At 45.1% G+C, this 72089-nt stretch overlaps 1 protein-coding gene across 1 annotated transcript; it reads left to right on the forward strand.

Annotated features, from left to right (window-relative positions):
- Positions 1 to 3080: 3080 nt before the first annotated feature.
- LOC117510792 (corticotropin-releasing factor-binding protein-like) lies at positions 3081 to 43253 on the forward strand. Its single transcript, XM_034170658.1, has 7 exons — positions 3081 to 3226; positions 3343 to 3430; positions 6615 to 6772; positions 7965 to 8175; positions 19426 to 19580; positions 23810 to 23930; positions 42767 to 43253. Exons 1-7 carry the CDS (start codon positions 3146 to 3148, stop codon positions 42919 to 42921), a joined length of 969 nt encoding a protein of 322 aa, XP_034026549.1. The 5' UTR covers positions 3081 to 3145; the 3' UTR covers positions 42922 to 43253.
- The last annotated feature ends 28836 nt before the right edge of the window (positions 43254 to 72089 follow it).

A 72089-nucleotide genomic window follows, 5' to 3' on the forward strand; every position in this document is an offset into this window, starting at 1 on the left:
ACCGGGTGGAACCGAGGATCCTAAACACTCCCGGTGGCAGGTTTCGCTCCACTGAACCACAACCCCAGACGGCCAATCAATCCGGGGATTGTGTTTTAACACCCATGGAAAACCCAAAATCACTCGGGAGGTAGAAGGTGTTACATAAAACACAATCTCCTCCCTGTGATTCCCAGATACAACCAATGTCACTGGCTGAGTCTGGTGTGTGATTAGTGGAAGAAGGGTGCCATCTAGTGCCCGCACCGACAATGGTGACGGTAAGGCCACTAGAGGGAGCCCAACCTCCTTTGCCCATCTGCTATCCAGCAGATTTCCCTCCGACCCCGTGTCCACCAGTGCTGCCTGACCACGCCCTTCGTCTTGCTCCCGTCGGTGTTCTGTTAATCGGTTGTCTAACCATATAACCAGGTCGATAAGCCCATCTAAATCCCGCGGCTCGTCCTTCGCCACCAGGTGCTCCTTGAGGACCAGAGACAGTCCATTTACAAAGGCGGCGCAGAGCGCAACAGCATTCCATCCGGCTCGCGCTGTCGCGATGCGGAAGTCGACTGCATACTTTGCTGCGCTCCGACACCCCTGTCTTATCGACAGCAGCACACTTGAAGCGGTCTCGCCTCTATGAGGGTGGTCGAACACCTGTCGGAACTCCCTCACAAACTCAGTATAAACCGTTAGGAGCCGTGAATTCTGCTCCCAAAGCGCCGTAGCCCAGGCGCGTGCCTCTCCTCGAAGCAAGTTTATAACGTAAGCCACTCGGCTGGCGTCTGACGCGTACATGACGGGACGCTGTGAAAAGACGAGCGAGCACTGCATCAAGAAGTCCGCGCATGTCTCCACACAGCCTCCGTACGGCTCCGGAGGGCTTATGTATGCTTCAGGGGAAGGTGGGGGGGGGTCATTGAACGACCAGCGGAATGTCTGTTTCTGGCACACGGTCAGCAGGAGGAGGTGCTGCAGCAGCGCCCTGAGCACGCGCTTCCACCTGGGCAGTGAGAGCCTCTATCCTGCGATTGAGAACACTGCTCTGCTCGGTAACTAAGTCCAGCCGAGCGGCAAAGGCGGTTAAGATGTGCTGCAGCTCACCCAACACGCCTCTTGCCTGTGCACCTCGCTCTCCCATTGGCTGTTCAAGCGATGGTTGACGCCCCTCAGGATCCATGACGCTGGCCGAGAAATCCTGTTGTGAAAGTGACGTGACACGGACCCACAACAGGGGGCGTTAATGAACGGACAATGGATAAGCCAAAAAGTAACAATTTAATGTTGTGAATCGCACAACAACGTACAGACAATAACAATATGGTGGACTGTCAATCATACACCAGGTGACGTGTGGGCAGGCTCGACAATAGAAGACGCCTGGAGAGAGAAGAGCTGGATCCCCACACAGCTTCCACCACCAACGAAGCTGAAGAACACCGGAGCCGCCAAGCCCTGCGCCCCAGGTGGCCGCTGTCTTCAGCAGTCAGACCCAGTACTGCTGGCAGAGAACAGAGACAGTCCAGATGAGTGTGAGTTCGCACACTCAGTAATCCCACAGTCTGTATTAAGTAAAGGAGGGAAAACCTCCACCTCCAATCACACACACTCGTGCAGCTCCTGGTCAACCACTTATCTGAGTTGGGGTGTGAGGCGAAGCCGTCGCTGTCACACCAAACGCCAATCCTCCAGATAAGGAAACACTCCAGGAAAACGGCTGCAAATAGAAGTTCCAGTTATTACACACACAGTGTTAGTCAGCAGAGAAATTACCTGAATGGTAGTTGATTTCTCGGCGAGGAGGTGGAGTTGCAGTCCGGTCTTTGTAGTGGTGGTGATGGGTGACAGCTTGTGTTGATTGATGACAGCTGTCACCTCCAGCAAAGCCGACGCCCTCTCGTGCTTGAAGCCCGCACTTCAAGCAGGGCGCCATCTTGTGGTGGTGGGCCAGCAGTACCTCCTCTTCAGCGGCCCACACAACAGGACATGTTGTAACATGCTCAGCTCTTGCACCATTCGGAAGATTCAGACGGCTTTCGGTGGCTTTTCAGTCGTGTGACTATCCGAGAAATTGTGGACGAGCTGGACATGCCACAACATGTCCTGTGAGGCTTCATCACGGCGTTGCTTTTTGTCCCGCGCCATGAGCAGCTCCGTCCCGACACGCGAATTCCTCCGCACGTCTTTTCATGACAAAAACTCCCGTAACAGTGGAATGTGCCGAAAAAGTGGTATGTCCACCTCTTCTGCCATTTCTAGTAGTCAGACGACATCCTGGATCAACACAGCGTTCAGTTTGGAAATGATCTGGTCGTTTCAACCTGTCAATTGCCGCTCAGAGCGCGGCACGCCCTCCGGCATTGTGCGCCGTCTTTAAACCGATTGTAGCACTCCTTAATCTGTGTGATCCCCATAGAATCGTCCCTGAAAGCCGTCTGAATCTTCCGAATGGTTTCCACCTGGCTGTCTCTCACAGTTTCTGGAAAAATTTGATGCAGCAAAGCTCCAAATCGTTCAGACATTTTCCTCACAATAAAAATCCGACGAGGGGAATGGACCACTGCTCACTCAAAGCGTGCTCAAAGGCGAATGACGCAACCGACAGGCGTGAAAAAACTCACGAATGCGCATGAAGGTTCAAGCTTGGCTGATGCAAGCACACATGATTCAAATCCATATAGTTTTTGCAAAAAATAAAAAGGTTGGATAGTTTTCTAACAGACCTCGTATGCAGTGAATTATAAATGTTCATGTATCCATCACGTGCTTTACTGAAATAAAACTGGATGTAAAACTGGTGATTTGTTTTAACAATAATACTTATCTTTCATTTGCCCAGTTTCTTACATCCTCTGAAAATGGACTCTGTAGTAAAATGGCTATATTTCGTAAAGTGCTAAAGTCACATGTTTACAAAGTCTTTGAATTAAAAATGAAAATCTACACAACAAGCTCATCTTGATTGCTTCAGTTCAACTCCATTGTGGTGATGTACAGATGCAAAATTGCATCATTTGTGTCACTGTCCAAATACTTATGGACCTGACTGTATAAGGCCTTTCCGCTCCGTGTTTTTCAACGTGTGCTGCTATAAATGCTGCACCTCCCAGGCAGCGCTGTTATTTTCTCCTCAGCTTCACTTCATTCAGAGACAGACTTCAGTATGTCGGTGTGTCAGCGGACACAGATTTTCCTCTTCCTAATCACGCTGACATTACGGATGGGACTCAGTCGCTACCTTGAGGTAAGACGAGTAAATAAGTAATTCTCGCTGGTTTCACTCTATGTCAAGCAAATTAAAGTGATGTATGCATACTTGCTGGGATTTGACATCTGTTTCTCTCACATGTGATGCCTCAGGACAATAACTCTTCAGAGAGATTATTTTCTCTGGGTAGCCCAGACCAGAAACGGGAATCAGAGGATTTTATTTTCCAACGTCATCTCAGTAAGTAAAGTAGCAAAGATGCCTGTATTGCATATCTTAGCATAACCAAGAATTTGTACTGTCTTGGCAGACTGAGTAAACATTCAAGAGGCAATTAAAATGGTAAAACATAAAAAAAACAAAAAAACAGGCAACTCCACCCCCAATAAAATTTTTTAAATTGTCATATACGCTGAAAAAAACGCTTGGACTATTTTTTTTAATTATTGTAATTTGTCACAGCATAATCTATCAGTATATTTAGAATATGCTTGAAATATTCAATTATACATATACCTTAAGAGAAACTAAGAAATTTAAGTGTAACAATTTCCAACAGTTTTTTTTATTTCATTTGTACTAACTTTCACTGTTTTCCGTGTCGTCTTGATTTTTGTATCAAGTACTATTACAAACCATTTTCTTTCTGCCTTATATTACCAAAAGATGAACTCCAGCATTATTCTTTGTGGTCTTAATGTTTTCTCTTCTATAGAGTATGTAATTATTATTATTAGTAGTAGTAGTATTATTACCAAAAATCTGACCAGTTAATGAGATATAGTCAAAAGTTTTTTCTTGGTCAAAATTCAAAACAGGTGTTTCTGTTTACTTTAGGATGTCCTGCTCAGCTGGATCAAACAGAAACATGGGGTCTCTCATTTAAGCCCCAAATCTGCTCTCTAGCCTCAATGGCTGTGGAACTCTAAGAAATGTGTGAATTATTTATTTATTTATTTTTTCTCTGTTCCATTATTAACATCTCAGTTCTGACGAAGTGTTCTGTACAGGCCTAAATAAACTTGCATACTAAATAATGTGACAGTGACAGCACAGTGGCTTAGTGGTTAGCACTAATGCCTCACAGCAAGAAGGTTGTGGGGTCGCTTCCCGACCTTTCTGTGTGGAGTTTGCATGTTCTCCCCGTGTGGGTTTCTTCTGGACATGCCGGTTTCCTCCCACAATCAAAAACATGCTTATTTAGGGTCTGCTCCTTTCTCTGCTCCTGACCAAGGCAACATTTACATCTGGAGTTGGTCTCCGGATGCCAGACTGTGGCTGCTCACTACTCCTAGTGGTTGGATTGTGTCTAACTGTTATGAGGATGGGTTAAATGTAGAGGACAAAATTTCGCTATATGTATGTATCTATATGTACAAGTACAATGACAATAAAGGCTCTATTATTATTATTATTATTACAAATTTAATACCATAAAACCAGCACCCTCATCTTAAATGAGTTGGTTTTACTAGAAAAGCACCTGGTGACCTGTCGCCTGAAACTGTTTCATTTTTTTTTGTTTTTTGTTTTTTTTGTTTTTTCCAAAAGGTGAAACATAACATGTTACAAGGTGTTACAAGTAAATAAGTCCCTTTGGCTGCTCCCTTGTTTGCACTCGGGGTCACAAAGCAAATCTGAGGTGGATTTGCATGTTGAATTGGCACAGGTTTTATGCTGGATGTCCTTTCTGACGCAACTCCACATTACATAGAGAAATGCGGCAGGGGTGGGGTTTGAACTGGAAACCTTCCGCACTGAAAGTGCACTAACCACTTGGCCACCACCCCTGTTGTTTTTAACTTGAAATAAGGATTTTAAAAAATGCCATTGGAAAAAGTGAAAATTCTCTTAAGTTTCCTTGAATTAAGGTCATGAAATTAGCTGAGAAAAACCATTATGAACTGCATTTAATTAGTATTAGGAAGTGTTACTGTATATATTTTACAAATATACAGCATCTTAGAAATCTTAGCATCTGAAAAAATTTTGTTTCATCTCAGAAATTACTCACAAGATGTTTCCAAGACTCTTTTCTTTAACCATATTTTAAAGATGTATTTTCATAAAAACGTGTAATTATACCTGAAATTTGACTTTTTAAGGGATTTTGTCTTATTAAGTGTATTTAGATAATTTAATGAGACAAATATACTTCATAAGACTTTACAATTTTGCACTATACTGGCATATTTTTGGGGTTTTAGAATGTAACCAATGCTAAAAATAATGGTAATGCTAAAAATAATGCTAAAAATAATACTTTCTGATTTAGCACATTGGACTGTGCAGATATTGTGTCTCTGTCAGTGACAACCATACCTAATCAGCCATTCATTATCATTCCAGTGTCTAGTAGCTATGTATTATGTGACAGACATGTATACAGAATAATTCTTAGGCAAAACAAAATTGATTTTTTTTTTTTATTTTATCTGCTTCATCAGAGCTCAGTACTTTTTAATGAATTTATTCATCACATCATCATCATGATACACCCTAATTTGGTGAGGTACACAATGATAGCCTTTATTGTTTTTGAGTTATGTGTTGTGTTAAAAAAAACTGGAGGAGAAAATCTCATTTATCAATGTACATACTTCATTTTACAGGGTTCAATAAAATAAAAATAAGTATTTTTGTGAGACTAACACATACAATGAATCAGTGATGAAACAGTCAGTTGGTAACCACACCCATACACACACTTACGAGTTCAGATACAAAAACTTTGAAGTCCAAAACCAAAACATACCTTTTTCATTTTTTTTATGGAAATCTGTATATTTTTATATATGTGTTTTCTTTTAAATTCCTATTTAAAATCACATTTTTCTCAGCTTAAAAATGGACTTGGAGGGTGTTGCATCTGAACTCTAAACACAAAACTATTTGGCTGCTTGAATGCATTCCCTACCACATGCACGCACGCACGCACGCACATCTAAAACAGTGTGGAATCTATCCAAAATGCACACAAAGGAAAATGTCATAAAACAATTTAATTTCTGTGTCAGTCTTTGAGCGATAGTGATAAACCATCACAGGCAGCAGCTGCCAAGTCCAAACACTTGAGGCTATAACTGTGGCCTCACATTAACGTGGGAAGACTGTGTGCTCAACTTTCTGTTTAACCTAACTCAAGCTGATGACAGTCATACAGTCAGAATTTGTATTCATCACCAACTTGCTCAAACTGAGCCAGTGAACATGTGATGAAAGCAGGAAGGTTCTGGACCCTTCCTTTGTGTTGTTATGAATAAATAGTGTGTGTGTGTGTGTGTGTGTGTGTGTGTGTGTGTGTGTGTGTGTGTGTGTGTGTGTGTGTGTGTGGTGTGCGTGTGTGTGTGTGCGTGTGTGTGTGTGTGTGTGTGTACGTGCGTGTGTGTGTGTGTGTGTGTGGGGGGGGGTGTGTGCTCTGCAGGATGTTTGGACATGCTGGCCACTGAGGGTCGCTTTACCTTTGTGGCGACTCAGCCACAGCTGGCCTGTGCTGCCTTCGTCATCGCTGAGCCCGATCAGGTCATCACCCTGGAGTTGTCTGATGTCAGTATTGACTGCAGTGTTGGAGACTTTATCAAGGTTTGCCTCTAAGCAAAAACCAAAACACACACACATAAACACAAACAAACAGCATACACACTGCACTACACTGCACTGGTCACATTTGGGTAAGAGTATTTGAACAAGGCTTCAGTCCTGCAAGCCCGCTTGCTGCACTGGAGTTAAAATATAGAGGCAGATTATCATATTTGATCTTATTGCATGATGTTAACATTTTTTTTTAAACAAATGCGATGTAATAGTACCCAAGGCCATGAAGACAGTAAGGACTACAGCAATCAGACATTTCAGCATAATGACCTTGGCCTTCACTCACATGATTGACCCATGGCTGAAATCCACCTGAGTGTGTGCCACATTTTGTCCAAATTAGGTTGAAAATCAAATTCCTTCACCTTTGCCAAATCAGTTTTTTTCGGGCAATTTTAGAGTCAACCTTCTTTGACATAGCATTCATCTTCTTCTTTCAGCTGCTCACATTAGCAGTCGCCACTTCTTTGAGGTACCAGGTTTGGTACAAATCCACAAAAGGACCTGGGAGAAGCAGACTAACAAACACTTAGGTAGACATGACCTGGGCCCCAATGATTGACTTTGACAAATTTGACCTTGCTGGGCAATTCTGGAAACCCACCTTCATATCTGTGCCAGACTGGGGCAAATTGGAGTGAAAAACTTCAATTTTGCCCCATTAATTGACTTTTGCAAAATTTGATTAAATTAAATTGTTGAAACACATCCATATGTGTCCTACATTTGGTTGACAACTGAATTAAATACTTTTAACCATTGACCGTAATTACCTTGATCCCAGTGACTGACCTCTGGTAAATTTGATCTTGCCTGGGCACTTCCAGAACCCAACTACATGTCTGTGCCAAGTTTGGTGGACATTAGAGTGACAATAAATGATCTTTGATTCCAATGGCCTTGATCTTTGACAAAACAAACTCTTTAACCTTTGTTAAAGGTTTATCCTACAGTGGGCCTACTGTAAAATATAAGTTTATTCTGTAAAATGATTACAGTACTGTGTCACTGTTAAATTACAGTGGACATGCTGCCACACAAGGCACTCAACTGCAGACCAGGAACAAGTTGGGTATTAAGAACTTTGCCCAAAGTGATTGCCCTTGCCCTTAATGATTTTGTATTTTAAAGGGGGGTTTGAGGCCCAAGTTGCAATCCAAACTGTGTTCTCTTCTTGCAGATGTTTGATGGGTGGATTTTGAAGGGAGAGAAGTTCCCCAGCAGCCAAGACCACCCACTCCCTCTGCACCGGCGCTACACAGACTACTGCTCACCCACAGCACCCCGAGGCATCAGCCAGTCCTCCCAAAATGTGGCTGCAGTCTTTTTCCGCATTCACAGCCCTAACAGTGGCTTCACCCTCGTTGTCAAAAAGCTGTACAATCCTTTCCGTGAGTCCTGATACACACCTGCAAAACATGCAAAAAAGCAAGTCAACTGCACAAATCTATGAACATAAGAAGCCAAAAGTGTTCAAGAAAATAGCAGAGGGACTTGTCTGTTGGTCAGATGTGTTTGGTTGAGGCATGTGCGTGTGCGCACGTGTCTTGAACATGAACGCAGACACAAACACGTGATATTGGCAGTTTGTGCTCAATCAAGCATTAATCATGGCTGAGAGGGAGAGAAAGACTTGGAGAGTGATACGGATGATCAGCTGTCAGTGTGTTCTGATCTGATGGTCCATTTCAACCTGGGGGCTGTCAGTGTCTGCTATGAGAAACATGTTGTATTTACACAGAGATGCAAAAGTTTCAGATCAGATTCACCCATCTTGAATTAGCAGTCAGAGAGACCAGCCAGTGACGTCATGGTGCCTCTCCACTCTGATTGGCCGCCACCCCCACCCCCCCAAAAAAGCATAATTGCATGATTCATAACATAAACATAGGAAAAAATGTGACCTTTTGACCTCTTAAAATAGGCCAAGGTTAGCCATCTTTGAACTTGTCCAAGGTATGTGTCCCAAGAATGTTCCCTGTAAATTGGCTTCCTGTTAATTCTAGAATAGAATTTAAAATTCTTTTCTTACTTATAAGGTTTTGAATAATCAGGTCCCATCTTATCTTAGGGACCTCATAGTACCATATCACCCCAATAGAGCGCTTCGCTCTCAGACTGCAGGCTTACTTGTAGTTCCTAGGGTTTGTAAGAGTACGAGGTCTGTCCGTAAACTATAGGTCCTTTTTATTTTTTGCAAAAACCATATGGATTTGAATCACGTGTGATTGCATCAGCCAAGGTTGAACCCTTGTGCGCATGCGTGAGTTTCCCCACGCCTGTTGGTGACGTCATTCGCCTGTGGGCACAGCTTGTGGGAGGAGCGCTCCACCCCCCTCGTCGGATTTTTTTGTTGTGAGAAAATGGCCGAACGCGTGGAGCAGCGTTACTGCATTAAATTCTGCCAGAAACTTGGCGACAGCCAGGCAGAAACTATTCGAAAAATCCAAACAGCTTTCGGAGATGAAGCCATGAGCAGCACACGGATTAAGGAGTGGTACAACCGGTTTAAAGACGGGCGCGTAACGGTGGAGAGCGAGCCGCGCTCCGGCCGGCCATCAACGAGCCGAAATGACGAGATTGTTTCCAAAGTGCACGCTGTGGTTATGCGGGATCGTCGCTTGACTGTCCGAGAAATTGCTGAGGAAGTGGACATTGGCAAGACTTCGGCACATTCCATCATAACGGACGATTTGGGCATGAAACGAGTGGCGGCGAAGTTCGTGCCGAGGTTGCTGACGGCGGAGCAAAAGCACCTCCGTGTGGAAGTCTCACAGGACATGCTGGACTCCATTGACACTGATCCCAGCTTTATGGACACTATAATCACCGGAGATGAGTCCTGGGTGTACGGGTACGACCCGGAAACCAAATTTTTTTTCCCAGCCAATGGTCCGATACTTTTCGGACAGACCTCGTAGAATGGGAGGCAGAGCCTTCAGCTTTCAGGCTCCTCTCCTGTGGAACCAGCTCCCAATTCAGAACAGGCAGACAGACACCCTCTCTACTTTTAAGATTAGGCTTAAAGTTATGCTGCTATAGATTTAGACTGCTGGGGGGTTCCCATGATGCACTGAGTGTTTCTTTCTCTTTTTGCTCTGTATGCACCACTCTGCATTTAATCATTAGTGATTGATCTCTGCTCCCCTCCACAGCATGTCTTTTTCCTGGTTCTCTCCCTCAGCCCCAACCAGTCCCAGCAGAAGACTGCCCCTCCCTGAGCCTGGTTCTGCTGGAGGTTTCTTCCTGTTAAGAGGGAGTTTTTCCTTCCCACTGTTGCCAAGTGCTTGCTCACAGGGGGTCGTTTCGACCGTTGGGGTTTTTCCGTAATTATTGTATGGCCTTGCCTTACAATATAAAGCGCCTTGGGGCAACCGTTTGTTGTGATTTGGCGCTATATAAATAAAATTGATTTGATTTGATTTGATTTGAATTTGAAGAACCTGGCAGTAATAGGACTGGACAGTACAAACAGCTGGATAGACAGACGCAAAGCCTTCGCAATACTCAATGGCCATATTTTGATTTCCTTGGGGTAAAAATGAGATTTTATATATATATATATAAAAATTGGGGAGGTGATGGTCTAGTGGCTAAGGTGTTGGGCTTGAGTCCAGAAGATCATGGGTTCAAATCCCCACCTGACTGGAACATCACTAAGGGCAAGGCCTTTAATCCCCAATTGCTCCTGGTGTGTAGTGAGTGCCTTGTGTGGCAGCACCCTGACATCGGGGTGAATGTGAGGCATAATTGTAAAGCGCTTTGAGCATCTGATTCAGATGGAAAAGCGCTATATACGAGGGCTGTCCATAAAGTATAGGTCCTTTTTATTTTTTTCAAAAACTATATGGATTTCATTCATATGTTTTTACGTCAGACATGCTGGAACCCTCGTGCGCATGCGTGAGTTTTTCCACGCCTGTCGGTGACGTCATTCGCCTGTGAGCACTCCTTGTGGGAGGAGTCGTCCAGCCCCTCGTCGGAATTCCTTTGTCTGAGAAGTTGCTGAGAGACTGGTGCTTTGTTTGATCAAAATTTTTTCTAAACCTGTGAGACACATCGAAGTGGACACGGTTCGAAAAATTAAGCTGGTTTTCAGTGAAAATTTTAACAGCTGATGAGAGATTTTGAGGTGATTCTGTCGCTTTAAGGACTTTTCACGGTGCGAGACGTCGCGCAGCGCTCTCAGGCGGCGTCATCAGCCTGTTTCAAGCTTAAAACCTCCACATTTCAGGCTCTATTGATCCAGGACGTCGTGAGAGAACAGAGACGTTTCAGAAGAAGTCGGTTTCAGCATTTTATCCGGATATTCCACTGTTAAAGGAGATTTTTTTAATGAAAGACGTGCGGACGGGTCTGCGCGTCGGGACGCAGCCGACGCGGCGCGGCGGCACAGGAAAAACACCTCCGTGTTGATAACCATTTGTTAAAATCCAGTTGGCTTTTGATGGCTTTCAGTGGAGTGAGTATATGAGAAATTGTTTATCAGCTGGAGATGTTCCAACTTGTCCTCAAGGCTTCCAACAGAGGTGTTTTTCCTGTGACGGAGCGTCGCGGCGGCTGCGAGCCGACGCTGCAATCTGCCCGCACGTCCTGTCCTGGGTGTACCCCGCCTCGCTCTCTATGATTGCTGGGATAGGCTCCAGGCCCCCGCGACCTTTGAGTGGACTAAGCGGTTGAAGATGAGTGTGTGTGTGTGTGTGTGTGTGTGTGTGTGTGTGTGTGTGTGTGTGTGTGTGTGTGTGTGTGTGTGTGTGTGTGTGTGTGTGTGTGTGTGTGTGTGTGTGTGTGTGTGTGTATTTATGGAATTAGTTTTAATACAATTTACGTATGATCATACATGTTTACACATTTCTTTTTATATATTACTGCATTTTGCATAATATTAAATATTAAAATTTCACCTTGACTTAGAAATATTACATCCAAATATGTTAGTAGTTAATTCAGTTGTACCATTTTGCATAGAACAAACATCCTAAAACCATTGCACAGTAGTGTATGTCACATGCACAAGCCCGTCATACATTTGACTTCATTTTAACAAGTAATATATAGTGCACTTTACATCACCTGACTATGGAAACGTTATAATGCAGTGATAAGCTGAAGTTGCAGTAGTAGATACTAATTATCAAGATATTGATGTTCATGCTGTTTTTCTGTATGCAGAGACACAAAATAAAAGTGCTTTTAATTCTTCTTTTCAACACTTTAATTTACAGAAATGTTTTTATTCCGTTATGTGCAATTTGTAGTCCCACCAAAAAATTTCTTCTGCTTATATTAACATGAGTGTGTTCCATTTGCTGTTGTTGTGTCAGCGTCACAGAGTACATGTTGTGGCTGGCGTGCCTGGCTGGCTTTTGTTTGTCTTCTGTTTCTGTGTTTTGGTTTTCCTTCCAGGTGGTGCGCGTTTAGGACTGAGTGGCTGTGTGGCTGAGTTATTAGGACCTCACCCTGATCACCTGAGGCTCATCAGGACTCACAGCTGTGGTGCATCTACACGGATTGGAACATGGTGGCATTTAAGTCTGGAGTGCACAGTGTGTATTTGCCAGAGACTCGACCTTGTGACCAGACGGGTGAGATCGTCGTCTCGAGAGCCATCTCATCATCAGTGGATGCAGAGAACGTCCAGGTTTGATGCATGGTCTGTGAAAGAGGAGAGGGTGAGGTCTCACGCTCGTCAGCACACTTCCTGAGGTACGTTAGGTTTTGTGACTAACATTTGTACAGTCAGTAAATGTGGTGTCCCTCACACCTTATTATATTTAGCTGTTATGTTAGTCGTTTTAATCAGCTTCCACTGCAGTGAGTTTGTGAACAGGGTGTTCCATGCCTGCAGGGTGGGAAGCTGATTAGTAATTAAGCCAGGAAGTGTTTGCTGTTTGTACACCTTTGAGCGGTCTCTCTGTGTGTTGAGTGTGGACTCACATGATGATTTCTTCATTCACAGACTCGGTTTGTCGCGGCCACCTGGGGGTGTCGGTGGGGTCCTTGGGTCCGAACTGGTTCTGGCTCCGGACCGTTAGCGCTGCTGGGAGCGCACCGCAATCCACCACACCAGACCGCGCACTTTTATATTTATCACATCACTGTTATGTTTATTAAACTCTGTTATCCTTTGTACCGTGCTCTGCTTATTTTATACTGGGTCCTTCAAATGCTGGTCGGTTCTCCGTCCTGCGTCCAACACATAACAGTAGTCTCTGGCCAAACATCACGGACCCAGCGGTAGTAGAGACGGTAACGCGCCGGGAAGGCGGCAGCAGACGTTCAGAAGTTATCCAGATCAGTTGCGGGTGCTCTCCGCCCGGATGGTGCGTGTTTGAGAACCCATTACTGAATACTGATTCGTACTCTCTTGCAGCCGTGTTTCCTGTGTTTGTGCCTTATCCGTGGGTCGTGGTGGAGTGTGACTGGCGACGGCTTCGCGTCACACTCCGACCGGATAAGAGGTTTAAACGGGAGCTGCAAGAGTGTGTCTGTAATGGGTGAACGCGCACGGCGGAGCTCTGTGGCACGAGTCGCTGAGCTTCCCGTGTTACAGTTGTAGCCCCATTTCCCCGGGTGAAGATAACTACTGCGTCTGTTGTATCAGCTCCGGCGTTATTTAGTTGAAACACATTTTGGTTGTGTGTTACACACAGCTGCGCACCTAAAAGCAGCATGAGTTTGTTTTCTCTGTCACCAAAGGGGGTTTTTTATTTTCAGCACTCTGGCTCCCTCTGTTGGTGACTGAGTCACATTACCGTTAAGCTCTTAAGTTGGAACAGGTGTGTTCCATTTGTTTGAGCTTGACGGTATAAATCACTTATTAGTTTTGTGTTGGTTCATTTTTTGTGGGTGTTTTTTGAGTTGGTTTTTGTGTGGGATTTTTTAACACTATTTAGTGTCTGGGGTCGTGACCCTGCAGTTCTGTTTGGAGCATGAAAAGGACCCAAGCAACTTTATGTTAGTCTGTTAGTCTTTTTTTTTTATTTCTTTTAGTTTCACCTCCCAGGGTTTGATGGGACGGTCCCCTGGGGGGTGATGGGGGGGTAATTGGGTTGTTTTTTCTTTTTTCTTTTTTTTTTTGTTTTTTGTTATGCCCTCTCTTCTCCTCTGACTCCAGCCGTGTGAGCCGTACGTGTCGGCGTTGCTGGAGTGGTGCAGTGTGGTTATGCTGGGCGTTTCCCAGGTAACCTCTGCACCTGGGAGGGGGGGGGGGGTTCAGGGTGTTGTTGTTTTTGTTTTTTTTTGTTGATTCCCTGTTCCACCTCCGGCTTCAGCGCGCCTTTGAGCCGTCTGCCATCGGCGTGGCTGAGGTTTGGGGCAGTGGGATATACCCGCAGCTGGTGGCTGGTTTGGAAGTCGGAGGAGTGGCGCCGTTTTGTGCCGTCTGCCATAACCGCTGTTTCACTCCTCCCGGTCGACTTCTGGGGTATAGTCATGGTTGGTGACGCTGGACGTGCTTCCAGTTTCCACTGCGCCAAGGGGGTGGGGTTTTTTTGTTTATATGTTTTTTTTTCTTTCCTTTTGTTTTTCCCCCCAGTTTCCACCCTCAGGGTGTGACTGTGGTGTCCTCTGGGGGGGAAAGGGCTGTGGTTACATCTAGCCATAGACGGCCGGGGCTGGGTCCGTTGGTCATGAGGGGAGGCGTCTCCTGGGGTTGATGGAACGGTCCTCTGGGAGGCGCTGGGAGTCCCCGTGGGTGACTTTGGATCCCAGAGGGACCTCGGCTGTGGTTATTACTCCTGGAGCTGGCGGGATGTCCTCTGGGGGGTGTTGGTCCCTACATGTCGTCGGGGGGGGGGGGGGTGTTAGCGTTTTTATTTGCAAGGTTAAGTTTGGGTTGTTTTTCTTTTCTCCCCTTCCCGGGGTTTGATGGAACGGTCCTCTGGGGAGGGGGGGGGGGGTGGTTTGGTTGTTTGTGTTTGTCTTTTTTGTTTTATGACTAATCAGACTGTGAACATGGTTGGACAAAGGCTGACCGCACAGGTTCAAGAACTCCTGGCCACACCTGTGCTAATTGACTGACAGAAACAAAGGCAAAGATGCAACCAGAGGAGAAGACATCAACCATTCTGTTAAATGAAGATTCTGTTGGAGGATGAATGCAGATGCGGTTTCCAGCCATGGTCCCTGGAGGGGGGTGTTTCTCCTGGGCCAGGTTTGTGTGGTCGCCGGGAGGCTTCCCGTGAGGGTGGGGTGCTGTTGTGGCTGGCGTGCCTGCCTGGCTTTTGTTTGTCTTCTGTTTCTGTCTTTTGGTTTTCCTTCCAGGTGGTGCGCGTTTAGGACTGAGTGGCTGTGTGGCTGAGTTATTAGGACCTCACCCTGATCACCTGAGGCTCGTCAGGACTCACAGCTGTGGTGCATCTACACGGATTGGAACATGGTGGCATTTAAGTCTGGAGTGCACAGTGTGTATTTGCCAGAGACTCGACCTTGTGACCAGACTGGTGAGATCGTCGTCTCGAGAGCCATCTCATCATCAGTGGATGCAGAGAACGTCCAGGTTTGATGCATGATCTGTGAAAGAGGAGAGGGTGAGGTCTCACGCTCGTCAGCACACTTCCTGAGGTACGTTAGGTTTTGTGACTAACATTTGTACAGTCAGTAAATGTGGTGTCCCTCACACCTTATTATATTGGCTGGCTGTCTGAGTGGTGTCCAAAAAATGAGGTGGGCTTCATTGATAATTGGCAAAGCTTCTGGGGAAAACCTGGTCTTGTTAGGAGAGACGGCATCCATCCCACTTTAGAGGGAGCAGCTCTCATTTCTAGAAATCTGGCCAATTTTTTGGGATCCTCCAAACTGTGACTGTCTAGCGTTGGGACCAGGAGGCAGAGCTGTGGTCTTATACACCTCTCTGCAGCTTCTCTCCCCCTGCCATCCCCCTATTACCCCATCCCCGTAGAGACGGTGCCTGCTCCCAGACCACCAATAACTAGCAAAAATCTATTTAAGCATAAAAATTCAAAAAGAAAAAATAATATAGCACCTTCAATTGCACCACAGACTAAAACAGTTAAATGTGGTCTATTAAACATTAGGTCTCTTTCTTCTAAGTCCCTGTTGGTAAATGATATAATAATTGATCAACGTATTGATTTATTCTGCCTAACAGAAACTTGGTTACAGCAGGATGAATATGTTAGTTTAAATGAGTCAACACCCCCGAGTCACACTAACTGTCAGAATGCTCGTAGCACGGGCCGGGGCGGAGGATTAGCAGCAATCTTCCATTCCAGCTTATTAATTAATCAAAAACCTAGACAGAGCTTTAATTCATTTGAAAGCTTGTCTCTTAGTCTTGTCCATCCAAATTGGAAGTCCCAAAAACCAGTTTTATTTGTTATTATCTATCGTCCACCTGGTCGTTACTGTGAGTTTCTCTGTGAATTTTCAGACCTTTTGTCTGACTTAGTGCTTAGCTCAGACAAGATAATTATAGTGGGCGATTTTAACATCCACACAGATGCTGAGAATGACAGCCTCAACACTGCATTTAATCTATTATTAGACTCTATCGGCTTTGCTCAAAAAGTAAATGAGTCCACCCACCACTTTAATCATATTTTAGATCTTGTTCTGACTTATGGTATGGAAATAGAAGACTTAACAGTATTCCCTGAAAACTCCCTTTTGTCTGATCATTTTTTAATAACATTTACATTTACCCTGATGGACTACCCTGCAGTGGGGAATAAGTTTCATTACACTAGAAGTCTTTCAGAAAGCGCTGTAACTAGGTTTAAGGATATGATTCCTTCTTTATGTTCTCTAATGTCATATACCAACACAGAGCAGAGTAGCTACCTAAACTCTGTAAGGGAGTTAGAGTATCTTGTCAATAGTTTTACATCCTCATTGAAGACAACTTTGGATGCTGTAGCTCCTCTGAAAAAGAGAGCTTTAAATCAGAAGTGTCTGACTCCGTGGTATAACTCACAAACTCGTAGCTTAAAGCAGATAACCCGTAAGTTGGAGAGGAAATGGCGTCTCACTAATTTAGAAGATCTTCACTTAGCCTGGAAAAAGAGTTTGTTGCTCTATAAGAAAGCCCTTCGTGAAGCTAGGACATCTTTCTACTCATCACTAATTGAAGAAAATAAGAACAACCCCAGGTTTCTTTTCAGCACTGTAGCCAGGCTGACAAAGAGTCAGAGCTCTATTGAGCTGAGTATTCCATTAACTTTAACTAGTAATGACTTCATGACTTTCTTTGCTAACAAAATTTTGACTATTAGAGAAAAAATTACTCATAACCATCCCAAAGATGTATCGTTATCTTTGGCTGCTTTCAGTGATGCCGGTATTTGGTTAGACTCTTTCTCTCCGATTGTTCTGTCTGAGTTATTTTCATTAGTTACTTCATCCAAACCATCAACATGCTTATTAGACCCCATTCCTGCCAGGCTGCTCAAGGAAGTCCTACCATTATTTAATGCTTCAATCTTAAATATGATCAATCTATCTTTGTTAGTTGGTTATGTACCACAGGCCTTTAAGGTGGCAGTAATTAAACCATTACTTAAAAAGCCATCACTTGACCCAGCTATCTTAGCTAATTATAGGCCAATCTCCAACCTTCCTTTTCTCTCAAAGATTCTTGAGAGGGTAGTTGTAAAACAGCTAACTGATCACCTGCAGAGGAATGGTCTATTTGAAGAGTTTCAGTCAGGTTTTAGAATTCATCATAGTACAGAAACAGCATTAGTGAAGGTTACAAATGATCTTCTTATGGCTTCGGACAGTGGACTTATCTCTGTGCTTGTTCTGTTGGACCTCAGTGCTGCTTTTGATACTGTTGACCATAAAATTTTATTACAGAGATTAGAGCATGTCATAGGTATTAAAGGCATTGCGCTGCGGTGGTTTGAATCATATTTGTCTAATAGATTACAGTTTGTTCATGTAAATGGGGAATCTTCTTCACAGACTAAAGTTAATTATGGAGTTCCACAAGGTTCTGTGCTAGGACCAATTTTATTCACTTTATACATGCTTCCCTTGGGCAGTATTATTAGACGGTATTGCTTAAATTTTCATTGTTACGCAGATGATACCCAGCTTTATCTATCCATGAAGCCAGAGGATACGCACCAATTAGCTAAACTGCAGGATTGTCTTACAGACATAAAGACATGGATGACCTCTAATTTCCTGCTTTTAAACTCAGATAAAACTGAAGTTATTGTACTTGGCCCCACAAATCTTAGAAGCATGGTGTCTAACCAGATCGTTACTCTGGATGGCATTTCCCTGATCTCTAGTAATACTGTGAGAAATCTTGGAGTTATTTTTGATCAGGATATGTCATTCAAAGCGCATATTAAACAAATATGTAGGACTGCCTTTTTGCATTTACGCAATATCTCTAAAATCAGAAAGGTCTTGTCTCAGAGTGATGCTGAAAAACTAATTCATGCATTTGTTTCCTCTAGGCTGGACTATTGTAATTCATTATTATCAGGTTGTCCTAAAAGTTCCCTAAAAAGCCTTCAGTTGGTTCAGAATGCTGCAGCTAGAGTACTGACGGGGACTAGCAGGAGAGAGCATATCTCACCCGTGTTGGCCTCCCTTCATTGGCTTCCTGTTAATGCTAGAATAGAATTTAAAATTCTTCTTCTTACTTATAAGGTTTTGAATAATCAGGTCCCATCTTATCTTAGGGACCTCATAGTACCATATTACCCCATTAGAGCGCTTCGCTCTCAGACTGCGGGCTTACTTGTAGTTCCTAGGGTTTGTAAGAGTAGAATGGGAGGCAGAGCCTTCAGCTTTCAGGCTCCTCTCCTGTGGAACCAGCTCCCAATTCAGATCAGGGAGACAGATACCCTCTCTACTTTTAAGATTAGGCTTAAAACTTTCCTTTTCGCTAAGGCTTATAGTTAGGGCTGGATCGGGTGACCCTGGACCATCCCTTGGTTATGTTGCTTTAGACGTAGACTGTGTTTCATAATTATTGTATGGCCTTGCCTTGCAATGTGGAGCGCCTTGGGGCAACTGTTTGTTGTGATTTGGCGCTATACAAGAAAAAAGTTGATTGATTGATTGATTGATTGAGCTGTTATGTTAGTCGTTTTAATCAGCTTCCACTGCAGTGAGTTTGTGAACAGGGTGTTCCATGCCTGCAGGGTGGGAAGCTGATTAGTAATTAAGCCAGGAAGTGTTTGCTGTTTGTACACCTTTGAGCGGTCTCTCTGTGTGTTGAGTGTGGACTCACATGATGATTTCTTCATTCACAGATTCGGTTTGTCGCGGCCACCTGGGGGGTGTCGGTGGGGTCCTTGGGTCCGAACTGGTTCTGGCTCCGGACCGTTAGCGCTGCTGGGAGCGCACCGCAATCCACCACGCCAGACTGCGCACTTTTATATTTATCACATCACTGTTATGTTTATTAAACTCTGTTATCCTTTGTACCGTGCTCTGCTTATTTTATACTGGGTACTTCAAACGCTGATCGGTTCTCTGTCCTGCGTCCAACACGTAACAGTACAGGTTGCATTGGTTTATCATTCTGTTGTTTTAGTCATTAGACTTGGACTTACATTTACCATGCCCAGCCCTAATTGTATCTCCAACCTTGATTTTGTACAATTTGTGACAATAATGAGATGTTCTGCTAATGGGGAACTGTTTTGTGTGTGAAGCCTGTAACATCATATCCCAGAGTCCAGAGGGCAGTTTCACCATGGTGATACCACATCAGCGTCGAAACTGCAGCTTCTCCATCATCTACCCAGTGGAGATCCAAGTAACTGACCTCAGCCTGGAGCATTCTAAGAACAACGAGCTCAATCTACAGGTCTCTCTCTCACACACACACGTGCGTGTATATATATGTATATATATATATATATATATATATATATATATATATCATGACTCACAGCGGCACAGCTCATATGAGCGAACCATGCAATGGTGTCTTTCGAGCAGGAACACAGTGTAAGCAGCTGCACCATATCACGCCACTGATGTGGAGAACAATAAAATAAAAATCAGCTGTATAATTAGTGAATATCACTGGGTTGATATACATAATATATGGACACATAATACATAATACACACAGGATCACAGGATTCGAACCTATAAGCTCTGATTACCAGACAGAAACTTTACCTGTGTGCTACCACTGCTGGCCTGTAATCAGTGCATAAAAATGCCTGAAATGAACAAAGACATGGACGAGGTGTGCTGTGTCCATCCCCTACAGCCAGCGCAAAGGTGAAAGATATTTTCTATATTTCCACATGAGGACAGCTGGCAGAGACACGCCACACCTCACCTCCTGCATCTTTATTATCGTCTTTACAGTCGCAGTGTGAGTGGACACACACCCCCCTTGTCTGTTCAGTGCCCAGACCAACGTGTCACTCTGGATTCTGTGTTGATAATGTGTGCACTGAGCTGCATCCAGCTGTCAGTGTGCTCTGATCAGCTGACAGGCCCCTCCCCATGCTTTGTGTGATCAGACTTCACTGTCCGGCCCCCATGTGATCAAATCTGTATATACATATAATGATTTTAAATGCAAGTGTGCCCCCCCCCAACCGGCTTGCCAGATGAGTTGGGGGGAGACACACGTACGAGACACATGCACCACATGTGTGTGGCTTTTTGCAAATCCAGTCGTGGAGTACTTAGACAAATCCAGCTCAACAGCGATTGTCTGCTAACTGTTTTTGTGATGATAGTGTGAATGGCCACACATTTTCTAAGTGCAATGCGAGCTGTGTTAGATGCTCCTGTGTGTCAGCTGGAATTTGTCCGACACCTGCCGTGAGAGGGTTTGATGGGCTCTCACAGTGCACACTCTGTCTTTCAGCCGCTGGTGTTTGCAAATAGTTGTAGCAACACGTATGAGGTGTTGGAGGCAGCTCCAGTTATTCATAAATGGTGTGTAATTCCTCCTTCTTGCACTAGTCAGCTTAAATCGTGTTATGTGTGAAGGGGCCCTAATACATATGAAGTGTATAATAATGATCTGCAATGATGACAGGATACTGTCTTTAAACATATGAGGCAGTCTTTGTAAATGCAGCATCAAAATATTTTTGGTTTGGCATGTCTTTCTATTTAAATCTTGTTTTCATTCTCAGATTTTTCTTTCATTTTTTTTTTTAAATTACCTAAAGGAGTTTGACTCTGTGAGAATTTTAGAAGCAAAGAAAGAAAATCAAATCAAATTTGAGAACACAAATTGCTATTAATGTAATGTGATACGGAACACAGTTAAATGACTGTGGAAAGATGCTGTTGTGGTCCCAGTTCCTAAATCTAGTAATCCTAAATCCTTGAATGATTTTAGGCCTGTTGCTCTAACATCAATTTTGATGAAGATCTTTGAGAAATTGGTACGGTCGGTAATGCTAAAAAATACTATGCATGCACTCGATCCGTTACAATTTGCTTACAGGCCTAATAGAGGAGTGGAGGACGCCACACTCACTTTGCTTAATCTGCTTCTCAGGCATTTGGAGGGCAGCGGGTGTCATGCCCGGCTTTTATTTGTTGACTTCTCTTCAGCTTTTAATACAATTCAACCCTGTATTTTAACCCAAAGGCTTTTAGAACATTTTAAATTAAGTAATAATCTCGTGGGTTGGATTTTAGACTTTTTAACAAACAGAACACAGAAAGTTAGAGTGAACGGGATTTTATCAAACACAGTGTGTTCTTCTACTGGCTCGCCACAAGGGTGTGTGCTCTCACCTCTGTTATTTATTCTCTATACCAGTATGTGTCAGAGCACTTTTAAAAACAGGTTCATTTTAAAATACGCAGATGATACAGTGATTGTCAGTCTGCTGTGGGATAACGAGAGTAGCCACGGTCCTGTAGTTGACCATTTTGTTAAATGGTGTGAGGACTCATATCTTCAGATTAATATATCTAAAACTAAAGATATGGTCATTGATTTTAGGAAGAATGGTAGCACACCTGGCAACACAACAATGAATGGTCAACCAGTTGGAATTGTGAAAACTTATAAATACCTTGGGACTATTATTGATGATTCGCTGAAGTTTGAGGCAAACTGTGAGGCGGTGTGTAGGAAGGGACATCAGCGCTTGTTCTGTCTCAGGAAACTGTCGTATTTTCACATTGGCCGAACCATGTTAACACTATTTTATCGTGCTTTTATTGAATCTGTTTTAGCTTTTTCTTTGGTGGCATGGTTTGGCAGTTTGACATTGAAGGATAGGAACAGACTGAGTCAGATCATTAAATGGTCCAGTCGGTTGATTGGTGAATCGCAGCTGAGTTTAGAGTCCCTGTACACTAAACAATTACAGCGGATAACCAACTGCATTATAGTTGATGACTCCCACCCCCTGGCTAATGAATTTCAGCTTCTACCTTCTGGCCGTAGGTTTAGAGTCCCAAGGTGTAGAACAAAATGCTACAGGAGTAGTTTTGTCCCAGCAGCAATTGTGCAACTGAACACATCTTAGTAGGTTTGCATATGGTTATATTTAGATATTTATATACTTATTTATTTATTTGCCCTTTGCACACTAGTTTTAAGCTGACCATCTTTTTAGTGGTTTTAAGGTTGTGAGTCCTTGGTGGTGTTTGTTAACTTGTTTTGTGTATGTTCTTTGTTAGTATTTTTAGTGTTTTTTATTGTTGTTGTTGTGTTGACTAACATGGACGCCTTTTTTCTGTTTTCTGTTTGCTGCAAGCCAAATCTACCTACGGGTACAAATAAAGTTACCTGAACCTGAACCTGAGACTGCTGGCAGCTGGTCTGATATCAGCTGCCAGGTTGCTGACACTTTGATCAACTGAAAGAATTTCCCGGCCAAATGCAACAGTCTGTTTTTCCTCATAAGGGTGAACACTGTGAAAAGTTTGAAGGTTTTCAAAATGTCAAAGATTGCTTACATTGAAGAAGTACAGCTGTTTATAATCAGTCTGGTGCAAATAGCAAGTAAGTACAACACCAGTACCTTGAAGTATTCCAGTCCAAAGGTAATTTCAACAGATGTTTGCAAAAGGATGAGAAAGATCTCAAATAAAGTCACTGTAATGCTGCGTTTACACATAACGATGACAAGTCACGAATGCCGCGAAGTATACATTCTGGGCCACTGATCACAAATGTGTTTTGATGTGTTGATTTTACCATGTGCTGCAACCTGTTACCATGTGTTACAATTAATGGCACGTGTTGCTGGAGAATTATCAGGGACCATTACGCACGGTCGAGAATAATGTTCCGCGTTATTGCACATAACAGCACATCATTACATTCTGTCATGTTGTGAATGAGGCGAATTGTCTCCACACTCAAACCCATATTCATACATCAGCTGCTGAACAATTCAGATCACTCCATTGCTCCTCAAAATCCACAGCAGAAGAACATTGTGACTGCATGCTTAGTTGGCCTCTGTGCCATGGTGTGGCGCAGAGAGGAGGAGGAGACGGAGAGAGCCAGATGTTTGGCTCCACGCGGCTCTCATCTCGTGCGTTTTCCCAAATATCAGGCACAGAAGCAGCAGGTGGAACACTTGCAGAAGCACACTGATAAGCACTGGAATGAAACTTTTAGCCGACTTGGCATCACTGTTCTTCTTCAGCATACTGCAGCAATGAAACTGAATGCGGTGCAACAGGGTTTAATTGTGCCCACGTCAGAGAAGAACACTGTCACGCTCTATTAAGGATCACCACTAATCAAGATGGATCAACACGCTCAGTTGCGACCTCCATGACATGAGGCGAAATGAGGGTGGTGCGTGACATTTGTGGAAGATTTTTTGACGGCCAAAAACATGCTCCACAAAAATCATGAATATCACGCACCAACACGTACTATTAAGAAACCTATTCAGATGCAGTAAGTCACGTTAGGAATGTCAGGAATGTACCAAGAATGACGCAAGTATGACATTCGTAACGCGTCCTGCCTATGAGTAAATGCAGCATAAGGGAACTCTGGTATTCTTTTTTTTTTAACTGGGCTGTAATAATGTTTTCTTCTTCTTCTTCTTCTTCTTATTATTATTATTATTAAAACAGCGGCAAGTGTGGTCCGGCTGTTCGGGGTCAGGTGACTATGTGGAGCTGCTCGGGGGGAATGGAGTGGACACCTCCAGGATGTTCCCAGTAGCTGACCTCTGTTTCTCCCTCACAGGGCTTGGTGAGTCAGTCTGAACACCTCTATTTAAGCGTAGCACTGAAAAATACTTTGGACCTGAGCTATTTACTCGTCATGCTATTTTCACAGGGTTCTCTAAAAGAAAAACCTAAAACAACAACAAAACAAAAACAACAGGGTGGGAAGGATCTCAGGGGGCTTGTATTGTGATTTTATTTACCTTTATGTCATAAATCATACATAGGTTTAGTTTTATATTAAATATCTCTAAAATCCCATGGCTCCTCTAGATGTCTGTGACATATGTCACAGACATCCTGATCTCAACTCCTGCTTGTTTTGAGAGACACGCCCACTGAAGTGTTCCTTGTAACCTGTGGCTGATGGACAGTGTGTTCAGTTATTACAATCCTCATGGTCCCTCTCCCTTTGGAGAGAGAGCGAGAGAGATAAAGAAAGAGAGAGGGACAGATGGAGGGCATGGCTAGCAACAGCACTTTCATAAAAATGGAGCCGAATAATCTCACCAAGGCCTGAATAAATTCCTCTGGAGGTAAACAGTGGGCAACTGACCTTGAGGCTAGATAGCCTGTAGTGTTGCAGCTGAGCAGTAAAAAAAAACACTTTTTAACAGTTCCACTTGAACAGCCAAATCCCAATTATGAATTAAGAATATTCCCAATTATGAATCAAGAATATTCACCGGCCTCCGAAACCTTCAGCTTCAACTGCAAGTCACGCATCAGCTCCAAGGTGTCATCCAATTTGCGTCTGAGTTCGAGTCAACGCAAGAGAGAAAACTGACCCACCTTTCGTCAAAAAAGTGACAGCTGCCAATCAAAATCGGCCACGTCACTAAGCCCCGCCCCCTCTATGACGTCATAGCCAATCAGAATCGATGACGTCACTATGTCCCGCCCCTAAGCCCCTCCCCTAGTCCCGCCTCCAAGCCCCGCCCCTTATGACGTCACAGCCAATCATAATCGATGACGTCATTATGCCCCGCCCCTAAGCCCCGCCCCTGATCCCGCCTCCGAGCCCCCGCCCCTTATGACGTCACATCCAATCAGAGTCGATGACGTCAGTATGCCCCGCCCCTAAGCCCCGCCCCCAGCTCCTCCCCTAGTTCCGCCCCTGGCTCCTCCCCTAGCCCCACCCCCAAGCTCCTCCCCTAACCCCGGCCAAGCACCGCCTCCAAGCCATACCTCCCCTCCCACCCAGGGTCTAATATTTTAATGTCATTTTATTTCATGAATTAAAGAACGATTAAAAATACCTAGATCTTTTTAATGTATTAAAGAATTAACTAATTCTGAAATAATTAAACATAAATCACTGTCTATTATTTAATGACCCTTTAATATCTTTAATTCTTAAATTATTACGTTTCCTTTTCTGTTTTTTAATTCGTAAATTAAAGAAGGGGAACAAATACCCGTCTCTCTCGGCTGTAAGTCTTTGCAGCAAGACGGTCAAATACCCACGCATAGAGCCGCTCGCGGAAACATGACCCTGTGTGTGTGTGTGTGTGTGTGTGTGTGTGTGTGTGTGTGTGGCGGGACACCCGCTGAGCGGAGATGCTGCCCCGAGGTGATGAACCCGAAGAACAATAAACAATGCTCCTTATCACTCACGCCAGATGATGTTTTCTTTTAAGATATTAGCCGATCGATCATGGGGCGCGGGACACCCGCTGAGCGGAGATGCTGCCCCGAGCCCGAACAATAAACAATGCTCCTTATCACTTACGCCAAACGGTGTTTTTAGAGCAAAAGGTAAGGAATTACGCCCCGCGGACGAAGAAGGGTTTAAAAATCCCCTTTCGACGATAGAGTGACATACAGCATTCACCATGGCGAGACGAACTCCGATCCTCCGCTACATCTGCGAGACCCCGGTTAACATCACCATGACAACAGAAGGCTCGCTTGCCCCAAAAAAAGCGAGAATGTACGTCAGCCGTCTGAGCCAGCCGATACCGGAGGAAGATCTGACGTACAGCCTGGAGGGGCACGAACGTTTAACTTACACGTTCGACCCGTATTATGCCCAAGTAAGTTTCTTCACTCTGGCCGAGGGTGAGACTGCCACTCGAGGAACCCCACGGGTGGCGCTTACTTCCGCCGATTGGGGTGTCTTCTCCGCGGCGGCGGGCTCGATGATTCGCGACACGGTCAACCCTGAACCTCCAGGAGATCGGACGCCGGAAAAGAAGAAAACACGCTTCCAACTCACCTGGCTCAGCGCCCAGGGGCCTCGCTATAGGGTGATATTCCAGCGTGGACCTCCTGACACTGTCTCTGAGGGTGAAATTAAGTTGGAGCGGGTTAGTGCCAGCGGCCACGTCAGAAGCGTCACAGCTGCAGCTGAGAGCTGGCATGAGATGTTCAACACCTGCAACGACAGGATTACGGGCCTCTTTACAAGGTGCCTGGCCTGGAGGGACGTTATCGAAGTCCGAAAAAACTTGGCCCCTCTTTTTACTTAAAAAAAATAAATAAAAAAATAAAATAAAAAATAAAATAAAAAAAATAAAAAAAATAAAAAAAACTCTGACGTAGCTCCTCCCCGCATGCACGGGGATTTCTATAAAAACCAGGGGACCACATCTCATTCAAGCATCGGACGACGAACCAGCATGAGCTCCTCAACCTCTCCCATTGCAGCGGCCGACGACATCGCTTGTGACTGCGCGCTCGACTGTGGAAGAGACCGGCCCTCCCTGAGCCAGGCTTCACGGACCCGCGGTGGGTACGAGAGCCCGTGGGGAGTTCAGCTCGAGGCGGTCTGGGGCGAGATCCATCCTTCTCACGCGCTTTCCAGCCCGGGAGGCGTGGGGTCTCTTCCCGCTGTCACGGAGGCCGCGAGTCCGCGGGAGGTACAAGACCTCGAGCCGGCTGAGAAATACGCCACATCTTTCGCATCTGACCGGCCTGACGGGTTCCTGTCAGAGGAATTCCTGAAAACGGTGAAAGTCGGCGTGGCACACTTACTTTTGGCTGTGATCAAAAGTTACAGACAAAAACTCTGTTACGGGTGTGAGATCGATCACCCCAGCCAGCGCCAGCACGAGTGCCTGGACCCGTTAAATGAATATTTCTTTACCGGACATTTTGAGAGATTAATGGTGAGACTCTGGAGACCGACCTTCATCCCGGCTGTGGTAAAGCTCCTAGCCCAGCGCTTCCTCAACCCATCGGCTGCGAGGGTTCAGGGGGTGGTAGAAAACATCCTCACTGAGCTGAAATACACTGATACTTTTGAAGCAAAGATCAACGAACTGTACACATGTTTCGGTGAAGACGCAGATCTCGACCTGGAGGGGATGGTAGCCGTCTATAACCCAGACGACTGAAGAAAAACCTGTTTTTTTTTTTTTTTTTTTTTTTTTTTTTTTTTTTAAATATCATTATATTGTTTTACAGTCATGGGTAATTGTGTGATGATTCTCTTTCAAAGCTTGCGGGAAGTTTATATTATACGTGGACTCTCGTATAAGCTGGAGCGGGTAGTCATTCGCAGGCTGGAGATCCCAGACGCCCCGCCTTTATGCGCTATGGAGAGGGTTTTCGACGTTATCAGACGTCGCCCCGGGCCCGGAGTCTGGACAGATCATATCTACAGCGCGGCTCTCCATTCATCTGAAAAATCTCTGTACAACGTATTACTGAAAATCTCTGTTTTGACCACTGACGATTTTACACGGTGTAATACGATGCATCTGCTTACATTATACACTCTGTTTGTGGATGTGATAGCGTGCCGGGTGAAACAGATGGGGGTGTCCAGAGGGGAGATTGTTCCTACACTTTTACAGCTGAATACTGAAATAAACCGTAAATGCGGGGGAGATGTATTACTGAGAGTTTTCCAGTTTTGTACGTGAACGTATGCTTTTTTCCTTCACGTATGCTGTGTTTAATAAACATGAACAATTGCTTTTTTCTCTGTGTGTGACTTTAATGAATGTAATAAAGCACATATTCTAAACCTTATACGGCCTGTGTTCTTTCCTATAATATTGTTGAAAAAGGGTGAAATGTTTTTCATATTGCAAGACAGAGTCATACAAACGAGGTTTTGGTGGAAAAAAGGTGCTCGTATGAATTAATGAGGGGTTTTAACACGGTCTCATTAAAAGCTCGAGGCTGCTCTGTGAGCGCTCTCCGCGGTGCTGAATCAGAGTTCAATTTAACGTTTCCAAGAGCTCCTATTTAAAACGTATACTTTTTTCCTTCACACATGTTGTGTTTAATAAACATGAACAATTGCTTTTTTCTCTGTGCGTGACTTTAATGAATGTAATAAAGCATATATTCTAAACCTTATACGGCCTGTGTTCTTTCCTATAATATTGTTGAAAAAGGGTGAAATGTTTTACAAATCAAATTTATATAGTGCCAAAACCACAACAAAACAGTTGCCTCAAGGCGCTTCATATTGCAAGACAGAGTCATACAAACGAGGTTTTGGTGGAAAAAAGGTGCTCGTATGAATTAATGAGGGGTTTTAACACGGTCTTATTAAAAGCTCGAGGCTGCTCTGTGAGCGCTCTCCGCGGTGCTGAATCAGAGTTCAATTTAAAACAAAAGACTAATATTTATGGTCGCTAAAACATATAAAAATGCAAAAGGACTATCCGGTTCATCATTCTGAAGAGATCCGTCTTAAAAGATGGGTGATGAGGGTTTAATGAAGGATGTATATTATAGTCCGGTAAATCCGGGGAGTTTTGGAGGGCCGGAGCGTTTACGCAGGGCTCTGCATGATCAACACAGCTCTAAAATTCGTATGAAGCATATCAGAGATTTCCTGTCGGGGGAAGATGCATACACATTACACAAACCTGCCAGGACGCATTTTCCAAGAAATAGAGTATTTGTCACAAACCCGCTTAACCAATTTCAGGCGGATTTATGCGACATGCAGGGGTTATCAGATTTTAACGACGGGTACAAGTACCTGCTGACCGTTATCGATATCTTCTCAAAAAAAGCGTATGCCAGACCTCTGAAGTCAAAGCAAGGGCGCGAAGTCTCACAGGCCTTTGCCTCACTCTTAAAGCAGAGCGGGGTGCCTCTGAAGATGCAGACTGATGCCGGGAAAGAGTTTTTTAACAAATCGTTCAAGGATTTAATGAAAAAACACCGGATTCTACATTTTGCCACCGCAAGTGATCTGAAAGCCTCGGTTGTCGAGAGGTTTAATCGCACGCTAAAGACGAGAATGTGGAGATATTTTACTGCTAAAAACACGAGAAGATACATCGACGTCCTACCGTCTTTACTCACGGCTTATAACGAGAGTTATCATAAAAGCATTAAGATGAGGCCGAATGAGGTTAATGATCGAAATGTCGATCAAGTGTTTCAAAATTTGTATGGGGCATCCACCCTACGCAGGAGGCCTGTGAAGTGTAAATATAAGGTCGGAGATATAGTCAGGGTCTCCAAGCTCAGGGGAGTTTTTGATAAAAAATATGAACAAAGTTTTACGGATGAAATGTTCACGGTGTCAGAATGTATACAACGTACGCCGCCCGTTTATAAATTGAAAGATTATGACGGTGAGATCATTGAAGGCTCATTCTATGAACCGGAATTGCAGAAGGTTAAAATAGCAAAAGACAGACCGTATCAGGTTCAAGAAATTATTCGTGAACGTTTTACCAAGGGAAAGAAATTTGTATTTGTCAGATGGAAAAATTGGCCTGAGAAATTTAACTCCTGGGTTCCCGCGGACCAGCTGATGGCCGTATAAATATGAGAACTTCCATCTTCAACCGACATATGAGAAATGGATCGGGATCTGAAACACGGATTTTATATGACTCTGCCTTCAAACGCCAGCCTAAAAGTATTCCCGGACAACACAATTTCATGCTACCAGGTGGACTTGGCTCGACACCTGGATCTAGAGGGTGACTGGGATGTGGCGCTGACGGAAATTTGTTATCCGCACACCTGGTTAAATATCCCGGAAAAGCCTTCCTGTACGTTCCAGGTGATGAAAATTACGGGCAAGAACAAACTCGCCGTTCACTCGCGATATTTTGACACGGGATATTATGATAACTTTGAGGTTATTGCAGGGCTGATAAACCCTCGTTTGAAGACTATAGATCCGAATCTGACTTTAAAATATGACGATATCCAGAAAAAGTTTCTGTGGGAAGGAGACGGTACCAGCCAGGTATATTTTGAAGCCCCGACGGCGTACATGCTGGGGATGCACCCTAATCAATGGCTGAGATGCGGACCCGGGGTCACGAGCTGTCCCCGCTACCCCGATATAAAAGCAGGGATGTATCACCTGTTCTGTTATACAGACGTTGTACAGCCTCAGGCGGTGGGTGACGCTTTTGCTCCTCTCCTCCGAGCGTTCGAAATTGGAGGTCGTTTCGGGGAAATAATTACAAAGAAATTCAACCCCGCTTATTACATCCCGGTCTCCAAAAGACATATTGAGACAATACGCATCGAAATCAAAAGCGATCAAGATCAAACGGTGGATTTCAGATACGGTAAAGTGGTTGTGACATTACATTTTAAACCGGCGGGATAAAAAAAAAATGGCTGGGGCAGCGCACAAAGCCGACATTTATAGATTTGTGCCTTACTATGAAAATCAAGTCGGGAATGGCCTTCACGGCTTCCACGGCGCTCCTGTTATGTACGGGCGCGGGCTCGGGAACATATTTTCGAAACTGTTCAAATTTGTGTCGCCGCTGATTAAACAAGGATACACGATCGCCAAACCTCACCTGAAAAACGCAGCCCGAAGCATCGCTTCCGACGTAGTGAGCCGCGTTGTTGAGAGGGCCGGACGGAGTCAGGAGCCCGAGCAGCAGCGGGGGTCCGGGATCATGGTGCTCTCAAGAAGGCCCCGGAAACGCCCCCCGGGGAAACGGGTCAAAACAGTTAAAAAGCGAAAGACCCCCGGAAAAAGCAGAACAGTTCGAAGGAAGCATAAGAAGAGGAGGTTGTCCGGGGATATTTTCTCTTAAACAATGTCTCTTTTGCGAAATAATTCCCCCGAATGCACCATGAGCGAATTGGATTTATTCGCCGTCCCCGGGACCCAGCTGTCCATCGAGCAAAGCCAATACGTTGAAGTCAGCCCGTTATCAGCCCTGACGGACATGGGCCCTATCGAGTTTTTTATCCCCGGAGACGGTGAGAGGTATTTAGACCTCAATAATACGCTGCTTTATCTGCGAATGAAAATTACAAACGCCGACGGGACTGACCTGGCTAATGACGCCCGCGTGGGCGTCATAAATTATCCTCTCAATACGATTTTCTCACAAGTCGACGTGACTCTGGGTGACCGGCTGATTTCCCAGTCCAGCGCGACGCACCCGTACAGGGCAATGATTGAGACGCTGCTGAACTTTTCCCCCGCTTCATTGAAATCGCAGTTCACGGGCGGTTTGTTTTACAAGGACACCCCGGGTCAGCACAATTCGACCGCTGTGGATGACGCGGGCCCGAATAAAGGCCTCGTGAGCAGAGCGCGCTTTAGCGCCGAATCGCGTGAATTTCAAGTTCAGGGTCCGCTGCACGCGGACATATTTTTCTGCGAGAGGCTTCTTCTGAATAACATTGATCTAAGAGTTAAATTAATTCGAGCCAGCGATGCTTTCTGCCTGATGGGGCTGGCGGCCTCCACTTTCAAGCTGAAAATTCTGGGCGCATCCCTATTCGTTAAGAAAGTCACCGTATCCCCTGCAGTGAGATTGGGCCACTCCGCGGCTCTCATGAAAGGGAACGCCGTGTACCCGTTATCACGAATCAACGTTAAGACTTACGTGATCCCCAGCCATTCCAGGATATGCAACCAGGAGAACCTGTTTTTAGGAACCATGCCCAAATATGTGGTTCTGGGTATGGTGAATCACAATGCATTCAGTGGGAGAAGAGATCTGTCCCCATTTGAATTTGCACACTATGACCTGGAGTACCTCGCACTCAGTCAAAACGGGAGACAGCTGCCGGCTAAAGCTTTCCAGCCTGAATTTAACAACGAACTCTCTGTCAGGGAGTTTTACAATCTCTACACCGCGACCGGACGACACCTCAAAGACCAGCCTCTCTGTATAGACCGGGAGGATTTTGCGCGCGGCTACGCGCTGTACGTCTTCAATTTAAACCCGGAGGAGGACAGCGGCGCTCTGAGCCCCGTCTCCACAGGCACCCTGCGACTTGAAATGAGATTCAGAGTCGCGACTCCGCATACCACCACGCTGATAGTGTACGCGTGTTATGATTCTCTCCTGGAGATTAATTCCAAGCGACAGGTCCTTGTGGATTTTTACTGATGAACACCCTGGAATTGGACGCAGTTATGAGGGGCTTAATAGGAGACCTGTTTGCCGGTGTTTTTGCGTCTGACGAGTTATTCCGGATCAAGCCGGGCCCTCCCGTATATTTCATTGTAAACACCCACCCTAGACATTTACCGGGAGAACACTGGTTAGCGCTCACCGTTGAAAAAATGGTCGAGCCACATTTTTTGACTCGTTCGGCCTCAGCCCTGACTTTGATTACTACCCTAAAAGCATCCTGCAATATCTGGAGAATCTCCCAGATGTTAAAAACATTCTGTATCACAACAAGCAGCTTCAGCACGAGTTATCCGACGTATGCGGACAACACTGCGTGTATTATCTGTATAACAGAGCCAGTGGGAAGTCGTACCGGGACGTGGTGTCTTTATACTCCGAAAATACTATCGCGAACGATGATTTGGTTTCTGATTTTGTGAAAAGATATCGTTATTGCCTTAAGAAAAGCTGCAATACCTCCTGTAACCAGCTAGCAGGGCCTCTGCATGAGTTTAAATATTGTCACGGCTTGTGTTAACCGGCGTTCCTATTTTTTTATGTTTTTCCGTGTGAAAATGTAACCCCCGTCTTAGAACGCTCTCCCGATCATACCTTTAAAGTTTTATTGCGTTTGGAAAATTTAAACCCCCGTTTTTTAAATGTAGAAAGAAGCCTTGACCTTTGACCTTTGATTTTTGTATGTGTTTTTTTCGCCTGAAAACGGGGTGGATGTGTGAGAGCGGCCTTCCGATCATACCTTTAAAGTTTTAACGCGTTTGCATAATGTAAACCCCCGTTTTTAAACGTAGAAAGAAGCTTTGACCTTTGACCTTTGATTTTTTGTATGTGTTTTTTTTCGCCTGAAAACGGGGTGGATGTGTGAGAGCGGCCTTCCGATCATACCTTTAAAGTTTTAACGCGTTTGCATAATGTAAACCTCCGTTTTTAAACGTAGAAAGAAGCTTTGACCTTTGACCTTTGATTTTTTGTATGTGTTTTTTTTTGCCTGAAAACGGGGTGGATGTGTGAGAGCGGCCTTCCGATCATACCTTTAAAGTTTTAACGCGTTTGCATAATGTAAGCCTCCGTTTTTAAACGTAGAAAGAAGCTTTGACCTTTGACCTTTGATTTTTTGTATGTGTTTTTTTTCGCCTGAAAACGGGGTGGATGTGTGAGAGCGGCCTTCCGAACATACCTTTAAAGTTTTAACGCGTTTGCATAATGTAAACCCCCGTTTTTAAACGTAGAAAGAAGCTTTGACCTTTGACCTTTGATTTTTTTTATGTGTTTTTTTTCGCCTGAAAACGGGGTGGATGTGTGAGAGCGGCCTTCCGAACATACCTTTAAAGTTTTATCGCGTTTGCACGCTTTAAAACATTGTTATTAAGTACAGAAAGAAGTGTTAATCTTTGATCCTAAATTTTTTTATGTTTTTTTCGCCTGAAAACGGGGTGGATGTGTGAGAGCGGCCTTCCGATCATACCTTTAAAGTTTTATCGCGTTTGCATGATGTAAACCCCCGTTTTTAAACGTAGAAAGAAGCTTTGACCTTTGACCTTTGATTTTTTTTTATGTGTTTTTTGTGAAAAATGTTCCGAATGTGTAGAAAATGCACACCCGATCATACCTTTAATGTTTTTGCATCGTTGTTATTAAGTAGAGAAGTGTTGAAAGTTGTTTTTTAAACCGTATACCGAATAAAAGTGATGAAGGCCGGAGATGAGTTTCAGTCTGTGTTTATTAGTAACAATATACAAAAACGTGACTGACTGCGATGTATTTTAAAGAATCTTGATCATAATATCCAGTCAGTTTTTAATTCGATACCCTCCTTTTATGGTGAGAAACCTTCCCAGCGTTGGAAGTCTTTTTTTTTCTTAAGTTTCTTCCTGGCCGGCGAATCGGTTAAAAGAAGGGATTCATCCGGCGAGCTGCTCCGGCCTTTTTTAAGCTTCTGAAGCTGCTTGCGGGCTTGCGGGTTTGATACGCACGCCACCGGGATGTTCTGCTCCTGTAAAATATTGAGGAACTTCACCCAGCCTGTAGGAGGGCTTGATTTCTTGAACGAGGATCCGAGATGTTTCATAAGATCTATGGCGTGAGACCCCCTCACGACTTTCCCCTTGTAAATAAATTCCCCCGACGGACTCCAGCGCGTATCACCCTTCGATAATTTCCTCATAATATATTCAGCGTTTCTACGCTCTCTGGAGGGGATATTCTTCAGGACCTCTGTGACAGTCTCATCCTCCTCCTCCTCCTCCTCCACCCCCTCCTCCTCAGGTTGCTTAGCGACGCGAGTCTCTTGCGGGGGTGAAACGCGTGATTCGAGTTCCCCCTGCTTGATCAGGGTTAAATAGCGCTGCAGCAGAGCCTCATACTTTTTAATTTTTTCATAAGGAGAGTGAGTACGTTCTTCCAGTATACCACGCATTCGCGAGTCTAAATCATTTTCCGCCGTTTGTCTGATGTTATTTCCGCTCGGCGGAACGGAATGACTGAGTTGAAGCATCTGCTGTGGAGTGAGTAAAACATCTTTGCGCCGCTTTGAACGCCATTATCCTCTGGGTACTATTAGACTCGTTATAACGGGCAGGGCCGCGGCGAGCAGAGGCAGGAGAAAGCCGCCCGTCTGAATCAGCGCTCCCCGCTTCTTTTTATAACTGGTTTTTCTGTCGGCCAGAAGACGTAAAACTCTTTTTCGTTTTTTCAAGGCCCGGAATTGAGAGTCGCTCAAGGCGATATTCCCCTTTAATATATTCAAAGCGATCTCGGATAAAGTTTTCAGAAGCTCCGCCCTGCAGGTCTTCAGGCTGTGGTGACGCTCCCTCGCCCCGGCTCTGATTAGCGCTTTAAGAGCGGGGGCGTTCCTTTTTAAAAGAGAGCTCATATCCGTTTATCTTTCTGTAAATAAACTGTGGGCCACTCGTGCGGGAGTAATCCCGATCTCAGTCTGAACTGATCTGGACACTCCTGCGTGCAATCCAGTAATAAATACCCGTAAGGTACGCTCGTAGCATCATCAAGTGCCTCCAAAAAAAATTGTTTTCTGCCGGGAAACATTTGCTGAGCCAGAATGTTCATCTGTAACTTGTCTCTGGGATTTTTAAACAGCACCATATAATTACAATTCAAACTGATGGTTCGACTGTATTTCCCTTTATGAAACACGTTCTGTGTGATCATGATGACGCTCATATTCCGGTGATGTCTGTACTGGGTGAAAATTCTTACAACTTCAGGATGATCCGTTGCTTGAAAGATGAGATCGTCCAAAATAACCAGATGGCTCTGACCTTCAGGGAAAAGGCTGTCGTCCAGAAATGAGTCAGGGAGTCCTCTTACAAATTTAATATTTTTATTCTTCAGTTCAGAATACAGAGGTTGTTCAGACGTATACAGCCATACAATGTTGTCAGGCACATGTCTCATAGCGTGGCTACAATTTTCCAGCAATGTTTTCACAAACACAGTCTTTCCCGAACCACTCGGTCCAACGATGAGACAGGAGAATGGGAGCTGAAGTCTGGGGTCAATCTCCACCGTATTTCCAGAGTGAGACATGTTTCAAAATCCGAACGGTTCGGTTTCCCCGTCCTTTAAAAGACGCCGCTTGTCATACACCACCCTGAAGGATTTTTGAAATGACACGTTTGTCAAACTGAAACTGCTTTTATGACGTTTAATTCCCTGCTGCGGCGTTATGATAGATGCAGCGAGGGCGGGATCTTTTATATAACCCTCGACCAGATCTTTGACGCTGTCAAAGTTTATTTTCTGACAGCTTTCGTGGGTTTGAGTGATCCCCTTCACACGCATGACCGTTTTACCTCGTGCGGTTTTATATGTGTAACTTTTAGGTCCCGCCGCTGCAAACTCTGTGATGACGTCGCCGTTCAACTCGTCGGTGAGCTGCCCCAGATAATTACCGGTAGGCAGCGGGGTTTCACCCCGCCTACAAACGTAAATCAGGCTATCGGTATCATAATACAGAATCCTGTCAGGATTTGCCACAGCCTCCATAAAACCGTACAAGGTCAAACGCGCGTACGCCGTTGTAAACGCCGCGATGAAAATATTGACGGTTTTACCCGGTCGGCTGACGTGCCGCGGGCCGTACCTCCATTGAACCATAGCCGCCTGACTGCTGAGGAATGTTAGATATGTGACCTCGTACTCTTCAGAAAACAGATACCTGAACAGATCGTCAGCATTTTTAACGAGCGCGGTCTGCGTCAGATTTGCCCTCTGGGCGAATTTCCCCCAGAAGGAGTTGAGGCAGATCTTAGCCATCTGACGTTTTGCCGGATTGTGACTGATTTTTTCTGGGTCTAAACGAATCTTCTGATTCAGCCAGTAGTCCGTGATGTATTTTTCTCTGCTCTCGGAGTCTTTATCAAATTCGGGAGGGAAACCAGAGGCTTCCTGCTTGTGTTTTAAGAAGGTGTTTATGTACCCCTCAAAGATTTTATCACTTTTTTCCTCAAAATGCCAGACTTCAAAAATCTTAGCTACAGCATAGCCTGTATCCAGAGCTTTGTGGAATTCCGGGGTCGTCCAAGTCCCAGACAGAGCTCTCTGCTGCTGACTGTGTGTGCACGCTGCAGCTTGATTATTTTCATCAGCGCAGGTGCGACACAGAGTAAACACCAGTTTACCGTGAGGAGTTCTGTGTGGGAGGACGGGGAATTTTAGCCCCTGGGGCGGGTACACGATGGCTTTGATGAGCCCGAAATAAGTCCTGGGGTCTCTGAAATTTCTCTCTATAATTTCCGGATGCCCCGTGGGATATGTGAAATTTACGTTAACGTAAGGATACAGCGAGGTCACGTCGACGTAATAGACCGTCTCATCTTGCTCAGCCGTGTACCTCAGACGGGCCGCGCAAGTCCGACCGCCGTATAAAGCGTCGCGAGGTTCGAGGGGCGGCGGTAACCCCCTGTGGGCGAGGAAACACCGAACGCTCTCATCCCTCAGCCTCATTTCAAGCCATTGATGCTCCCAAATTACGTTGAGGGTGACGCCCGGCATAGCCCGCAGAAAGGCTATTTTTTTCTGACACGCTGCGTGGAGCTCTCCAAATGAGGTGTTTGTGAGAGGGTTTATTTCATGCTGTGTAAAACACCTTGCACACCCGTGGTAAAAACATCCGAGAAACTCCCACACTTTTATCCGGCCGTCAATCTGAGCATACCCATCAACATAATAACCTCCTATTTTTTTCTCGCCCCTGTTTAGAGCATGATCGATGATAATGTTTTGTGTCTCAGCAACCCATTCTAACCATTGCACGGCCACGTCCGAATATTTTTTATGCCTCGTTCTATAATTGTCGGCGGAGGGGATCGCCAGCGTTTTTGGAGCAAGAAAGTTAGTTTGGAAGACTTTCATACACGCCGAGGCGATTGTAACGCAGGTAAAAGGATCCACGAGTGTTTCAGCGATGAATTCAGACATAAATTTGGAGCAGGCTGCAGCCAAGATTTTTGTGTCGTTATCACAATACATAACGGCCTCGGCTTTAAAATCGAAAATTGCGTTTTTTTTCCGCACGTACCACGCGTTAAATTCCTCTCTTTCTCCCTCTGACATATTTGCGACCCCGTAAGCCGCTGAGTCAGGGTACGGACCGACATAGTTCAGATTTTTTTCTGAACTGAACAGGTGCGGAAAGTAACCTTTGCGGATGATTTCGTCTTTCAGCCGGATCCCCAGGGCTTTAGGCATCTGAGATAAGCGCATTGTAAGGAAAGATAACGAATCTATATATTTCTGTTTAAAGGCGGCGTCTGTCATGAGTAATAGTTTACTCCCGGTCATAATCACAGCGGGGGTTACGCCCTGCTGGACTAAATACTTTAGAAGCAAATAGCCGTCAAAACCTTTTGAGTTGTGAGCGATGAACACGTATTCTTTGAATTTTCTCGTTCTAAAATGTTTAAAGAAGCGGGCTACGCAGTCTGTCCCCCATGCGCTCCAAAAATCACCCGTCTTTGTTACAGCGCTGACGTAAAACGGTACGTGTTCCCCGTTATTATCGACATACGTTTCAAAATCATAAAAAACATATTTCTCTGAATGCGTCTCTTCAGCTTTGAGCGGGGTCATATAGCAGAGGTGACCCTCGCTCGGCTCCTGGAGAGCCTCGCCGCATATATGACACCTCTTCTGCTTACACACGTGCGGAGCGCTGTTTTTAGAAAACGCTATGTAATACTCACGTTTACATCGAGAGCATTTTTTTCTGTTATCACACACATTAACGAACTTACCGGCGGAAGGACGATACTTCGGCTGTTTATGCAGGCTGTAACAGGTGGGAGAGCGACACTCCTTGTTACATTCGCTGCAGAATACAGGGTTATTTTTCTCATAACACTGCGTGGATTCACAAATTTTACAATATGACGGACAATTATGGGAGGCGTGGTTATTGTACCCCTCAAAGCAAAACTTACATACATATTTCACTCCCAAAAATCTCTTTAAATCGATGATTCCGTAAAAATGATTATTAAACAGAAAAACGAAAAGAGTTTTCTGCTGCGCCGGTATTCCTGTCTGGAATTTTGTCAGCTTTCTCTCCCCTTCGGCTCTGAAAAACACCACAATTTTACAACCCAGAGCGTTTTCAAATTTTCCCACCTGCTCTAAAGATACCGGCGTAGCTTCCGTTAATCCGACGCTATTTTGTAACGCCAGTCCGCGCTGCTCCGCCTCGTGCGTACTCAAATGAGGATTCAATAACTGAACGAGGTTTATCGCGAAACATAAACTGTTGTCAGGATTATACACGATATTAAGGCATTTGGATTTTTTCCTCAGAACCTCGTGATGGAGGAGGTCATCTATTCTGCGCTTCCCCGCGCCGTTCTGGTTGCGGATGACTTGAACCACTAATTCCAGAGACTCGTCGGCTAAAACGTTGGAATTTGATTGTATCAATCGTTCTAACAGATTTTGGAAGCCCGTCACATCGCCAGCGTCGTTATATGAGCTGATCAAAGCGGCCTCGTTGTAGACTGAGTCCCCACGAATCTCCATTTGGATAAAGTCCCCGGCCCTGGCGTGTGTTAAAGCCTTTTCGACCGAGTTATGAAGAGCCCCAACGACGTTACGGTAAAATTCCGCGTAGTCGGGAATTTCGTCGGCGCGCTGGAAATTGAGAGGCAGCCTGATTTCGATATTGTTAAAAGCAGGTCTCCTGATGACGTTAGCAGCCCCACCACCCGTCATGGGAGAGTGTCGGCTGGGTCCCGGTCGTGCATCATCTCCGTCTTCCATCAAAACAGAGATCGCCGCGTTTATCGGGGTTAAACGAGCTCTGTTTAAAATCTCTTCTCCGCGCGCATTGCGCGGGGAGGGACTTCTTAAAGGTGAAAAAGCGCGAGCGTCGTTAGGCGTTTGATTTAATTCATCCACCGCGGATTGGACGTGAGGATTAACTTCACACGCGAGGAGGTTTACGGCGTTATTTAACGGAGTCAGACGTACCTGGTTCAACGCCGCGGGACCGGACTCGTCTGGAGGTGAGGTGTGCGGGGGGTCATGGGGCTCTTCAGTATCAGACTGGACCGTCGAATTTATAGCGTTAATCGCAGAAATGATGTAGGGGTTAATTTCTTCCGATTCTCGTTCAGCCGCTAAATTGTTAAGAGCCTCATTTAACGGTGTTAAACGAACACGGCTTAAAAGTCTCTCTCCGGACTCGATGTTATTTTGAGGCGGCGAATTTAACGCCTCGGGTAATGGGCCATCTGCTCCAGGAGCGCTCCCCGCTGAGTCGATTATTGAAGCGTTTAAATCCAATACACGTCCGAAGTTATTTTCCCGATGTGAATTCTCTCCTTCCATCTTTTAAAATCTGTAGCAGGAAGAATCTACCTCAAGAAATTCAGTTAATATACCTCTTCAAAATGAATTCTCCCGTTCCATCGGAATAAGAGAAAAATAAAAAAATAAAAACAGACTACACATTTTCAAGAAAGTTGCGTGATGAGGTTAATCCCAGCTCAGAATATCTTCGAGCCTTGCGTCTCTGTGGAAAATAGACGGTCTCCCTCCACCGCGTGCTGAAAAAAGAGAAAATCGTTAGTTATTAAATATTTAAAATAAATAAATACATAAACTCCGACTCCTTACCGTGTACATCCGCGGATCGTTTTACGGGTCTCTCCCACTGACCCGCTTCTCCATGGGCTGTGACAGAAAAAATCGGGTTATTCCAGAGTTTTAATCGTGATTTAATCTCGATCGCTGTACTTACATCTGCGTGGTGAAGTCGGGGCTTCCAGCCTTCGAACTTCTTCAGGGGGCTCTGACTTGATTTCTAGAATTAACATAAATAAATGAATACAAAGCATCACCCTCGCAAGCGGATATTCTGTACTATTTCAAATATATTACCGAGGACGGGTCCGAACGCGCTCTGGACCGTCTGCGTGGTTTTGTCTAAAAAAAAAAAAAAAAAAAACAGTTTCAGACGGCGTGCATCATTTAAAAACACTCATTTCTATCAAAACAGATTACTTAAATCACTTACCCTGAAAGCTGATGCGGTTTTCGCACTCTGCTCGAAGACAAGAAAACTTAATTAAACAACATGGTTTTCCAGGATTTTTTCCGCAAATTTATTCTATTTTATACCCATAGCTGGGGGTCCAGGCATCTTCACTCTTCACCGGTCGTAGTGGAAATGCTCGCTGACTCGTTCCCAGGGACGTAAGTGATAAGGAGCATTGTTTATTGTTCGGGCTCGGGGCAGCATCTCCGCTCAGCGGGTGTCCCGCGCCCCATGATCGATCGGCTAATATCTTAAAAGAAAACATCATCTGGCGTGAGTGATAAGGAGCATTGTTTATTGTTCTTCGGGTTCATCACCTCGGGGCAGCATCTCCGCTCAGCGGGTGTCCCGCCACACACACACACACACACACACACACACACACACACACACACACACACACACACACACACACACACACACACACACACACACACACACACACACACACACACACACACACAGGGTCATGTTTCCGCGAGCGGCTCTATGCGTGGGTATTTGACCGTCTTGCTGCAAAGACTTACAGCCGAGAGAGACGGGTATTTGTTCCCCTTCTTTAATTTACGAATTAAAAAACAGAAAAGGAAACGTAATAATTTAAGAATTAAAGATATTAAAGGGTCATTAAATAATAGACAGTGATTTATGTTTAATTATTTCAGAATTAGTTAATTCTTTAATACATTAAAAAGATCTAGGTATTTTTAATCGTTCTTTAATTCATGAAATAAAATGACATTAAAATATTAGACCCTGGGTGGGAGGGGAGGTATGGCTTGGAGGCGGTGCTTGGCCGGGGTTAGGGGAGGAGCTTGGGGGTGGGGCTAGGGGAGGAGCCAGGGGCGGAACTAGGGGAGGAGCTGGGGGCGGGGCTTAGGGGCGGGGCATACTGACGTCATCGACTCTGATTGGATGTGACGTCATAAGGGGCGGGGGCTCGGAGGCGGGATCAGGGGCGGGGCTTAGGGGCGGGGCATAATGACGTCATCGATTATGATTGGCTGTGACGTCATAAGGGGCGGGGCTTGGAGGCGGGACTAGGGGAGGGGCTTAGGGGCGGGACATAGTGACGTCATCGATTCTGATTGGCTATGACGTCATAGAGGGGGCGGGGCTTAGTGACGTGGCCGATTTTGATTGGCAGCTGTCACTTTTTTGACGAAAGGTGGGTCAGTTTTCTCTCTAACGCAGTCTGAGAATGCACTGCCTTGCCAACCTCATTAATCATGACAGACAAGCGAGGGCCCGTGGTTCTTGATGCCGCCGTCTTGTCAATTTTCCTGTAGATCAGGGCAGCACATAAGCCAAAAAGTACCAGCCCTGCTACCATAAGACCAAAAATGAATAAATCCTTGACATCCTCAACGGAGAAAGGCGCCAAGCATGCAACACGCCAGGAACTCCAGGAGTCGAGGACATAGCCCGCAGGATACGTTCCATATGGGCAGGCAGGATCCCCCGGTCCTGACCTTCTTGTAGAAAAAATGGTGTCAATAGCATTCAGAGACCAGCTGATCAATTCCATGGTTAATCCAATAGTAGTCCAATAGATCCAGAATCCAATATAGTTTTTGAGGAATTCACAGTCTGGTGAAGTAGGGACTTGAAGGTTAAAAGCAGAGAGATAAGGGAGAGTGGAGGAGATGCGACCGCCCTCGTCGGAGTCCCAAGCTGAACCTATCTTTGGTAGATAGGTTCGGGAACCTATCCTATTTTTTTCTGGCTTTCTATTTGCCAGCATATGTGAAAAATAAATATTATGGGATATTACAGTGTAATTTCAAACTTTTTGCAAAATTGAAAACTAAAGCCAGTTTTACTGTCTTATTTTTAATGATGTCTGACAGCCCACCATGAGGCCAAAGCCCACACTTTGGGAATTGCTGGTCCAGGTTGTTAGTCTGGGATGTTGCATGAGTTCATACAAACCTACACTTCTTTGTGCTTCCAGATTAATTTTTTTTTTTCTTCCCTGTGGCTCTTCAGCTCAGATGAAAATTGGTTGTGATAACTCGGTGGTGAGGCTGGTGTCCAGTGGAACCTACATCAACCGTGTGTCCTTTCAGTACCGACTACTGCAGCACAACGAACTCCCTGAGCCTAAAGACAATCACCTAGATAATTTCTGCACAGTGGAATGAGATTGTTCACACACATCAAGAAAAGCGCCCACCCCTGTATATACACTAGTTCAATGATAACATCCACTTTCATCATTTAGCAAAGTAGTAAATGTATTGTATTTTTTTGCCAAATATTTTCTTTTTTATTCAGTTCATATTCAGTTTGGTCACGCAATATTTATTTAAATATATATATTTTTATTAAACTGTCTGAAATATACAAATAAGTTTTCCCCGTTATTCATCGTTTGTGTGTTCTTTGGGAGGATTTGTATATCTGATGTCGTTTCTGTTGATGTGTGGCTCAACATTTGAAAAATAAATATGACATGCATGACAAAGCACTAAAAACGTTTGAGTGATGTGTTTTTCTGAGGTTTTTAATGTGTTATTACAGAGATACTTTGATACTGTGTGTGTCTGTTCGTATGTGTTTGTGAACATAATAACAAAAGAAGTTCATTTTGTTTTGCTTTTTTGGTTAGGGTGGGGGTTGCTTTTTGGATTTGCACTAAACATGGTGAAATGACTGAGGGTCAGCCAAGGACAAAGCGATTTGGTTTTAAGTGTAGTTGGTTAAAAGTCAAGGTCACAGGCCAAGGTCAAAATTTGCTATGATATTTAAAATGCCCTTTTCAGGGAATTAAAGTTACACCTAATTACTATTAAAAATGAATATCAAGTCATTTATCACCTTTGTACATGTCACTTGACCTTTGACACTGGGTGACTGTGAAAGGTCAAACTCAAATAGAGTGGCTACTTTGGGGAATTGTTTAAACATATACCCATGGTTACGATTTAATATAAATAACAAGTCATATATCACCTTTCTATTGGTCACATGACCTTGGGTAATTGTGAAAGTCACACTTATATAAAGTGACTATTTCAAGCATTTGGTTAAACCCAGGATCACACCTGTTGAACTCAAACAGTTTGGAGGCAAGATGGATTGAACATGGTGGAAGGGTTGTCTAAAGCCACATTACCACACAAAATCTCATTATTAGCATATCCAGAATGTATCTAGCTTGATTTTCTGGCAGTTTAGACTGTGAAAAACCACATGAGATCCAATTTTTCTAAAGCGGATTCAAACCATATATGGAGGTGGTTTGAATCACACACCAGGAGGATCGCAACCACACACGCGCGCACACACACAAACACACACACACGCAGGAACTGGGACATGCAACTGGGAACGATACGACGACACACGCGCTCATATCAATCAATCAAATTTTATTTATACAGCCCTTTCCACAGCCCAGAGGGTGACCAAAGTGCTTCACAGTCAGATAAAAACATAAAGAATAACTTAAGACAAGAAGCAAATTTAAAATTTTAAATTTAAAACAGACACATGAATCCAAAATATAAATACATCCAAAATATTTACACATAAGACCCAACCAATATGTCAGAGTGCTGCTGGTTATGCAAAAGCCATTCTAAAAAGGAAGATTTTAAAAAGACCCAGATCAGTGGTGGTGCAGATCTTGGCGGCCGGGGGGGCTGTACCCAGACTTGTTCTACAGTCTGGGTGTGGCCACAGAGAAAGGCCAGTCTCCCCAGTGGGAGTATGTGGACCTCAGAACTTCTAGTGCACACTGGTTAGAAGATCTCAAAACTCTGTTTTGTTCCCAGTGTGTCAGCAGCTCAGCTAAGTATGGTGGGGCCAAACCATTCAGAGGTTTAAAAACAAACATAAGAATTTTAAAATCAATTCTAGCCCAAACTGGAAGCCAATGCAGAGCATAGAGCACTGGGTACAGGGGTGATGTGGTTGCATCTACGCATGTAAGTTAGCAGATGTGCTGCAGGATTTTGAACCAGTTGAAGTAGACTGAGGGAAGACTGGGAGACTCCAACGTAAAGCAATTTCAATTTTCAATTTTTCAATTTATTTTCATTTATATGGCACCAAATCACAATAGAGTTGCTTCAAGGACCTTCACACAAATAAGGTCTAACCTTACTAACCCCCAGAGCAGCAGTGGTAAGGAAAAACTCCCTCTGAGGAAGAAACCTCAAGCAGACCAGACTCAAAGGGGTGACCCTCTGCTTGGGCCATGCGACAGACAAATTACAGAAAAAGTCACAAAACAAATATACAGGAAATGCTGTTGGTGCAACGTAAAGCCCGCTGCAATAGTCCAGCTGAGAACTAATAAAAGTATGAATGGCTTTTTCCAGATCTACATAATTTAAAAAAGGCTTCACCTTCGCTAAAAGCCATAGTTGATAAAAGCTTGATTTGACCACAGAGTCAATTTGTTTGTTGAAATTAAAACCACTGTCAAACATCACCCCAAGATTTCTGACGGTGGCTTTAACCTACAATTCTCCAGTGTCCATTATCTGTGAGTCACCAAACACAATACACTCAGTCTTGTCCTCATTTAGGTGCAGGAAATTCAAAGACAACCACTACTTTATTTCTGTGATAAAGCTGGCCACCCTGCCCCCAGTGACCGCATCAGTTTGTTCTAACGGGAGGTAGATTTGAATGCCATCTGCATAGCTGTGGAATGACATACTGTGGCTTGCAATGATTGATCCAAGTGGCAACATGTACCGGGAGCAAGAGAGTGGAGCCAAGGATTGAGCCTAGCGGAACACCACAAGCAAGAGAAGCACTTGAAGAGAACAGGTGACCAACCATTACAGAAAAATGTCGATCAGAAAGATATGATGTGAACCACTTCAGAACAGTAGTATCGAGTCCATCATGTTTTTTTAAACGGGACAGGAGGACTGAGTGGTCAGCTGTACTGAAGGCAGCTGTCAGGTCCAGCAGCACTAAAACCACAGGGCGCTTAGTGTCTACTGACAGTACAATGTCATTATGAACTTTTAAAAGAGTCGATTCAGTGCTGTGACGGATTCCCAAGCCTGATTGAAACTTTTTAGAGAATATTATTTTCTAATGCTGCGTTTACACATAACGACGACAAGTCACGAATGCCACGAAGTATACATTCTTGGCCGCTGATCACGAATGTGATTATTCGGGGCAGAGGCGTCAGGTGTCCTCAGGAACTGCTGCAACCTGTTACCACACGTTACGATTAATGGCACATGTTGCCGGAGAATTATCAGGAACCATTACGCACGATCAAGAATAGTGTTCCGCGTTGTTACGCGCTATCGCGCGCTATTGCGCGTAACAGAGCATCGTTAAGTTCTGTCACGTTGTGAACGAGGTGAATTGTCTCCACACACACACCCATATTCATCCAACCGAATTCAGATCGCTTCAGTTTATCAGAAGAACTTTGTGACTGCATGCGTAGTTGGGCTCTGTGCCATGGAGTGGCGCAGAGAGGAGGAGGAGGAGACGGACAGAGCCAAATGTGTGGCTTCATGCGGCTCTCGTCTGGCGCATTTTCCCAAACATCAGACACATGCAGCAGGTGGAACACCTGCAGGAGCGCCCTGAAGAGCACTGAAATTTGACTTTTAGCCGACTTGGTGTCAGCAATCAAACTGAATGCGATGCAGCAGGGTTTAATTGTGCGCACGCCTCTTTTTATTTGATGTTATTAGATCTTACTGTACGTTTTATTTATCTTACTAGGTCTTATTCTATTTCTTCTTTTACTTCCATGTATTTTATGTATCTTATTTTTGTTTTATTCGTGTGTTTGTATGAATGTTTTATGACTGTTTTTTTTGTCTTTTTTGTGCTGGTGAGCCAAAGACAATTTTCCACATCGGTGGACAATAAAGAATTATTCTATTCTATTCTATTCTATTCTATTCTATTCTATTCTATTCTATTCTATTCCTCCGCCGGACTGGAGGAGGTGCAGAGATGTCTGGCAGCACGAGTCTCCTCTCGCTCCTCTGGTTCAGACTCGTTCTCCCGCTCAGGTGGAACACCTGCAGGAGCATCCTGAGGAGCTTCAGCAGGAACTGTGGACCGACATTTGGAGCCGAGTTTAATTGTGCGCACGTGACAGAAAACTGATTTGTCGTGGCACGCAGTGAAATGTGACGCCACGTTACAAGTCGTGTCAAAACTTGACAGTTTCCGTGTCACTTCGTAATAACGCGTGACAGTTTGGGCTCCAAGAACCATCACAGGAACCACTACGAACGTTGTCACGTTCTATTAAGGATCGCTACTCATCAAGACGGATCAATACGCTCAGTTGTGACCTCCACGACGTGAGACGAAATGAGGGTGGTGTGTGACATTCGTGGAAGATTTTTTGACAGGCAAAAACATGCTCCACGAATATCAAGAATATCACGCACTATTAAGAAACCTATTCAGATGCGTTAAGTCACATTAAGAATGTCAGGAATGTGTCACGAATGACAGAAAAATGACATTCGTAACGCGTCTTGGTTATGTGTAAACGCACCTTAAAAACGATTGCAACTGTATAAAAACAACTTTTCCTAAAACCTTGGACAGAAAGTGCAAGTGAGAAACAGGTCTAAATTGCGATAATATAGAAGGATCAAGCTGTGGCTTTTTAGTAGTGAACGAACCACATCATGTTTAAAAACAACCAGTACAGATCCAATGGTGAGGCAAGAATTTATAAAACACACTAAAAAGGGCCCCAGAACATTAAAAACAATTATCAATAATTTAGTCGGGACAGTATTAAAAGGGCAGTTTGTAGGTTTCAATTGCTGCACCAAAAGAAGAAGAAAAAGAAACAAAAAGAAGTTCAATTCGCTCAAACACAGCAGGAGGAACTGGAACAACAGCTTGGTCAGCACTGACACTGTTGCTGGCAAGTTTTCTTATTCTGTCAACTTTTTCAGTGAAGAAATGAAGAAAGTCCTCACAAGTACTGACTGAGGCATCAGCCACAACAGATGTGCGTGGGTTAACAACTAAATTAACAGAGTTCAAAAGAGTTCTGAGGCGATTACTGTTGCTTTGGATCACATTTGACAGATACTGACATTTTGGCTGTCTCATCACCTGTTGAAAGTCATTAACTAAGCTTTACTAAATTATAAATAACTTTTTAATGATAGAAACTGATAGAAAATGATAGAAATGAAATAGAAACTTACTTTTTTGCTGAAAAGTTAACTCCGCGGACTTTCGAGCCAGCCATCGGCCATCTTTGTACTCCTCATAGAAGCTGTGTGATGACGTGCGCAATGTGAGTGTCCAATCAGAATTAGTTCACCGTCACATGGTTTTCCAAAATCCAATTGTAGGGTAGATTTACCTCACGTGAAACACCAAAGATCGTTTTCAAGAGTGATATGTTACTAGTTGGCCCATTTGAATAGCCCCCTGGGTGCTCCAATTAGTACATACTATTGGGCTCTAATGCACCCTGCGCCATTACGCACAGTGATCAGTGAAAGCAGACAGAGCAGACAGAGAGCCTCTGATGACAATCTCACGTGCTCAAACAAAGAGTATGTAACTATCAGGATTGCTCCACTACTGTAACTCCCTGCTGTTTGGGATCTGTGGAAAAAAACCTTCAAAGGCTCCAATACATTCAAAACAGTGAAGCTAGAACTCTGATGAGAGTATGTAAGCAGGAACACATTACACCTATCAAATCAAATCAAATCAATTTTATTTATATAGCGCCAAATCACAACAAACAGTTGCCCCAAGGCGCTTTATATTGTAAGGCAAAAGCCATACAATAATTACAGAAAAACCCCAACGGTCAAAACGACACCCTGTGAGCAAGCACTTGGCGACAGTGGGAAGGAAAAACTCCCTTTTAACAGGAAGAAACCTCCAGCAGAACCAGGGTCAGGGAGGGGCAGTCTTCTGCTGGGACTGGTTGGGGCTGAGGGGTGCGAATCAGGAAAAAGACATGCTGTGGAAGAGAGCAGAGATCAATCACTAATGATTAAATGCAGAGTGGTGCATACAGAGCAAAAAGAGAAAGAAACACTCAGTGTTATGGATAAGACGCGGATTGAGGAGCGGTCCAGTATCTGACTGAACCCAGCATGGAAGCAGTTCCAAAAAGAAAACACCTTTATTTTTCTCCCTTTGTGCTATACATGAAATACTAAATAATTCAAGTTCTGGTGAGGTGAAAAGGCGGCGCGCTCTCTCAGCGTCTCAACAGTCAGAGTCAGGACTCAGGAGTTCCGCCAACACCCCCCCCCGGTGACTTTCCCAGACTGTACTCTGCGAAGGAGGAACAGAGATGAGATTATTCAACACTTATTACTACGAAATATTGTTTAGAGGCAAACTTATCAGCTACACGTTTAGGTCTGGCTTCAAACTTAGTTCAAGGAGGCTGCTGCTCACAGCTAGTGGAGGATCATTAATCCGCACGCCACTGCCGTGAGGAGCACACCAAACAATTTTCACCAATAATTACTTATAGCTGCGTATAAACGCCAATTTACATTCACGGATAAACTTTTCAGAAGATTCACCTCTGTCGTGTGCTGACAACGTTTGCCTCTCACCCTCGTCCTCCTTCACAGGCACGATGTCAGACTCTGAAACGGCCCTCAGCGTCCCCACACGGTCGTCACAAGGTCGTATTCTCCGGCAATCTTATCCAACTCACTGCTGGTTTAAATGTAGTTCTTCATCACTACATTGGTACCAGCTGGAAGTCCTCAGATCTGCACGTGAACATCACAGGTGTCGTGGATTGTCCTGATAGAGAGCCACACGAGAATGCAACAGGTGCAGCCAATCATCGTAACAGAGGAGAGAGACTCTTCTGCAGCACATCTTCCTCAGAGAACAGCCACAAATCACCTGGGAAGGAAAATAAACACAAAACAACCCAACCTTGTCCAGCCAAACCCCCCCCAACACACAACAGTACCCCCCCGTCAACGGGAAGCCTCCCGGCGACCGCACAAACCAGACCCAAAAACCACTCCACACATCAAAGGCCAAAGCAGGAGGAGGGCAGAGATCACAACAGGCAGCAGAGCCGGGAGATGCAGTAGAAAGGCTGGCCGGCATCAAAACAAAAAAAACATCCCGAAACAACCCCAAACACAAAAACAAAACAAAAAAAAAGGCCCCCAGCATCCCCCCAGAGAGTACCACAAACATTCCCCAGGGAAGCACACCGGGGTAAACACAAAAGAAAAACACAATACCCAACCCAACACCCCCCCCAGAGGACCGTCCCATCAAACCCTGGGGAGGAACAAAAAACACACAAACCCAAAGACCCCAACAAAAACCCCCCAACACACTAGAACACAGGTCAAAGGAAAAAACAAACAACGCCCTCCCCTAACATGTGGAGCCCAACTTCTCCCAGGGGACCTCATCGTCAACCCCAGGAGCAACGACCATGGCAGGAGCCATCCAGGAATCCCCAGGCATACACGGGAGCCTTAACGTCCCCCAGAGGACCGTCCCATCAAACCCCAGGAGACACCCCCACAACCCAGGAACCCCACCCCAGCCCAACACGGCCGGTCAGCCCCACAGTCAACCTCCACCCCAGAGGACCGTCCCATCAAACTCCGGGGGGAAACAGGAGGAAACAAAAACCCCAAACCCCCAGGGATTTCCAAAAACCACCCCAGGAGCAAACAAAAACTACAGAAAGCCCCATTGACCTCCCCAGCACCCCGAAAGACCCTCCAGGTCCGTCGGGAAACATGTCATGGCAATCGGCACAGGACTAATAAGCCGGAGAAGCCAATAGGAAAAACGCAACCCAGCTCCACCCTCAAGGGCAGGGGAAAACCGGCAAGACGGCCGGTGTCGACCCCCCGACTATACTCCAGCCTACCGGGATGGGTGGGCAGCGGAAAAGGCGTACGGCACTGATCGGCCCCACCGCTCCGACTGGAGTATATCCCCACTGCCCAACACCTCAGCAATGCCAATGGCGAACGGTCAGAGGCACGCCGAGGCTGGAGAGGAACCGGGAAACAACTAAATCTAAGAAAAGAGCCCTGGACCCCCCCCCCCCCAGGTGCAGAGGTCCTCATGGGAATGCCCAGCAACCAACCTGCACCACCCCACAACACCAAAGACGAACGGCCAGAAGTGTGTGAGGCTGGGGTTAGGGGACAGGGAAATAAAAACCAACAAAATAAAACGACCCATTCCGCCAACAAAAATTAAATAACTATAAACAATAAAAAAAAAAAAACACACGCTTACCTGAGTCCAAACGAACTCCGACCAGCCAGCCTGTTCACCCCACCAGAACTACCTCAAGTGCTATACACAAAACCTGGTTTACAAAAACTCCCATTTATATCCCACAAAAATGTCCATAAAACACCTGGAGCCATATTATGATGCTGTCTCCTGACGTTCGTTTGACTGGGGCAATATGGCTGTTCTGACCCTTCCAAGTTGCATTGGCTCGTCCACTAGAGAAGCTAGAGGTCCCGTCGGAGGAGTCTCAGAGGAACGAAGAAGAGGCGGTCCGGACTTGTGTCGGGGAAAACCCCGAGACAAAACACCCCGGTCGGACACTCGCCCTCTCTCTCGTCCACGCTCCTTAATCCAATCGTCTAGACGAATAACCACGGATATTAACTCATCTAAATCCTTCGGTTCGTCACGGACGGCTAGCTCATCTTTCAGGGAGTCATTCAACCCGTCTACAAACACCCCCCTCAAAGCAGCAGCATTCCAACCAGACTGAGCGGAAAAGACTTGAAAATCCACAGAATAATCAGCTGCGCTTCATTGCCCCTGTCGGAGGTTCAGCAATTGTTGAACCACGGCATTTGTTTTCATCTCCAGGTGCTTCTGGACTTTCACCTGAAATGGAACTGCTTCTGCCGCTGGGTCCATAGTGGTTTGGCCGGAGAATTCTGTTATGGATAAGACGCGGATTGAGGAGCGGTCCAGTATCTGACTGAACCCAGCATGGAATAATCAGAAGCAGTTCCAAAAAGAAAATACCATTATTTTTCTCCCTTTGTGCTATACATGAAATACTAAATAATTCAAGTTCTGGTGAGGTGAAAAGGCAGCGCGCTCTCTCAGTGTCTCAACAGTCGGATTCCGAACGTTCAGGACTCAGGAGTTCCGCCCCCCCAGGTGACTTTCCCAGACTGTACTCTGCGAAGGAGGAACAGAGATGAGATTATTCAACACTTATTACTACGAAATATTGTTTAGAGGCAAACTTATCAGTTACACGTGTAGGTCTGGTTTCAAACTTAGTTCAAAGAGGCTGCTGCTCACAGCTAGTGGAGGATCATTAGTCCGCACGCCACTGCCGTGAGGAGCACGCCAAACAATTTTCACCAATAATTACTTATAGCTGCGTATAAACGCCAATTTACATTCACGGATAAACTTTTCAGAAGATTCACCTCTGTCGTGTGCTGACAACATTTGCCTCTCACCCTCGTCCTCCTTCACAGGCGCGATGTCAGACTCTGAAACGGCCCTCAGCGTCCCCACACGGTCGTCACAAGGTCGTATTCTCCGGCAATCTTATCCAACTCACTGCTGATTTAAATGTAGTTCTTCATCACTACATTGGTACCAGCTGGATGTCCTCAGATCTGCACGTGAACATCACAGGTGTCGTGGATTGTCCTGATAGAGAGCCGCACGAGAATGCAACAGGTGCAGCCAATCATCGTAACAGAGGAGAGACACTCTTCTGCAGCACATTTTCCTCAGAGAACAGCCCCAAATCACCTGGGAAGGAAAATAAACACAAAACAACCCAACCTTGTCCAGCCAAACCCCCCCAACACACAACACTCAGTGCATCATGGGAACCCCCCAGCAGTCTAAGTCTATAGCAAAAAGGAAAGTTTTAAGCCAAATCTTAAAAGTAGAGAAGGTGTCTGTCTCCCTGATCTGAATTGGGAGCTGGTTCCAGAGGAGAGGAGCCTGAAAGCTGAAGGCTCTGCCTCCCATTCTACTCTTACAAACCCTAGGAAGTGTTGTGTGGGCCGCTGAAGAGGAGGTACTGCTGGCCCACCACCACTAGAGGGCGCCCTGCCTGGAGTGCGGGCTCCAGGCACCGGAGGGCGCTGCCGCCTTACAGGAGCAGCCAGGATGACAGCTGTCACCCATCACTGGAGACAGCTGATCCCAATCAATAAGGAGGTATATCAGCAGGACGGCATCTCCACCTCATTTGCCGAGATATCGCCTTACCAAAGAGGTAACAATCTCAGCCTACACATACGTGTGACTTTAAGTGTAATCTTGTTGATTATCTGTAGGACAGCTGACTACCAGACAGCATTTGGATAAGTACTCACCTTCCTACATTTCTTGATTGTTGTTGACGAGAGGTGGAGGTGGACTCTCCACCCTCCGTGTTGCTGGGTGCAGCCGCATCCACACCTGACTGTTTCTGTTTCCTGCCAGCAGTACCGGATCCGACGAGCGGAGGCAGTGGCCACCTGGGAATTCGGGACTTGGCGGCTCCAGTATTCCCGGGGTTTGGTGGCAGAGGAAATCGGGTTGGTTCTGGTTCGACTTGGACAGACGTCTCCTATCGTCGAGCCTGCCCACACGACACCGTTGTAATTAAGCTCAATCTCCATATTGTAATCGCTTGTATTTGTTGTGCCTGTTTCACAACAGTAAAAACAGTGTTATTTGACTCCTCCATTGTCCGTTCATTTGCACCCCCTGTTGTGGGTCCGTGTTCCTACACTTTCACAACAGGATATCTCAGCCAACGTCATGGATCCCGAGGGGCGTCAACCGGCTGTTGAACGGCCAATGGAAGACCAGGACGCGCAGGCGTCCTCAGGAGGGGTGATCGGTGAGTTGCAGCGGATCCTCGCCGCTTTCACGACTCGGATGGATTTAATGACCGAGCAGAACGTCCTCCTGAACCGCAGGGTGGAGGCTCTCGCCGCACAAGTGGAAGCGCGCCCCCTGGGCGCCGCTGCGGCTCTCCCTCCTGTCGACCCTGTGTGTAACAGCGATGTTCCACTGGTCGTCCAACGACCCCCCCCACCTTCCACTGAAGCTTACATAAGCCCCCCAGAGCCGTACGGAGGCTGTGTGGAGACGTGCGCAGATTTTCTTATGCAGTGCTCGCTCGTCTTCGCACAGCGTCCAGTCATGTACGCGACCGATGCTAGCAAGGTAGCTTATGTAATAAACCTGCTTCGCGGTGAGGCACGCGCTTGGGCTACAGCGCTCTGGGAGCAGAATTCACGGCCCCTTCTGACATATGATGGGTTTGTGAGGGAGCTCAGAACCGTGTTCGATCACCCTAATAGAGGCGAAACCGCTTCAACCGTGCTACTGTCAATGAGACAGGGGCGTCGGAGCTGCGAGGTCCGGCTGGAATAGCACTGCGCTCCGCGCCGCCTTCGTAAACGGACTGTCATTTGTTCTTAAGGAGCATCTGGTGGCTAAGGACGAACCGCGGGATTTAGATGGGCTCATCGATCTGGTCATACGGTTAGACAACCGGTTAGAAGAACGTCGGCGGGAACGAGACGAAGGGCGTGGCTGGGCACGCGCCGTCCCTCTCCCTTCCGGTTCCGACCGCGCTCCGCCCTCCCCACGCTCCACGGCCCCTGCACTCCGTGGGACCACAGCTCCCCCTACTGACGAAGCTATGGACACGAGTAGGGCAACATTTAGGGCACCGGATGCACAGAGGAGACGGGCCCACGGAGCTTGTTTTGTTTGTGGTGCCATAGAGCACCATGTGAGAGACTGCCCCGAGCGGTTAAAACTCCAACGCCCGCCCCTAGAGACTGGACTAGGGGTGGGCCGAGACATTCACGTGGGACACACCCACATTGCCACACGACTCCCAGTCACGATCCTTTATGAGGACTCAACCCTGAAGGCCCCAGCACTGGTGGACACGGGCTCTGAAGGGAATCTGTTGGACAGCAGATGGGCCAGGGAGATAGGGCTCCCTCTGGTGGCGCTTACCTCGCCTGTTCAGGTTCGGGCGCTAGATGGCTCCCTACTCCCTCCGATCACGCATAAGACACCTCCTGTAACTCTGGTGGTGTCAGGAAATCACCGGGAGGTGATCGAGTTTTTTGTGACCCAGGCCACCTCCCGTGTGGTTTTAGGATTTCCCTGGATGTTGAAGCACAATCCCCGGATTGATTGGCCGTCCGGGGTAGTGGTGCAGTGGAGCGAGACCTGCCATCGGGTGTGTCTAGGTTCCTCGGTTCCTCCCGGCTCCCAAGCTAAGGAGGAGGTCAGAGTCCCGCCCAGTCTGGGGACGGTGCCGGTGGAGTACCACGACCTTGTTGACGTGTTCAGCAAGGATCTGGCTCTCACTCTTCCCCCCCACCGTCCGTATGATTGTGCCATTGATTTGGTTCCGGGCAGTGAGTTCCCGTCCAGTAGGCTGTACAACCTCTCACGGCCTGAGCGCGAATCAATGGAGACCTACATCCGGGACTCGTTAGCTGCCGGGTTGATCCGGAATTCCACCTCCCCGAGTACAAGTAAGCCTGCAGTCTGAGAGTGAAGCGCTCTATTGGGGTGATATGGTACTATGAGGTCCCTAAGATAAGATGGGACCTGATTATTCAAAACCTTATAAGTAAGAAGAAGAATTTTAAATTCTATTCTAGAATTAACAGGAAGCCAATGAAGAGAGGCCAATATGGGTGAAATATGCTCTCTCCTTCTAGTCCCAGTCAGTACTCTAGCTGCAGCATTTTGAATTAACTGAAGACCTATACTCCATAACCTTCCATCACCTCCAGAATCCATTTTAAGATTGCTTTCATCACCTACCAATGCATTCATGGCAATGCCCCCACATACCTCAAAGACCTACTCACCCACCACACATCCTCCCGTTCCCTCTGTTCATGCAACACTAATCTTCTTCGTCTCCCTCGTACCAAGCTTCACACCATGGGAAACAATGACTTCTGTTCAGCTGCCCCTCATATTTGAAATTCCCTCGCTGACCATCAGAGGGCTCCACAGACTGTGGAAGCTTTTAAAAAAGCCTCCAGACGTACCTGTTTAGACAGGCCTCAATAATTTGAATCTGTTGGATCTTAGTCTTTTTATTCTATTTTATTATTTTATTTTGGTTTTATCTTAAGATTTTCTGTTTTTATTTTCTTATTTATCCTTGTTTTTTTCCTGTAGCACTTTGAGATTTTTTATTAATGAAAGGTGCATTATAAATAAAACTTATAACTTATAAATTTATTATTACTATCATGACATTGTTGAACGTGATGTCATTGAACATCACGTTACACTCATTTTGTGGAAAACAATCAGTTCTGTTGATGAATATTTATTTTATTTTAAATCCAGGGGGAGCTCCAGCACCCCCTAGCAACCCCCTAGTGCTGCCCATGCTGCATGCCATATTAACACACACACACACACACACACACACGGGCACTGAGGGTCATTAGTGCGAGTACTTATCTCCAGATTCCAGAGCTTGAAGTGAATGAGAGTCTACAACTCCTGCTGGATGGGACATCAGCCAGATGAGGCCAGCTGAGGCTGGAACCCATTTACAGCTGGGTGGAATGACACAATGTAGATTAACTGTCAGACAGGTAGCATGGGCGGGTTTCAAACCTAAGTCTACATATATGCAGGCCAGCTCCTTTTCTACTCAGCTACCTTCTCTACCTTGAATTAAATTTAAATCAAAACTGTGTAGGATCTAGTGCCACCTAGTGGTGAAGCTGCAAATTGCAGCATACTGTTGCCAGTCACAGTTTTGTTTCCCTTCTCATTCTCACTTCTTTTGGAGACAGGAGTTCATGTTGCATTCCCTTCTCTTGTGATAAAAAACATGCATCATCATCCATTTCCCAATACCCAAGGGTTCTATGGAGAGACCTACTGCCAAAGATGTCCAACCTCCCACTTCGGTTGGTCACTAGTTGGAGCTTACCTCACACAAACATCCACTAATAGTGGAAACACAGGATCATACTTCGATCTTTGCTCTGATATCAGCATTGCCAAACATTTCAAAACTCCATAAACTCTTCCCAGATATTTGTTTGACATCATATGCTGAGTTCACAGACATATGAATGCCATGGCAGAAACAAGACAGCATCTCAATAAGCTTGATACATTCACCACATAGACACACTGCTGATGCCTGAGTACAGGAAGTTATTAAAAGCCTGGATCTTAATTTTGACTCAAAACAGTCACAAACTCAGCTTCTCAAGTGCTGAAACAAGGACATGCATTGTTACAAAATATCACAGCATCACCTGCTAAGTCAATGTTGGATATCCTTTCCTCACAGACAGAGACTCAAAAACTTTATCTGATACCCAGTCTGTGCAAGAGTTAAAAAGAGTAATGGTTTGAATATTATTGTACAAATCAGATCTGCACATTTAGATTATGATGAAAATTTTTACATGTTCAAGTTGCATTAATCCCTTCTTTGTCATTTGCTGTGCATCATGACTTGATGACAGTGAGAGTTCTCATAGAGTTCTTGCGTTGTGTAATTTTGCTGCTGCAATTAAAGAAGTAACATTGATGTGTGTCTTGGCTGCACATTAAAAAAAACTAAAGTAACTGAATTATTGTGCTTTTACTTAGTGAAAAGAGTGCAGCAGATTAGTGTGACAAAGGATGGAAATGCGCTGATAACACAGACACAAACTCTTTATTGTCATTGTAACTGTTAATGTCAGAACCCAAACAGATTTGAACAGGACCTAGAATGCGGAAGACTAGTGTGGAAGAAAAAACAAAATACAATTTATTGGATGGATAATTGGATACAGGCAGAATTTTGATATGTGCAAGGAAGCCTGGAGACACAGACTGGACCGTTGTCGCCGACCAAACGGTACCCCCTAAAAATCAGTACACCCTGCCTTCACTGTGCATGCGTCACTTCAGAGAGTCAGCAGCAATTCACCAATTATCACCTCATTTCTGCTTAAAATGGCGTCGGTTCTGCTTAAAACTGACTTTAAAATGATTTAAGAGGTTTTACTTTGTCATCTGATGTTTAATAATCACATTATTCCCTTTGATTGCTTTGAGTGTAGAGTCAGCATCAGACTCAGATGTGCTGCTGTGACACTCTGACTGCTCCCCCGTCTTTAATTATGAAATAATGCTGGATTTATGTGGAAATGATTGTTGGACAAAAGCTTCAGATATCTGCCGCTGAGATAGATGATGATTGGAGCGTAGTTTTAAGCAGAAACAAGGCGATAAACGGTTAATCGTTGCTGATGCTCCGAAATGACACATGGGCAGTGAAGGCAGGGCAGGCCGATTTTTAGTGGGAACCGTTCGGTCAGCGACACTGGAACCAATGATGAGACAGGGAACCATAGCCATGTGGAACCAGAAGAGCCCAGGATGGAAGACGGGGTTGTAAACCCGAGCCAGGGGACAATGCAGGTGGTGATCCTGGAGACCGGTGCCAGAAGGCTGCCCACGGAGCTGACAGAGAGCAGGATCACCAGAGAGAAGCAAGAGCACAGGTAAGTTGCATAGGAACACACAAAGAGCGCAACAGGATGTGTAGGAACGCACAACACTCTATTGTAGAAAATACTGGAGCCAGATACAGCGTAGTGGAAACTGAGTTAACTGAAAACTGACGGGGTTTTTTTAACTACTGTTCCTATCAGTCTTCTGTTACTTTTTCAGTGTAACTTTTAGGTCATTAATTTACTCCTGTGTGAACCTTAGGAGTGGTTAGTATTTTCATTACTGGTTAACTCGCGCTTGCTTGGCTATACTCTTGAATTTTCTGGTGCACAAAGTACACTACTTTACACGTTATGTAAATCCTGCGTGATGCTGGAAGATAGGGTGGCTCTTTTAGAGATTTGTGTCCATACGTTAGAACAGCTTCTCAGCTCAGTGGAGATAGATGGCGCAATTTTGTAGACAGCAAGGCTTTAGTTTTACTGATAACTGACCTTCGTTCTGGGGCTACCGTGGCTTGCTGATGCTGGACAGCCTTCACCCTACTGAGGAAGGCACCGCCATCTTGTCTGCGAGCATAGAGCTTTACAGGGAGGGTAACATTAGATTTTACAGCAGGACATGGGGCAGGTGATTAGAGACCCTGCAAGGTTTACGACAAATGTGGGTGTGGAATCCATTAGCTTAGTGGGGAAATTAGTGCCAAAAATCCACTATGGTGATAATGCAGTTTATCTGCCAGGGAGGGAAGTTAAACAAGTTGAGACTGTGGCCTGCTTCCGTAGGCATGTCCACAAAAATCATAGAGGGATATGCTTTGCAAACTTAATACCCATTACTACATTGGATAATGCTGAAATTGAGAATTATCAAAGATTTTGTGTCTGCTACCTACAACCCACGTGGAATGTCTCAAACCTAAACCTACTTCCAGGCATCTTATATATGCTACTCTGGAAACACCCCTAAACCCAAACAGTCCAACCATCAACCCCACTAAGGTCCTTAGTCTGGGTCTCATTAACATCAGTTCACTATGCTCAAAATCATTGTTGATTAATTATCTAATTATGGATCATCACTTAGATATGATTGGGTTATGTGAAACCTGTCTTAAACCTACAGCTGTCCTCCCCTTAAATGAGGCCTGCCCACCGCCATACACATTTAGTCATGTCCCTCATGATACGAAGCAAGGTGGGGGTGTTGCTCTTATTTTTAAAACTAGGTTTAGTTTATTAGCTGTTGGGGGTCACAAATACAACTCATTTGAGCATCCGACTCTCCGCACTGCCCACGATGCTATGTATTGCCAAGGTCAGAAAAATTAAAATCAGCCGTATTACTTTGTCACTGTATATAGGCCCACTGGCCCATACTCTTAATTCTTAGATGAATTTGGTGTGTTCATCTCTAACTTTTCAACAAGTGCAGGCAACATTCTGATTATTGGTGACTATAACATTCATATAAATAAGCCTTCTGATCCCCTCTGCAAATCTTTTATTGAAATTGTGGATGCATTAGGATTTCAACAATGCATTCAGGACTCGACGCATATTAGTGGAAATACCCTGGATTTGGTTCTCGCACGTGGTATTGCTGTCATGAATATTGACAACATGCCTCTTGCTTCGGTAGTCTCTGATCACTCACTTATTAGGTTTACAGTTTCACTGCCGTGTTTAGTGGAACAACGATCTTATTTATCACTACGGCGAAGCATCAACTCCTCAACTACAACTGAACTCGAAGCTAGACTGCCTGATACCTTAGCTTTACGTTTGGCAAATGCCCAATCAGTCGACAGTCTTGTGGATAGTTTAAACTCAGTGCTCAAGACTACACTTGGCATGATTGGGCCACCTTTGTTAAAACCATACCTCCCAAAACACAGTCAACTTGGTTCAATGACAGCTTGCGTGACCTCAAGCATAAGGCTAGAGGTCTAGAACCTCAACCTGCTTATTTGATTCTATACCAACAAATCTGTTTAAAGACCTGTAGCCCACTCTTGGGCTGACTGTGCTCGAAATTATTAATCTCTCATTAACTTCTGGATCTGTTACTAAATGTTTCAAATCTGCAGTGAATAAACCATTACTTAAGAAATCTAATCTTGACCCTAGTGTATTGAAAAACTATATGCCAATATCAAATCTACCATTTTGCTCTACAATTCTGGAAAAAAGTGGTTTCATAGCAGCTCATGGACTACTTTACCGAGAATAATCTTTTTGAGCCATTGCAGTTTGCTTTTAAAAAATATCATTCCACAGAGACAGCTCTCACTAAAGTGGTAAATGAGCTTCTGCTTGCAATGGATGCAGACACCACTACAGTTCTGGTGCTGTTAGATCTCAGTGCTGCGTTTCATACCATGGATCATCATATTCTACTCGATAGGCTGGAGAATCATTTTGGGATTACTGGGAATGCCCATGCATGGTTGACGTCATACCTGACCAGTCATTCTCACTGTGTTTTGTACAATAACACTACCTCTGACCTTAGTAACATGAAATTTGCGGTTCCACAGGGGTCCGTTTTTGGCCCTCTGCTTTTCTCCCTTTATATAGCACACCTTGGGTACATATTGCGCCGTTTTTCACTGCTATGCTGATGATACTCAGTTATCCATGCTGGTAGCTGCTGGTAATCTCATCCACATAAAATCCTTAGAAGATTGGCTTGCATCAGTGAGAAGCTGGATGTCTAGAAACTTCCTGCTTTTAAACTCTGATAAGACTGAAATGATGGTTCTTGGTCCATTGAGACATCGGCATCAATTTGACCAGTTAACGCTTAGCCTAGGCTTGTGTGTCATACATCACACTGGCAAAGTGAGGAACCTTGGGGTAATTTTTGATCCTACGATGTCTCTTGACCTCCACATTAGAGATATTATGAGGAGTGCTTTTTTCCACCTGCGAAATATAGTATAGGCTGATGGTGAGACCCTGACTCATGCAGTTGTCTCTTCTAGATTGGACTACTACAATGTTCTATTTGCTGGTTTACCACAGTCCAGCATTAGGGGTCTCCAATTGGTTCAAAATGCTGCCGCCAGACTTTTGACACAAAGCAGAAAGTTTGACCACATTACACCCATTTTGGCATCTCTTCACTGGCTTCCTGTCCCAGTAAGATCAGATTTTAAGGTTCTGCTACTAGGTCTGCAACATTTCCTGTATGTTCATTTTGTGAATTGTTTTGTAATTTGTGTCTGTTGCATGGCCCTAGCAGAAGGTCACCCCTATGAGTCTGGTCTGCTTGAGGTTTCTTCCTCAGAGGAAGTTTTTCCTTACCACTGTTCCTTTGGGGTTTGTAAGGTTAGACCTTACTTGTGTGAAGCACCTCAAGGCAACTTTGTTGTGATTTGGTGCTATATAAATGAAAATAAATTGAAATTGAGTTTGAGTTACTGACGAAGATGGAAGTGTTGAACCAGGGTTTAAACACAGCTGCAGATGATGAGCCATAGGTGAGGGATCAGCTCTGTGGCACACCACTTGGAAAGACACAGGAAGGGAGTTGGAAGGCAGGAGAGAGGCAGCACACAGCAGTGATAAGTACAACGAAAGGTAAGGTGCAAGACTTTCAGTGCAAATATTAACCTGAGTAAACCAGGCGCAGACTTGAAAGGTCTGGAGAAGAAAAGAAAAATAAACATAAAGTTTAACTGAATGAAAGAGGTATGTCCAGAGCGTAAATAAAAAAATTATACAAGCGTAGTAGCAAAAAAGAGATTGCATATAAAAATAAGAGAAAGAGAAAAGTAAGTAGAGTATGGTGAAAAGGCAGAGAGAGTACTTTGAGCATCTGATGAATGAAGATGAGCGAGAGAGAGAATTGTGAAGTGTAACAGACTAGTATGAGCTTCACGCTGCTGTGCAAAGCTCATGGTACAGGAAGTCCCAAACAGGAAGTGCCAATGTCAGGATTTCCCTCAGACCCTGGTTTAAACTCTGTTTTACCAGTGTCATGTGTTAGTTTCTCCACTAGATGGCTCCTTCAGTTTTGTTTCACACCTAGCTCAAATGAGTGACTGATTATTGATTGACTATTTAAACCCTGACTTTCTGTTCATGGTTTGCCAGATACTTGTGTGCCATGTTTGTCTGTTGCCTTGCTTGCCTTGTTTTGCCTCACCAGCTTCTAGAGTCACCTTCTAGAGCCACCTTCAATGATCCAGGCAGTCTCCAAGAGGATCAAACCTGAATGCCGCCCTGTGACCTTGACTGCGTCTTCCAGCTGTGTGCTTAAGACACCGACGGGTCCCACAGCAAAAGCTCAGGTAACCTGGCCTCCCCTCTAATTCCCGTATTAGAGCGAACTGTCTTCCTGATTTCGGTACAGCTCCCAAGTGGACCTGGATCCTGGCTATGACTACCTGCACAGCAATGTCACTTTGGAACTCCTCGGCTCTTGGCGCAGAGCGCGTCTTGACTACATGTCAGATAAGTTTTTCCTGAAATTATGAACATGAATTCTGATATCAAACAATTGAGAACCCAACTGTATCAAATCCATCTTAATTGGCACTGCGTTACAACACGCGGCACTTGACCTCGGACCTTTGGATGCAACTTATGAACTATGAACAATTCCTGAACAGAGAACTTTATTTCTTAAGCCATGCCAATGCTCCCCTGAAGCATTTACTAAAAAAAAAAATCTGAAGGACCTAAATGGCATGGTTAGATGGTGAGGAGCTTCCAGGCATGTGAGAGGTAAATAAAGAAAAACGCTTAAATAGGCGGGGGGTCTGGGGAAGCTGAAAGGATTTAGCCATGCTAATGCTTCCTTGAAGCATTTATACAAATAAGTCAGAAGGACCTAAATGACATGGTGAGATGCTGATAAGCTTTGCTCGTTCATGTCCGCAACATATACTGTACACATTAAGGATGAAGTGAAGACGGCTATAAAAACAATGAAGAGTGAAAAGGCAGTTGGTCTAGATGACACACCAGTGGAGGCATGGTGGAGATTTTATGAAAGATGGTAGTGGAGTTTTTAACCAGGTTGTTTAATTAAAACTTTGGAAATTGAGAGGATGCCTGAGGATTGGAGAAGTGTACTGATACTGATTGTATAAAATAAAAGTTATGTGCAGAACTTCAACAACTACAGAGGCATAAATATGATCAGCCACAGCACGAAGTTATGGGAAAGAGCAGTGGGAATTCGGCTGAGAAGAGAAGATTTGTGAGCAGCAGCATGGTTTCATGTCAAGAAGGCGTATACATGTGTCATGTTTACTTTGAGAGTGTTCTTCAGGAAAGCCAAAAGGGTAATTTATGGATGTGGGAAGTAGACACGGTGCACCATGATTTGAAAATACCACTATAATACCAAGATTTCATTTTTGATGGTCTGAGCTCTATAAACAAACCTGATATCATTCCACACAGTTCAGTCAGTGAGCTTTGCATAGCAAAATGTGTGTCATGGCTGATGAGTGCATGAATATTTTGTTTATTTTACATAAAAAGATGCAAAGTGAGTTTTGAAGAGTAACTCAAAGGGCAAGAAAAAGATTGTACCACCCACAACGTTTTGTTGAATTCATGGTAATGTTATTTTTAATTTAAATTCAACATGTCCTAGATAAGGATCTGCTTTTTTATTGAAATAGCAGCTTTGCTAATTTTAATCTTTATTTAACCAGGTTAGTCCCATTGAGATTGAGACCTGTTTAGCAAGGGAGACCTGGACAATTATAAAGTTTCCAATTCACTAACCCTGCACTCTGTACTGTAACAGTGCTAACCACTAAGCCACGGTGCTAATAAAACAGATGACATGGTGAACTAGAAGGTACTTGTAGAGTAAATACCTCTGTCAAGGACTTGCTTTAAACGTCTTCTGGCTCATAGATCCAAAATATTTTCTGGGTCAAATTCTAAATAATATTCTATCATCTGCTCAACAAATTTCATTAGCATCCTCTCACAGCTTTTTGAGATAAATATTGCAATGCATCAAACATTCCTTTGGATCTCTAAAACACTTATTTCCTTGAACATTACTTCTGTGCACACCTAATTTCATTGAAATACCTTAATTACTTTTTAAGTTATCCTGCTAAAACACAAACAAACAGACACACATTTGTGAAAACCTTGTCTCTTCCTGGAGATAATGTGCAAGCTAACAAGGTTTTTTTTTTCTCTGTCACTTACTGTGGTCAGAATTTAACAACATGCATTACACTCTCTCCCCCTCGAACTGCCACCTTATCGTGGTGGGGGAGTTTGCGTACCCGGATGATCCTAGGAGCTATGTTGTTTGGGGGCTTTGTGCCCCTAGTAGGGTCTCTCAAGGCAAACAGGCCCTAGGTGATGGGTCAGACTTAGGGCAGTTCAGAAGCTCCCATGACCAGTACAAAATCAAGGACCGAGACGTCGCCCGGTATGGCGGAGCCGGGGCCCCACCTGGAGCCAGGCCTGGGGTTGGGGCTCGCGCGTGAGCACCTGGTGGTCATGCCTTAGCCCACGGACCCAGCCGGGCTCAGCCTGAAAGAGCGACGTGGGCCTGCCCTTCTGTGGGTTCACCACCTGCAGAGGGGGCCATGGAGATCGGGTGCAGAGAGGACTGGGTGGCAGTCGAGGGCAGGTGGCCCGGCGGCCTGTGGCCCGGTCCGTGCTCACAGCCCCTGGCTGTTGGGACGTGGAACGTCACCTTGCTGGGGGGTGCCTGAGCTTGTGCGGGAGGTTGAGAGATACCAACTAGAGATAGTCGGGCTCACCTCCACGCACAGGTTGGGCTCTGGTACCCAACACCTGGAGAGGGGCTGGACAATCTACTTTTCTGGCCTTGCCCACGGGGAGAAGTGGAGAGCTGGGGTAGCATTGCTTATTGCTCCCCAGCTCAGTTGCCATGTGCTGGAGTTCACCCCGGTGAACAAGAGGGTCACGTCCCTACGCCTTCGGGTCGGGGACAGGTCTTTCACTGTTGTCTCAGCCTACGGGCCAAGCTGCAGTGCAGAGTACCTGACTTTCTTAGAGTCTCTGGGAGGGGTACTAGATAGTGCTCTGACTGGAGACTCCATTGTTCTCCTGGGGGATTTCAACGCCCATGTGGGCGGTGACAGTGAGACCTGGAGGGGGGTGATCGGGAAGCATGGCCTCCCCGATCTGAACCCGAGTGGTGTTCAGTTGTTGGACTTCTGTGCTAGTCACAGTTTATCCATCATGAACACCATGTTCGAACACAAGCGTGTCCATAAGTGCACGTGGTACCAGGACACCCTGAGCCGGAAGTCGATGATTGACTTTGTAGTTGTATCATCTGACTTTCGGCCATGTGTCTCAGACACTTGGGTGAAGAGAGGGGCTGAGCTGTTGACCGATCATCACCTGGTGGTGAGTTGGATCCGCGGGGAGGGGAGGAAGCCGGTCAATGTATCGTGAGGGTCTGCTGGAAACAACTGCCGGGTGTTCCAACTATAGGGGGATCACACTCCTCAGCCTCCCTGGTAAGGTCTATTCCAGAGTACTGGAGAGGACAATTTGACCGATAGTCGAACCTCAGATTCAGGAGGAGCAGTGTGGTTTTCGTAATGGTGGTGGCACACTGGACCAGCTCTACACCCTCCATTGGGTGCTCAAGGGTTCATGGGAGTTCGCCCAACCAGTCCACATGTGCTGATGGATCTGGAGAAGGCGTCCGAACTTGTCCCTTGGGGCACCCTGTAGGGGGTGCTCCGGGAGTATGGGGTCTGGGGTCCTTTGCTAAGGGCTATCCGATCCCTGTATGACCACAGCAGGAGCTTGGTTCGCATTGCCGGTAGTAAGTCACGTCACGTTGGCCCTTTGTCACCGGTTCTGTTCATTACCTTTATGGACAGAATTTCTAGGCACAGCCAGGGTGTAGATGGGTTCCAGTTTGGGAACCACAGAATCTCATCTGTGCTGTTTGCGGACGATGTGGTTCTGTTGGCTTCGTCAAATCAGGATCTTCAGCGTGCATTGGGGCAGCTTGCAGCCGAGTGTGAAGCATCCGGGATGAAAATCAGCACCTCCAAATCCAAGGCCATGGTTCTCAATTCAATTCAATTTAATTTCAGTTTCAATTTATTTTCATTTAAATAGCGCCAAATCACAACAGAGTTGCCTCAAAGCGCTTCACACAGGTAAGGTCTAACCTTACCAACTCCCAGAGCAACAGTGGTAAGGAAAACTCCCTCTGAGGAAGAAACCTCAAGCAGACCAGACTCAAAGGGGTGACCCTCTGCTTGGGCCATGCTACAAACATAAATTACAGAACAATTCACGGACGAATATACAAGAAATGCTATTGGCGCACAGGACAAGAGGATCGCCAACACGAATACAACTCCCATCTCTGGATGTAGCTGCACCTTAAACAGAGAGAAAAAACAGAATCAGGCATCAGAAAGACAAAAAATACTGTATAATTTGCCAGCATTAAACAACAAGAAAAACAGAGAAATACTAAGGTGATCACCGGCCACTAGCCCTAAACTTCACTAAAAGACCCAGAATTTAGGTAAAGTTGAGGCTGCAGCCCACTCAAATTGCTAATAAATGAATTAAAAGAGTAAAAGCGTAAAACAAAACTGTACCAGTATGCTAGCCATGAGCTAGCCTCATATGAAAGTGAAAATACCCAGACAGCAAATAGATCCGGGCCGGATGTAGTCCAACATCTGGTACCAATCCTGAAAACAGATCCGGTCCAGACAGTTTTTGTACCCTGGCCCAGATCCGGCCCGGCTCCACTTTATAGTTCCGGAACAGATCCAGACCAGACCTGAACTGGATCCGCAAAACACCAACCTTTTACAGACCATATCTGGCACGGATCTGGGACAGATGTGGTCCGCATCACAGCACAGCAGGATTTTCTGCACTAAATTCCCCGCTAAGCTAATGGATTCCACACCCACATTTGTCATAATCAATCAATCAATCAATCAATTTTATTTATATAGCGCCAAATCACAACAAACAGTTGCCCCAAGGCGCTTTATATTGTAAGGCAAGGCCATACAATAATTACGTAAAAACCCCAACGGTCAAAATGACCCCCTGTGAGCAAGCACTTGGCGACAGTGGGAAGGAAAAACTCCCTTTTAACAGGAAGAAACCTCCAGCAGAACCAGGCTCAGGGAGGGGCAGTCTTCTGCTGGGACTGGTTGGGGCTGAGGGAGAGAACCAGGAAAAAGACATGCTGTGGAGGGGAGCAGAGATCAATCACTAATGATTAAATGCAATCATAAGCCTTGCAGGGTCTCTAATCACCTGCTCCGTGGCCTGCTGTAGATTCCTAATGTTACCCTCCCTGTACAGCTCTATCTATGTTCACAGACAAGATGGCGGCGCTTTCCCCAGTAGGGTGGAGGCCGTCCGGCATCAGCAGGCCACAGCGGCCCCAGAACAAAGACCAGTTATCAATAAAGCTAAAGCCTTGCTGTCTACAAAACTGTGCCAGCCACCTATTTAATGATGTCAGCCTGCTAAACGCCTCATCAGTACCCCGGGAGGGGAGGGGACCAGAGACTATTAATCGATGCCAACACATCTTTCTGGCAAAGTCACAAGTCCTCTCTATGTCCATTTTTGTGACCTCTGAGTGCTTCATCCTGATATCATTGGTGCCAATGTGAATAACTATGTAACTATATCTCATGTCATGTTCCTTCATCTGTCTTCCCTTCTGCAGCGTCAGCACCCTAAGATGAGATGTCAGGAGCTCTGGCCCCAGGAATACATTTAACGTCAGCCGACATCTGTAACCTGACTTTGCGAGTGATAGAATCCCCTATCACTAAAGTCAGGTGTTTCGGCCTGGAGACAGGAGTGGAAGTCACTTGTGGGCTCAGAGAATTCACATCAGGCAAATCCAAGGGGGAGAACCGATTCACAGTTCGCACTGGCGAGTGTAATCGGGGTGCCACAACCGGGCACCAAACCCTACGGGGTTTCCTCCGCCTAGCCACAGTCCGAAAGCCGTCCTCCACAGTCGGCGTTTCTAAGCTGATGCTAATGGGCTTGCTAGCCGGCCCAACACTAACTTCATCTGGAGTGCCCATAACATCTAACTCCACTGAGCTAAGAAGCTGCACTAACTTACGGACACGGCTCTCTAAGAGAGCCACCCTATCTTCCAACATCACACAGGATTTATGGAGGGTATAAAGTAGAATTAGTAGTGTACCTTGTGCACTAAGAAATTCAAGAATGTGGCCAAGCAAACATGAGCTAACCAATAATGGATAAGCTAACCACTCATAATACTCACACAGATGCAAATAAATGAATTAAAATTCACAACAGTTACACTGAAAAACTAGCAGAAGTATTAAACAGGTAAAAAAGTAGCAGCTATAAAATGCACTAAACAGTTAATTAAATTAAATTAAAAAAAATGAAATGAAAAATGATGACGGGGTCCAAAAAGTAACACAAGCTAACCACTAGGAAAAATGCTAGCCGCTCCTAAGATTTTACACAGGAGTAAAATAATTACTTAAAATTCACAGCAGTTCGACTGAAAAATGAAAAGAAGTATTAAATGGGTAAAAAAGAAACAGCTATAAAAAGTAACAACGGGGGGAGGGGAGGGGTCGACCTAGCTAGCGAAAGCTAACCGCTAGTGAATGCTAACTGCTAGCGATTCACAACAGGAGGGAGGAGGCCCCGGGGAAGACCCAGGACACGCTGGAGGGACTACGTCTCTTGGCTGGCTTAGGAATGCCTCGGGGTTCCCTCGGAGGAGCTGGGGGAGGTGTGTGTGGATGGGGAGGTCTGGGCAGCTTTGCTTGAGCTGCTGCCCGTGCGATCCGACTCCGGATAAAGCGGAAGAAAATGGATGGATGGATGGCATTACACTCTGAATCATGATACAGTAAACTCCTTGAATTTGTCGTTTATTGTTTCTCTCTGACTTGCAGTGGGTGAACTTTTTTTTTTCAAACGCTCCATACTGCTCCCGGTGTGTAGTGAGCGCCTTGTATCGCAGCACCCTGACATCGGGGTGAATGTGAGGCATAATTGTAAAGCGCTTTGAGCGTCTGATGCAGATGGAAAAACGCTATATTAATGCAGTCCATTTACCATTTTACCATACAGTTAATCAATTTAATTCCAACAAATTTCAGTGATTCATTTAGCATTTTAATCATTCATTAATTTGTTCATTTTCTGCTGCTCGTTTGGTTTGCTGTGGCAGCACACTACCCAGCTAACACATAAGATTTTTGTAACATTATATATTGGTTATATTTAGGTTATATTTAGGTTAGGGTTATCAGAATTGTTGTCTCAAAAATGTTCTTAGTCCAAATTTTTTTCAATAACTCAACTATGATTTTAGGTAACATTACCAGAATGTTCTCGGAACCAAAAAGAAATTTCCCTTAAAAATGTTCCCACAACATTAGGTCTAATGTTCTCAAAATGTTTGTGCTAATGTTATTGTCAAACATTTTGGGAATCAAAAATAAACTTTCTGTTGTGTGGGCCGCTGAAGAGGAGGTACTGCTGGCCCACCACCACCAGAGGGCGCCCTGCCTGGAGTGCGGGCTCCAGGCACCAGAGGGCGCTGCCGCATCATGGGAGTAGCCTGGGTGACAGCTGTCACCCATCACCAGACACAGCTGTTCTACTCAGCACCGAGGTATATCAGGAGGACGGCGTCTCCACCTCAGTGCCGAGATATCGCCTAAGACCAAGGTAGTATTCTCTGCAGTTATACATTGCATCATCAGCTAAGACTGTTAAAACCTTTTTTCAGGACTGGTGACTACTGAAAACCTCATTCTTTGGATAAGTACTCACCTTCCTGCTATACTTTGCCAAGAGGTGGAGGCGGCTTCTCCCCTCTCTGTTACTGGGTGCGTTCATCCACTCCTGTGTGTTGTTGCTCTCTCCTGCCAGCAGTACCGGATCCGACGAGCGGAGGCAGTGGCCACCTGGGAATTCGGGACTTGGCGGTTCCAGTATTTCCAGGGTTCGGTGGCAGAGGAGATCTGGGTGGTTCCGGTTCGACTGAGACAGACGTCTCCTACCTTCGAGCCTGCCCACACGACACCAGCGGATTCGACCCCAAATTGTGTTTGTTGTATTACTCGTGCTTGTTTCAGTAGTAAATCTTGTTATTTACTCTCTCCATTGTCCGTTCATTGCGCCCCCTGTTGTGGGTCCGTGTTCCTACACTTTCACAACACTTTCCTTAAAAACGTTCCCAGGATGTTAGGCCGACTGTTCTCAAAACCTTTGTGCCAACGTTACTATCAAACGTTCTGAGAACCAAAACAAAACTTTACAGCTTTACAGCGAACATTCTGATAACATTTGACAAACATTCTTATAATGTTTTGGGAACTGGTATCTGTTCCAGAAACCGTCCTGTGCACCGGCAACATTTCCTGTATGTTTTGTGAATTGTTCTGTAATTTATCTCTGTAGCATGGCCCAAGCAGAGGGTCACCCCTTTGAGTCTGGTCTGTGTGTTGTCTTGCTTAAGCAAGACAACACAGTCTTCTTGAGGTTTCTTCCTCGGAGGGAGTTTTTCCTTACCACTGTTGCTCTGGGTTGGTAAGGTTAGATCTTATTTGTGTGAAGTGCCTTGAGGCAACCTTGTTGTGATTTGGTGATATATAAATGAAAATAAATTGAAATAAATTGAAACTGGAACTTTTACTTTGTGAGCTGGGTAAATGGCTCAGGCCACACTTCATCATCAAGGCAACAAATGAAAACAATGTTTTCATGGGTGACACAAACTGTGTGTATGTGGCAACAGGAGGAGAGAGAGGAGGAGAGATGTGCAATGTTTTATCCTGCCATGTGCTGTGGTATTTTTACCTACCCAGGTTTATGACACCATAAATATCTCAGAATTAGCACTGATGAGATGGAGCAGCACTCTTTCCTCACAGCAACAATATTCCACCCATGCCCAGTTCGCTTGTGTGTGGCGTTTGCATGTTCTCCCCGTGTCTGTTTGGCTTCTTCTGAGTACTTTAGTTTCCTCCCACCATCGAAACATACACATTTGGCTCTGTGTCATGATCTGCCCTGTGTCTGGGTTTTCATCTTGGTTTTGTTTCTTTTCTCCTTCCATGTGTTAAGTTTTTTTTTTGTTTTTTTTTTGCATGATGTTTGGGACTTACCTACCAGTTTATTTCTGTCTACTTACTGTTTATTTTACTGCATTCTCTTGCTACTGCTTGCCTCATCTTTGTCTCCTTCCTGAACTTTCCAACACACCTGTATTCACTTTCCTTAATCACATCCTGTTATTTAAGCCTTGCATTTTTCTCTGTTCTTTGCCAGTTTGTTGATCTTACGCCACGTGCCGCAGCACTTGTTCCAGCCCTTAATTTATCAGTACATTTTACCCAGATTGTGCATTGCATTGGACCAACTTGAAGTGGTGGCCAGTAATTGTTAACATTTCGGTGTGTACACTGGTATTCCATTCCATTTTATTTATTTAACAATGAATATGGTTTTGTCTATTTGACTCTTTTACTTATAGAATTGTTTTTCTTTTCTTATTGCTCCAATAACCCCAGATCAAATTCCTTGTATTCCTTGCCCTTCTTCTTGCTCTTGTTTGCCCGTGTTTATCTGTTCAGCCATTATTGACTTTGCTTGTTTTTTTACTCTGATTTTTGCCTCGGCACTGACAACATGGGGCCCATTCCATGAAGCAAGCTCAGAAGAGCAGCGCTTAATGTGAAACACTTGACTTGAATAAGCCTAATAAATGAGATTAAACTAAAGCGGTTCCATAAAGGCCGAGCCACATTCACGCGACCAAACTAAGTCAAAACAGATTCAGCCAGTCAGACTAACAGCATGTGCACACCATTCAT

This window comes from Thalassophryne amazonica, chromosome 5 (assembly GCF_902500255.1).
Source record: "Thalassophryne amazonica chromosome 5, fThaAma1.1, whole genome shotgun sequence".
NCBI classification, from domain to species: domain Eukaryota; kingdom Metazoa; phylum Chordata; class Actinopteri; order Batrachoidiformes; family Batrachoididae; genus Thalassophryne; species Thalassophryne amazonica.

Excerpts from the sequence above, each read along its gene's own strand:
- LOC117510792 (XM_034170658.1), top strand. The coding sequence starts at position 3,146 with ATGTCGGTGTGTCAGCGGACACAGATTTTCCTCTTCCTAATCACGCTG. Across the intron at positions 8,176-19,425 it reads AAAGCTGTACAATCCTTTCC|CCTGTAACATCATATCCCAG; the intron begins GTGAGTCCTGAT and ends TTGTGTGTGAAG. Across the intron at positions 23,931-42,766 it reads TTTCTCCCTCACAGGGCTTG|CTCAGATGAAAATTGGTTGT; the intron begins GTGAGTCAGTCT and ends GTGGCTCTTCAG.